At 38.3% G+C, this 70,323-nt stretch overlaps 1 protein-coding gene and 1 long non-coding RNA gene across 11 annotated transcripts; one reads left to right on the forward strand and one right to left on the reverse strand.

Moving 5' to 3' along the window:
* Nucleotides 1-16,321: 16,321 nt before the first annotated feature.
* On the reverse strand, nucleotides 16,322-18,697 carry LOC105738126. The gene is made up of 3 exons (XR_001113857.1): nucleotides 18,522-18,697; nucleotides 18,170-18,272; nucleotides 16,322-17,884 (listed from the first exon to the last, which is right to left on the reverse strand). It is a non-coding gene; the product is annotated as an uncharacterized LOC105738126 (long non-coding RNA).
* A 133-nt stretch (nucleotides 18,698-18,830) lies between these two features.
* On the forward strand, nucleotides 18,831-57,545 carry FMR1 (FMRP translational regulator 1). Of its 10 annotated transcripts, none has more exons than XM_012499108.2 (17): nucleotides 18,877-19,146; nucleotides 29,188-29,240; nucleotides 32,788-32,881; nucleotides 35,584-35,655; nucleotides 35,901-36,049; nucleotides 37,200-37,293; nucleotides 37,380-37,496; nucleotides 39,673-39,843; nucleotides 39,935-40,013; nucleotides 43,514-43,623; nucleotides 44,480-44,614; nucleotides 45,114-45,176; nucleotides 47,291-47,377; nucleotides 49,859-50,054; nucleotides 51,596-51,778; nucleotides 52,258-52,340; nucleotides 55,105-57,545. In XM_012499108.2, the coding sequence occupies exons 1-17, from the start codon at nucleotides 19,096-19,098 to the stop codon at nucleotides 55,264-55,266; spliced, it is 1,899 nt and encodes a 632-aa protein (XP_012354562.2). In that variant the 5' UTR covers nucleotides 18,877-19,095; the 3' UTR covers nucleotides 55,267-57,545. The 10 variants fall into 10 exon arrangements, with proteins under 10 accessions (XP_012354565.2, XP_012354562.2, XP_012354563.2 ...); XM_030806893.1 differs by having other exon boundaries at nucleotides 18,913-19,146; nucleotides 55,156-57,545; XM_030806896.1 differs by having other exon boundaries at nucleotides 18,913-19,146; nucleotides 51,632-51,778; nucleotides 55,156-57,545.
* The last annotated feature ends 12,778 nt before the right edge of the window (nucleotides 57,546-70,323 follow it).

Consider the following 70,323-nt stretch of genomic DNA (forward strand, 5'->3'; position numbering starts at 1 on the left):
CACTTCACACATATCAGGCTGGCGATTTTTTTTAATGACAATGCCCAGTCCTGGCAAAAATGTTCAGCAACATATATTGCTGGTGGCAATGCAGAATAGCCACTTTCAAAAATCAGCTAGCAATTTCTCATAATAGTAAGCACACAATTACCATACAATCCAGCAATCCTGCTTCTGTACATTCACCTGAGAGAATAAAAAACTTGTATTCACACACATATTTCTATGCAAATTTTTATGCCAGGCTTATTCATAATCTCCTAAAAGGGAAAACAACCCAGTGTCTTCTAAACAATGATTAAACTGTGATACATGTCCATATAAGCACATAATGCACTACTACTCAGCAATACAAAGTAACGAACTACTGACACATGAAACAACATGGACAAAGTTCAAAAGCATTTTTCTAAGTGCACAAATTCAGACTCCAAAGGGAACATATTATATATTATTCCATTAATGTGACATTCTGGGAAAGGTAAAAGTACAGGGAAAGAAAACAGGTAAGTTTTTGCCAAGGGCTGGGTATGAGAGGGAGAGACTGTGATTGTACAACTGTGATGATTTATCAAAACTCATAGAACCGTACATCAAAGCCTGTAAATTGTACTTTATGTAAATTACACTTCAATGAAAAGGACAAAAAAATCCAAAATTACTCCATTTTGCACTCTGTGGTTACCTCATGATCAACACAGTGATAAGGCACAAAGTCTGTTCCTTACAAATAATCTAGTGAATAGAGTTCATAAAATCCTCAAGAATGGTGTATGGTTTTGTCAGAACCATAAGAGGTCAACTAGAAGTTGAAATTCCTACTCAGACTTGGGTAGGACCAATGCCAGTAATATATTCTTCAGGAATTTCACTGCTTCAGATGAACTATTTTCTTCTGGCTGGTAATACTAGCAGTTCTCAGTTTGCATGTCCAATCAGCACCTGTTTTCAGCAGCAATTTAACTTGGGGGCAGGGCTCAGTCAAGCCTGTCTCCCCAGAGTTGCTTTCTGAAAAGGTTTTTTTCTAATTCTGTGTTTTCCTTCTGCCTGCAGTCAGACTCTTTGAGCTCTGAAGCTAGGCAGTGTAGCTTTTCTTCCACAGATCTTTCTGATTTCCTTTGCCTATCTGACTCATGGCATCCTTCATTGTGGTTGGTTCTGGCTGTTCATGCAGGAGGAGCTCATTGTGACCTGACAGTGATAGGGAGGCACGGGATCTCCTATGCCTTGCTCAGTTTACTCTTGTCCTGTGTGCCCAATGCCAGAACTACTACTGAACTTTTAATAGTATAGATTTCCCTCCTGTCCAATAATACTGTCCACTTAACAACCCCTCCCATCTTTTACAATCTGCACTTTCCCAACTTTTATTAGACAGTCCAAATTTTCCATTTGCCAGCTCAGATACCACAGCCTCAAGCCAAGATTTTAAGTCTAAGAAAAAGAAAATAAAAGAAAAGCAAACAAACTATTCTTTTCCCAAGACTTGTGGCCTTGGGAAAAAAAATTCAGTAACTATCTGGGCTTATTGAAAACATCCCAGCTCCAAACGCTAATGTTGAAGAATTAATTTCTTCTGAATAATTAGTTGGTCAGTTTCCATGAATAATAATAGTGTGTTGAAAATGTCGCTTACCACATCAGGAGGTTGAGGCAGGAGGATAGCTTGAGGCCAGGAGTTTGAGACCAGCTTGGGCAACATACCAGGATCCCATCTCTACAAACAAATAATAATAATAATAAAATAATAAAGATCTTGTGCCAGTGCAATCAATTCCTTGCCTCCTCGGTATGCCAGCTTTATGAATGCTTTTACTGGTTCTTTTACATGGAGAACTCCAGCAGGAGGCCATGGGTTCTGGAGCCAGGATGCATTCTGAAAAACTGATAATATATTTAGTATCAGTCCTCCTGTCCATGCAGGCCACTGTTCTTGAACCACATTTGCTTGATCTCTCTATACATTCTTTCTTAATAGGCCTCCCATTCCTCATGAAAAAATAGACTTATTGCAGATCATTCTACCAGCAATTTTGTGGACATGCCAAAATTCCAGCTGTGAAAATACCTTAGGCTCATACTAGTACATTTGGATCTCATTCATTCTAATTATAGTTGCTGTTTTTTCTATGTAAATACTTATTTTGTCATGTAATAATTTTTCCTCCAGCATTCCCTTAATTTTTTTTCTGTTTTTTGTTTGTTTGAGACAGAATCTGGCTCTATCACTCAGGCTGGAGTGCAGTGGTGGGATCTCCACTCATGGCAACCTCCACCTCCCCAGCTCAATCGATCCTCCCACTTCAGCCTCCCAAGTAGCTGGGACTACAGTCACACATCACCACGCCTGGCTTATTTTTGTATTTTGTTGTACAGATGGGGGTCTCATCATGTTGCCCAGGCTGGTCTCAAGCTCCTAGGCTCAAGCAATCTATCTGCCTTGGCCTCCCATAGTGCTGGGATTGTAGGTGTGAGTCATTGTGCTCAGCTGCCCTTAATTTTTATAATGAGGAAATGTTGGAAGAAAAATTATTTTCCTTATTTTAGAATAATTTTCAATTTACAAAAAAGGTACAAAACTGATACAGAGTTCTCATATAAGCCTCACCCCTCACCCAGTTTCCCCTAATGTTAACACTTTATATTAGTGTGTCCGGAATTGGTGGGTTCTTGGTCTTGCTGACTTCAGGAATGAAGCTGCCGACCCTCGCGGTGAGTGTTACAGTTCTTAAAGATGGTGTGTCCGGGGTTTGTTCCTTCTGATATTCGGACGTGTCTGGAGTTTTTTCCTTCTGGTGGGTTCATGGTCTGGCTGACTTCAGAAGTGAAGCCACAGACCTTCGCAGTGAGCATTACAGCTCTAAAGGGCAGTGAGTCCGGAGTTGTTCATTCCTCCCGGTGGGTTTGTGGTCTCGCTGCCTTCAGGAAAGAAGCTGCAGACCTTCGTGGTGAGTGTTACAGCTCATAAAGACAGCACAGACCCAAAGAGAGACTAGCAGCAAGATTTATTTCAAAGAACAAAAGAACAAAGCTCCCACAACATTGAAGGGAATTGGAGTGGGTTACAGCTGCTGGCTGGGGTGGCCTGCTTTCAATTCCCTTATCTGGCCCCACGCATATCCTGCTGATTGGTCCATTTAACAGAGAGCTGATTGGTCCATTTTACAGAGCGCTAAGATTGGTCCATTTTACAGAGAACTGATTGGTCCATTTTGACAGAGTGCTGATTGGTGCGTTTACAAACCTTTAGTTAGACACAGAGTGCTGATTGGTGCATTTACAATCCTTTAGCTAGACACAAAAGTTCTCCAAGTCCCCACCTGTCCCAGAAGCCCAGCAGGCTTTACCTCTTACTGGTACTCCCCACAGGACTTTGGAGTACCTAGCCCAGGCACTCTGGCAGCCCAGAGGGCGCTCCTCCCAGACAACCTAGAGGAAAAAAGGGGAAGCAACAAAGAGACGGAGACCCGCCATCGTGGCCAACGAGCCGCGAAGAGGGAACGGCAGTCCACGCACGGGACCCAGCCTCCGATCAAGCCCAGCAGGCACCAGCCAGCCACGCCCAGTGTGGGGCCACCGAGCCTGCGCCCACCCGGAACCCACACTGGCCCACGAGCGCGCGTGCAGCCCGGGCTCCCGCCAGCACCTCTCCCTCCACACCACCCCGCGAGCAGAGGGAGCCAACTCCGGCCTTGGCCAGCCCCAGAGAGGGACCCCCACAGCACAGCAGTGGGCTAAAGGGCTCCTCCAGTGCGGCCAGAGCAGATGCCAAGGCCGAGGAGGCTCTGAGAGCGAATGAGGGCTGCTAGCACGTTGTCACCTGTCATTAGCATGTTACATTTGTCACAACTAAGAAAGCAACATCTGTATGTTACTATTAACTAAACTGCAGACTTTTTTCAGATTTTGCTCATTTTTTCACTACCTTCCTTTTTCTCTTCCAGGATCTAATTCAGGATACCACATTGTGTTTCGTCAATATGTCTTTTTAGTCTCCTTTGGTCTACTGACATTTCTCAGTCTTGTCACTTTAATTTTTAAATGATTGGATTTTTTTTTTTTTTGGAGACAGGGTCTTGCTCTGTTGCTCAGGTGGGAGTACAGTGGTGCAATCTTGGCTCACTGGAACCTCTGCCTCCCGGTCTCAGGTGATCCTCCCACCTCAGCCTCCTGAGTAGCTGGGACTACAGGCACATACCACTACACCTGGCTAATTTTTTTTTTTTTTTTTTTTTTTTGGTACAGACGATGTCTCCCCATGTGGCCCAGGCTATAGTTAGGATATTTTTATGTCAGTTCGACAGGAAGGATCTGAGGCCTGCTCTGCCAAGGTACTACAATTTATGAAAAATGTTATTTCCCAATAATTCTAAAAAGGCATATTTGTCAACAGAGAGGAGCAAGAAAAATCTAGAATGTTGCTTCATAATATAATCATGGATTATGCTACTGAGGTTGGATTCTCCTTTACTTGTTTAAAACAGGCAACCTTTTCATACAGGCTTGGAGCAAACATCTCTACACTTAAGTCATATCCTCTGCTCCGTCAACTTGTTTGCCATTTTGAGTAATGGGATGAAGGGTGCAGCACTCACAGCAAGCTGCACGCCCGACACCATCATCCTCTTCTTCCAAAAGAAATACAGTTCTGTTTAGGACAGCAAGGTGTCTGGCTACAATCCTCAGGCTTCCTTGTAGCTATGTGTGGTCAGGTAACATGATCCTAGCCAATGAGATGTAAGCAGAAATCTACTGAATGTAGATTTCTCAATGCAGGGAGAGCAAGTATTTTCCTGATTATTATTTTTTAAAGGAGCAGCTGGCATGTGCCTTTTGCACTCTGTTCTTTTTTTTTTTTTTTTAATTTATTTATTTTTTTTTTTATTATTATACTTTAGGGTTTTAGGGTACATGTGCACAATGTGCAGGTTTGTTACATATGTATCCATGTGCCATGTTGATTTCCTGCACCCATTAACTCGTCATTTAGCATTAGGTGTATCTCCTAATGCTGTCCCTCCCCCCTCCCCCCACCCCACAACAGTCCCCGGAGTGTGATGTTCCCCTTCCTGTGTCCATGAGTTCTCATTGTTCAATTCCCACCTATGAGAGAGAACATGCGGTGTTTGGTTTTTTGTCCTTGCGATATTGCACTCTGTTCTTAAACCCTTTTTCCTGCATAAAATGTAAACTCGTGGTCCAGAGAAGGAGCAGTCAACTTCCCAGCATGGGAATTTCAAGGAGGATTAGTGGGAAGAAGAAGGTGCCACCAGACTACATCCTCACTGCCTGTCTCCAGACTTCTTGTTACATAAAAAGAATAAATGAAATAAAATAAAATAAACTCTTTACTTGTTTAAGTCAATATTTTTCAGGTTTAAGTGATATATAGTCAAATGTAACCAGATCAATAAACAGAGCCACACTTGTGATATGTACTGACCCAGTAAGTGCAGTAGAGAGTGACAGTTAGTAACTACCTTAAATAATCTCTGAGAAAGATGTCAGGAGATTAGAGATAGACAATATTCCATATTCCAACATTTCAAAAGAAACATACAGACCTCCCAGCTTAATCAACTCCTGGAAAAATTCTAAACATTATTCTTTCTAGACAGAGTCACACTTCTGAAAGACACTGTTTACTGCCCTTCAGGTAAAAGTTCACTTAACTTTGGCAGCTCACTGAGCCCAAATTAATGCTTAAGCCAAGGTCCATTGCAGCTTAGAAATATTTTTCTGCTTCAATATTAAGAGCTGTCTTAAAGCACTCCTTGATATGAGAACAAACTAGTCATGAGTGCTATTCCTCAGAGGCAAAATTCTGTGTGGGTTTGTGGATGATGAGGGCAATACATGCAGAGGGCTAGGTCCATAATTCAGTTTTAACATCGTTGAAAAGACATTTAATGTGTGCAGACACTGGTTTAGTTATTTACATAGATTATCTCATTTGATGCTCACACCTCCAATGAGATGCACGCTTTTATTATCCCCATTTTATGGATAAGGAAACTGAAGCATAGAGAGATCAAGTAACTTGCCCAAGAAGACTGGTTAAAGAAGAGCCTCATTCCTAATTCATAAAATCCTTAGAAATCTATCCTTTGGTTGGATCTGATAACCAAAATGAGTGATTGTGCTGTAAGTCTCAAAACATCAAGGTTTATTGAGCCAGCTTGAGGGTACACCCAGGAAAAATGTGAGTCACAGAAGCATCTGTGGCTGTTTTTTTTCCCAAAGAGGTTAACAGGAGGTTTAGTATTTACACATTTTCCTTAAAAAATGAGGGGTGGTAGTGAGACAAATAATTATATATTTGTGAGACTTTAGTGGCCAGTAAATCCACACTTACATAAAACAAGGTGAACATTTGAAGAAAAAGGGAATGGAGAAAGCAAATTTCTTGGGGAGAGGTAAATAAATGATTAATCTCATCTTGTCTCTGTTCTGTACCTGGGACAATAATCTAGTAGTCTTTTGAAAGGGCTGGTTTCTGTTTAGCCCTTAGGGAATAAAACCTATGACTGTTAGCAAGCGAGGGAGTATAATGAGGTGTGTCCAATCTCTCATCCTGTCATGGCCATGAATTCAGCTTTCAAGGTTTCTCTGCAGTTCCCCTGGCCAAGAGGGGGTCTGTTCATTCAGATGAAGGCTTAGAACTTTACTTTTATTTCTCAGATCCATCTGTGCAGCTCAGGGAAACTACTAATGCTCCCACCTCCTTGAAAATTGCCATTTTCTCATGCTACTGGTCACTGACGCCTTGGTTTAATGCTTTTTCCTATTTTTTTTTTTTTCCTTTCTTAAACTTTTTTTAGAGACGGGGTCTTACTTTGTTGCCCAAACTGGGGTGCAGTGGCCTGATCGTAGCTCACTGTAACCTCAAACTCCTGGCCAGAAGTGATCCTCCCACCTCAGCCTCCTAAGTAACTGAGACTATAGGCATGCACCACCATGCCAGGCTAATTTTCTTACTTTCTTGTAGAGTGGTGGGGGGTGCGGGGGGAAGTCTCACTATGTTGTCCAGGCTTGGCTCAAACTCCTGGCCTCAAGCAATCTTCTCAACTTGGCCTCCCACTGGGATTACAGGAATGAAACTGGCACTTTGAGTTTACAGAGACAACATCCCCTCCACATTTCATGTGACATATGTGCATAACAAATGGCAACCAGCAAAACTCTAGTACTTGGAATTTCAACAATGTTGAGACTGATCTTTGCTTTAGTTCTTTGAATGGGTGGGCCTCAACATGACTCATTGTAGCCAAGTTGACTCCTGCTCCTCATAGTTGTTATCTATTAGTCTGGTTGTTTGGTTTTGTACCTCAGATTCCATATAGGTTAGGTGCTCTATCAGAAATGCATATGGCTGCAGGTTATTGAAAAGCCACTTTAGCAACACCTAATCAAACAGAGGTTTATTTTTCTCACTTAAGTCTGGTGGTGGCTGGACACAGTGGCTCATGCCTGTAATCCCAGCAATTTGGGAGGCCAAGGCGAGCGGATCGCTTGAGCTCAGGAGTTCGAGACTGGCTTGGGCAACATGGTGAAACCCCGGCTCTACAGAAAAATACAAACTTAGTTGGGTGTGGTGACAAACACCTGTAGTCCCAGCTACTCGAGAGGCTGAGGTGGGAGGATGGCTTGCGATTCTCTTAACCACAGCCTCAAGGTTTCCCTAACTTTAGGTGTCACATCCATAACCAAGGCAGGCATTACAAAAGAAGATACAACATCAGCCAAATTTGTCCCCTTTTCTCAAAAAAGCAAAAGCTTTTCTAGAAACTTCCCTGTAAACTTATGTTTAGATCACATTTGCAAAAAAACAAAGATAGTCATGTGGCCACTGTGGTTTCAGGGTTGGCTGGAAACTTGCATATTTAGGTTTTCCAGTCTCTAGGTTAGAGGCAGGCAAGAGAAAATAAGGCTGGGCATGGAAGTCAAGTTAGCCAAACCAGTGACTGTGACAGATTGCATGCTATTTGTTCTCAATGGATAAAGAGAAAGTAATGTGATTATCTCATAATGAAATCAATACTAAAATGACCTTGAGGGTCAATACTTCTACTTGTACAGGCTTCTTGGTGATGTTTGGGCCATGAATATCAGTCCTGACACTCGACTCCAAGCCAAGAAAGAAATTCCAACACAAATGTCTAATATTGAGCTCTGACATGTACAGAGCTTGGAAACTGGCACTACTTTCAACAACAACAACAAAACATTGAACAAACAGAAAAGCAATGACTTCTCTTAGACCAAGAGATTTGAGGCCCCAGGGCAACCTGCCAGCACCAAATCTGGAGCAATAGGTGAATACAGAGAATCAGAGCAGAACTTAGATTTCCTGAAGCAGCAGCCACTGGAGCCAATTAGGTAGGAAAACTTAAATGGTGGTTTTGGTGAATTGCTTGAGGCTGGGTGTGGGCTAGTTTGAAAGTTGAAAATTCCTAGGGGACAAATGGGAGGCAAAGGCTACAATTTCATGGCTTTTGCCTTCAGGAACTCCACCACTTTCTGACAGTGTATATCAAAGAATTTCTGCTTCCTGAAGGAGGAGCAGGAAGCAACCACTTTGAAATATATTCAGTATATTCTTTATAACAAATCCTTGCCCTACAAGAGAAACTACCTTTCCAGAACCATTCCTGACCTAGGAAGGGATTATTAGCCAGTGCTAGTCCTTTCTAGCCTTCTTATCTCACGTAAAGGGAGAAAAAAAGCTAAGAAATAATTCTGAAGACTACAGCCCAGGAACTCAACTAAAAATCTGAAATTTAATCATAAAATTATAGAACATTTCCCTTCCCTAACACCATGCCACTGCATCAACAGTGCTCCAGTATAGTAGCAATAGATTACAATGGGAGAGCTGAGAAACCCAGACCATTTAAGAAGAAGTTGATAGGGAAACGCAAAGACAGCAAAGGAGACAAAAACAAAGATACTGAACTAAAGCATCTGGCACCTACAGCTACAGGAAACATTAAACACCCCAACTCCTAACTGATTAACATAAAAACTCAAACTAAAACCTAATTACCTCAGTTCCTATTACCCAATACATTATACCTGACTTTCAACAAAAAATTGCAAGGAATGCAGAAAGGCAAGAAAAAACACAGTCTGTAAAGATAAAGCAAGCACAGGCACCAGCCTTAAATATAACAATGATTTTAGAATTATCAGAAAGTAAATTTAAAAGAATTATAATTAATATGTTTAGAGCACTAATGGAAAAAGTAGACAACATGTAAGAACAAATGGGTAATGTAAGCAGAGAGAGAGAAAGAAAATCTCGAAGAAAGAATTTTAAAAATGATAGAAATTTTTAAAAAACAACTGTTACAGAAACACAAATACCTTTGATGGGCTCACCAGTAGACTGGAAACAGCTGCGGGAAGAATCAGGGGAAAGAACCAATGAGATTGAAGATATGTTAATAGAAACTTCTTGCTAATCAAGTTTATCCTAAAGCTGCCTCCTTACATATTTAAGTTCGGCCTAAAGGTTTTTCTGTACATCTTGAACTATAACAAGTGGAGGTATAAACCGACCATGGCCCACACCTGTGCCAATGACTGAATTTTTGACTAATCAAATGTAGCCAACTGTTTGAACCTGTTTAAATAAAGCTAACACCAAGCTGTAACCAATCCAGTTGTTTCTGTACTTGACTTCTGATTTCTGTATGTCATTTCCTTTTTTTGTCTATAAATCTTCTTCCATCACATGGCTGCACTGGAGTCTCTCTGAATTTGCTGTGATTTTGGGAGCTGCCCGATTCACCAATCCTTCATTGCTCAGTTAAACTCCTTTAAATTTAATTTGGATGAGGTTTTTCTTTTAACATTTCCCAAACTGAAATGCAAAAATTAGAAATAAAACAGAAACAAAATATCCAAGAACTGTAGAAGAATTACTAAAGGTATAATATGCTTATATGAGAATACCAGAAGTAGGAGAGGAAGAAGCAGAAGAAATATATGAAATAATAAAGGCTGATAATTTTCCAAAATCAGTGACAGACACCAAACCACACATCCAGGAAGCTTAAAAGACACCAAGCAGGCCGGGTGCAGTGGCTCACGCTTGTAATCCCAGCACTTTGGGAGGCCGAGGCGGGCGGATCACGAGGTCAGGAGATCTAGACCACGGTGAAACCCCGTCTCTACTAAAAAAATACAAAAAATTAGCCGGGCGTGGTGGCGGGCGCCTGTAGTCTCAGCTACTCGGAGAGGCTGAGGCAGGAGAATGGCCTGAACCCGGAAGGCGGAGCTTGCATTGAGCCGAGATTACGCCACTGCACTCCAGCCTGGGTGACAGAGCGAGACTCCGTCTCAAAAAAAAAAAAAAAAGACACCAAGCAGGATAAAATTTAAAAAAAAAAGTCCACACCTAGTCATATTATGTTCAAATCACAGAAAACTAAAGACAACCAGAAAACATGAAAGAAGCTACAGAAGAGGAGAAATTTACCTAAGAAGGAACAAGGATAAGAATTACATCAGAAATCTCATTGGCAACCATGCAAGAAAGAAGAAGGCAGCGTGAAATATTTAAAGTGTTGAAAGGATAAAACTAGAATTCTGGATACAGTGAAATTATCCTTCAAAAGCAAAGAAGACATGCTTTCTCAGACAAAGGCTGAATCTGTCACCAGTAGACCTGCCTTGAAATAAATGTTAAAAGAAATTTTTCGGACAGAAATGAAATGACATAGGTCAAAAACTGAAATCTACATAAAGAAAAGAAGAACTTTCAAGAAGGAATAAATGAGCATAAAATAAACTTTTTGATGTTCCTTAACCTTAATTGATCTAATAAATAAACTATTTTTTTGAAACAATGATGTTTTGGGTGATTATAGTATATGTATAAGTGAAGTGAATAACAGCAAAATTTTAAGGGACATAAGGGAGGAATTGGGAATACTCTGTAATAAGGTACCTGTACTACCCATGAAGCACTATAGTGTTATTTGAAAGTGGACTTAATTAGATATAAATATATACTGCAAATTCTAGGGAAACTACTACATTTTTAAAAGTATAATCAATATCTAAGATCTCTTTTATTAGAGAATAATATAAAATGCTCAATTAAAACCAGAGAAGGCAGAAAAAGAGGAAAAGTTAAAAAAGAAACCAAGAACAAGTGAAATAAATGGAAAACAGTTAAAACATGGTATATATGAATCTAACCATATTATTATAATAATCAATTTAAATGTGAATGGTCTAAATACATAAATTAAAAAATGAATACTGTCAGAATGAATTATTTTAAAAGACCCAATTATGTATTGTCTGCAAGAAGCTCAATTTAAACATAAAGATATAGCTAGATTAAAAGTAAAGGGATAGAAAAAGATATACCATGCTAACACTAATCAAAAGAAAGCTGAAGTAGCTATATTAATTTCAGACAAAGCAAACTTCAGGGCAAGGACATTATCAGGAATAAAGAGGGGCATTACATACCGATAAAGGTGTTAATTCTCCAAGAAAACATAAAATTCCTTATTGTATATCCATCTAGCAACAGTGTCAAAATATATGAGGCAAAAGCAGACAGAAGTGCAAAGAGAAACAGACAAATGCACTGTCATATTTGGAGACTTCAACACCTCTCTGTCAGTAATTTACAGATATAGCCAAAAAAATCAGTAAGGATATAGCTGAACTGAACATCCTTATTGATCAACTTGATCTAATCAACATCTATAGACTTTATTTTGTGTGTGTGTGTGTCAGTCTCGCTCTGTCGCTCAGGCTTGGAGTGCAGTGGGCAATCTCTGCTCACTGCAACCTCTGCCTCCCAGCTTCAAGTGATTCTCGTCATGCCTCAGCCTCCTGAGTAGCTGGGATTACAGGCATGCACCACCACACCCAGATAATTTTTGCATTTTTAGTAGAGTCGGCGTTTCACTATGTTGGCCAGGCTGGCCTCGAACTTCTGGCTTCAAGTGATCCTCCCATCTTAGCCTCGCAAAGTACTGGGATTACAGGCATCAGCCACTGTGCCTGGCCTGATATTTATAGACTATTTGATCCAACAGAGACAGAATACACATTTCTCTCATGTTCACATGGAACATTAATCAAGATAGACCACATTCTGTTTCATAAAATTCACCTTAAAAATTAAAAAAACAGAAATCAAACCAGGTATTTTCACAGATTACAATAAAATTAAACTAGATATTTTTAGAAACCTAGAAATATAGTTAGGCAATGTCCTCAAATATTTGGAGATTAAACAACACACTTCTAAATAATATATGGATCAAAGAAGATGTTTCAAGAGATACTAAAGATATTTTGAACTAAATGAAAAAATAAACTTATTAAAATTTATGAGATGCAGCAAAAGCAGTGATGAGAGGGAAATTTATATATCAGCAATGAACAATTGGAATTTGAAATTAAAAACATACCATTCAAATCAGTACTGGAAAACAAAATATTTAGGTATAAATCTAATAAAATATGTACAGAATCTAGTTCAACACCTTATGAAAGAAATGAAAAATCTAAATAAGTTGAGAAATATCCCATATTCATAAATAGCAAGACTAATGTTGTTAAGCTGTCACTTCTTCCCAACTTGATCTATAGATTCAATGCTATCTGAATCAAAATCCTAGCAAGTTATTTTGTGAATATTGACAAACTGACTCTAAAGTCTATATGGAAAGACAGAAGATCCAGAATAGGCAGTATAATATTGAGGAAGAACAAAGTTGGAAGACAGACACTATCTTACTTCAAAGCTTATTACAAAGTTACAGTAATCAAGACAGTAGGGTATTGATGAAAGAAAAGAGAAATACTGTTGTTCCTCAGTATCATGGGGGGAACTGGTTGCAGGATGTCTGAGGATACCAAAACCTGTAGATTCTCAAGTTTCGTATATAATACAACGTAGTATTTGCATATAACCTATGCACATCCTCCTCCTGTATACTTTAAATCATCTCTAGATTATATATAATACCTAATACAATGTAAATGCTATGTAACAGTTGTTATACTTTATTGATTTTTTATTTGTATTATTTTTATTGTTATATTGTTATTTTTAGGGGATTTTCTTTTTGAGACTGAGTCTTGCACTGTCGTCAGGGCTGGAGTGCAGTGGTGTGGTCTTGGCTCAGTGCAACCTCCGCCTCCCGGGTTCAAGCGATTCTCCTGCCTCACCTTCCCAAGCAGCTTGGATTACAGGTGCCCGCCACCATGCCCAGCTAATTTTTTGTATTTTTAGTAGAGATGGGGCTTCACTATGTTGGCCAGGCTGGTCTCGAACTCCTGACCTGATAATCCCCCCACCTTGGCTCCCAAAGTGCCAAAATTACAGGCATGAGCCACCCCTCCTGGCCATTTTTAGGAGATTTTTAAAGAATATTTTTGATCTGTCATTGGTTGAATCTGTTGATGCAGAACCCATGGATACAGAGGGCCAACTGTAGATAAATGGAACAAAATAAAGATGCCAGAATTAGATCCATACAAATACAGTCAACTGATCATTGACAAAGGAGCAAATAATTCAATGGAGAAACAATGGTCTTTTCAACAAACGGTGCTGGAATAACTGGACATTCATATGCAAAAAAACAATCTAGACACAGACCTTATATCTTTCACAAAAATTTACTCAAAATGGATCATAGACCTAAATGCAAAACACAAAACTGTAAAACTTCTGGAGGATAACACAGGAGAAAATCTAGGTGAACTTGTGTTTGGTGATGACTTTTTGGGTACAATGCTAAAAGCATGATCCCTGAAAAAAATTGAACAGCTGAAATTTTTTAATTAGAAATGTCTGCTCAATGAAAGACATTGTTAAATGAATGAAAAGACAGGCCACTGTCTGGGAGAAAATATCTGCAAAATACATAATCTGATAAAGGGCTGATATCTAAAATATATAAAGAACACTTAAAAATCATCAATAAAAAAAACCCAATGGGTAATAGAGCTGAGCAGACACCTTATCAAAGAAGACATACACATGGCAAATAAGCATGAGATGCCCAATGCCATATGTCATTAGGAAATTGTAAACTAAAACAATAAGATTCTACTATGCACCTATTAAAATAGCCAAAATTCAAAATACTGGCAACACCAAATGTTGGCAAGGATGTGGAGTAACAGGAAGTCTCACTCATTGCTGGTGAAAATGCAAACTGTTACAGCCACTTTGGAAGACCATCTGGTAATTTTTGATAAAGCAAAACATAGTCTTACCATATGATCCAGCAATCATGCTCCTTGGTATTTACCTAAATGAGTTGAAAACTTATGTCCATACAAAAATCCGTACAAGAAAGTTTACAGTAGCCTTATTCATAATTTTAAAAGACTGAAAGCAACCAAGATGTCTTTCAATAAATAAATGGATAAACAAACCATGGTATATCCATACAGTGGAATACTGTGCACAATAAAAGAAGACAAACTATCAAGCCATGAAAAGACAAAGAGGAATGTTAAATGTATATTGCTAAGTAAAAAAGAAAAAAAGCAGTATGAAAAGACTACATACTATATGATTCCAACTCTATGACATTATGGAAAAGGCAAAATTCTGCAGAAAGTAAAAACATCAGTGATTGCCAGGGGTTGGTTGCAGGTAGACCAGATGAGTAGGTGGAACACAAGGAATTTTTTAATGCAGTGTAACTGTTCTGCTGACACTGTAATGGTGGATATGTTATGCTTTTTTCAAAACCCACAGAGCTGTGCAATACAAAGAGTGAATCTTAATGTAAACTATAGACTTTAGTTAGTAATAATGCATCAGTTGTAATAAATGTACAATACAAATGCAAGATGTTAATAATAGGAGGAACTGTAGGGGAGAAGGCAGATTAGGAAGTACATAGAAACTCTCTCCACTATCTGCTTAATTTTTCCATAAATCTAAAACTGTTCTAAAAAATAAAGCCAATTAATTATTCTTTTTCTAATATCTCATTTGAATGAGAGGTCATGGTTAAAGGAAATTGTCAGAGAAAGTGTCAAGAAAGAAGTGTGACTTTAGCTGGGTCCTGAAGGGTACATAAGATTTGAGAGTCGGAAAGGGCAGAAGGCATTTCAGCTGGGTTTGAGCCATGAAAAAGACTCAGAGGGCTCAAATTGCGAAGGAGCAGGAAACAGCACAGAATAAATCAATGCAAAGACAATAGGCAGCAATTTAATGGAAACCAAGGACCAAGGCAGGGCTAGAAACACTGAAGCATCATTCCAATATCAGATAAAGATAGGCATGAGAGCTGACTCAATCTCAGCCGGGTCCTCAACACATATTCATTCATTCATGTAATATTTAGTAAACATTCACTATGTTCCAGACACTGTGGTAGGCGCTGGGGACAAGCAGTGAATAAAACAAATGGAAATCTTTGTTCTCACTGAGCTTACACTCTAGTGAGGGGAGACAGACAGAACCTGTCTGCTATTTTCAAGAAACAACAAAGAAAATATTATGGCTGGAATGAGAAACAATGGCCTTTTCAATAAACGGTGCTGGAATAACTGGACATTCATATGCAAAATATCATCTAGATACAGACCTTATATCTTTTGAAAAAAATTTACTCAAAATGGATCATAGACCTAAATGCAAAACACAAAACTGTAAAACTTCTGAAAGATAACACAGGAGAAAATCTAGGTGGACTAGATAGATTTCATGCACTGGAATGAAGTGAAGGGGGAAAGTAGAAGGTGAGATAGAGGAGAAAACAGAAGTCAGAGTATATAGGGCACTGAAGCCAGAATAAATAATGACTTTGGCTTTTACTCTGAGAGATGTAGGGAGTCACTGGGGGATTCTGAGTGGCAGAGTGACTTGATTGACACCTCAACAGGGTCATTCTGTCTTCTGTGCTGAGAACTGTCAGAGAGGGTACAACAGTGGACAGTGACTGCAGGGATGCCAGCAAAGAAGTTGCTGCCATAATGCAGGTAAGAGAATGGAAGCTTGGACTATGGTTTTAGCTGAGCAAATGATGAGAAACAGATTCTGGATCCTACAATGATTTGCTGATGGATTTGATGTGTGAAAGAGGGTCAAAATGTCTCAGTTTTAGGCTTGAGCAACAAACTGGAAGGCAGGAGCTGCCTGTAACGAGAGAGAAGAGAGAGAGAGAGAGAGAGGACTTTGGAAGATCAGGCTCATGAATCAGGCCTGAGCTCAGTGTCTGAATTCAGGTAAGCTATCTTGAAAGGGGAAATATCAAAAGCTAGAGATCAGAGTAAGGCTGAGACTCAGAGTCAAGTGGGGAAGACTAAGTTGCAGTATGTACTGGCAGTGAGGATAAGTATTTATTCATTCATTGAACATACCTTGAAATCAACCACTTTTAATGTGCCAGGGACACAAAGATAGAAAAGACATTTGCCCTGTCTGGAAGGTACTAATAATCCAATAAGGAAAACAGAAATATAAATAAAATTCTAGTACACTAACCATCATAGTAGAGGTATTCAACATTTGTTGAGTCCCTGCTATATGCCAAGCAGTGTAATGAGGAAGCCGAGGGTATGCACAAAGTTCTACAAGAGCACAAAATAAGTTCTGGCAAAGGTTTGTAAAGACATTCACAAGGGTTTTCACCACAGTATGACTTCAGGGAGTTGGCAGTAACCTAGATGCCCGATCAGTAGGGATATGTATGAATAAAATTTCTGGCATACTCGGTAGCAAACTAGGTGTACACACAGCAATGTGGGTATAGCTCAAAAACAGAGTGTTGAGTAAAACAGTGGGAAATAGAGATTTACAGTCCAATACCATCTCTGTAAATGCAAGAGGCATAAACAAAACATTATCTGTCTTAAATTATCAACGATCTCTATCGAACATATTGCAGTTTGTGTCTAGAAGAATGAGAGTGGGGATCGAGAAAGATGAGGAAAAAATAATATAAACACTATAAAATAATATAAACAAGGACCTTGTAGGGACTGATATGACAATGTGCTGAAAATTGAGAAGCAAAGTTAACTCTCTGTACCTGCGATAAAATAACTAGCTAATAGGAATGCAGCTGAAAACCTTAAGGTGCAGGGCCTCTATGGGGCCCAGGAAGGATGTGTAGAGACATGAACGGATGAAAGTGCATCACAGGTTCAGGGAACAACACAGGTTGAGTGTGGCTTGTAGTAAAAATGGTTGTGAAGAGTTGACATATTTTTAAGCCCTGGGTAAATTGAACAACAGCTTACACTTGGAGGGGTATAATCATTCTAATCAATGTGTCCCCTTTTACTATAATACATTGGAGTTGCAGCTAATGCTCTGCTCACATTCAGCCTATGAAGAGATTCTCTTTCAGCCCTATTGGGGTCTTGGCCTCATGTGACTACTCCAAAGACCCTAGTCCAAAAGGTCTTTCCTGTTTGCTATGGCCTTGAGGAATGTGGCCCTAGATCCACTGCTTTAAAGCTGGAGTTCCACCAGCAGCAACATCCTCTCATTCTGGGGCACCTGCCTGGGGCAGGTCATCCTGCTTCTGCCGATTCAGTGCTATCAGTTAACTCTCACCTGCCATATTCCAGCTGGAATCATCTCCCCTTCTCCACCCCAGACTAGGTCATGTTCCGCCATCATGGAAGCGCCTATTCTTCATACCCCTTACCACAGCTGCGACTCCTCATTTACTTGTCTGATAATTTGATTTATGTCCATCTACTTTGCTAGGTTCTAAGTTCAATGCTGGCAGTCTTTTCTTCTTTTTTTTTCTTTTCTGTTTTGCTCACCGATTTCTCGCTAGCACTTAGCACAGTGCCTGGCACATGATAGGTGCTCCATAAACTTCTCAGTTGGATACCAGCATCCCGAAGGGAACATGGATTAAGGCAGCTGTAAGCGCGGTGCAAAAACAGGAATAAGAAAAAGTTGAGGTTTGTTTCACAGTGGAATGTAAAGGGTTGTAAGGAGGTGCATCGGCCCCTGTAGATAGGACGCATGACTGCTACACACGTGTTCACCCCACCCTCTGGCACAGGGTGCACATACAGTAGGGGCAGAAATGAACCTCAAGTGCTTAACACAATTTTTTAAAAATATATAGTCAAGTGAAAGTATGAAAATGAGTTGAGGAAAGGCGAGTACGTGGGTCAAAGCTGGGTCTGAGGAAAGGCTCACATTTTGAGGTCCCGACTCAATCCATGTCCCTTAAAGGGCACAGGGTGTCTCCACAGGGCCGCCCAAAATCTGGTGAGAGAGGGCGTGACTCCTCACCCTCTGCCTCTGCGGGTCACAAAAGCCTGGGTGACCCTGGTTGCCACTGTTCCTAGTTCAAAGTCTTCTTCTGTCCAATCCTTCACCCCTATTGTCGCCTTCCACTCCACCTCCCGCTCAGTCAGGCTCTGCGCTACTTTGAACCAAACCAAACCAAACCAAACCAAACCAGACACACACACCCCCGCCCCGGAATCCTAGAGAGGCCGAACTGGGATAACCGGATGCGTTTGATTTCCCACGCCACTGAGTGCACCTCTGCAGAAATGGGCGTTCTGGCCCTCGCGAGGCGGTGCGTCCTGTCACCGCCCTTCAGCCTTCCCGCCCTCCGCCGAGCCCGCGCTCGCCGGGCCCGGGCGTCTGACGTTCGACCCGGCACCCCGGCCGGTTCCCAGCAGCGCGCATGCGCGCGCTCCCAGGCCACTTGAAGAGAGAGGGCGGGGCCGAGGGGCTGAGCCCGCGGGGGGAGGGAACAGCATTGATCACGTGACGTGGTTTCAGTGTTTACACGCGCAGCGGTCCGAGGGTTCGGCGTCAGTCAGGCGCTCAGCTCCGTTTCGGTTTCACTTCCGGTGGAGGGCCGCCTCTGAGCGGGCGGCGGGCCGACGGCGAGCGCGGGCGGCGGCGGTGACGGAGGCGCCGCTGCCAGGGGGCGTGCGGCAGCGCGGCGACGGCGACGGCGGCGACGGCGGCGGCGGCGGAGGCGGCGGCGGAGGCGGCGGCGGCGGCGGCGGCGGAGGCGGCGGCGGCGGCGGCGGCGGCTGGGCCTCGAGCGCCCGCAGCCCACCTCTCGGGGGCGGGCTCCCGGCGCTAGCAGGGCTGAAGAGAAGATGGAGGAGCTGGTGGTGGAAGTGCGGGGCTCCAATGGCGCTTTCTACAAGGTACTTGGCTCCAGGGCAGGCCCCATCTTCGCCCTTCCTTCCCTCCCTTTTCTTCTTGGTGTCGGCGGGAGGCAGGCCCGGGGCCCTCTTCCCGAGCGCCGCGCCTGGGTGCCAGGGCACGCTCGGCGGGATGTTGTTGGGAGGGAAGGACTGGACTTGGGGCCTGTTGGAAGCCCCTCGAGCCCCGCTCCGACTCCGAGAGGCCCTAGCCCCTATCGGAATGAGAGACCAGCAAGGAGAGGGTTCCCTTTCGGCGCCGAGCCCCGCCAGGGTGAGCTGGGGATGGGCGAGGGCCGGCGGCAGGTACTAGAGCCGGGCGGGAAGGGCCGAAATCGGCGCTAAGTGACGGCGACGGCTTATTCCTCCTTTCCTAAATATCTTCTCCCAGCGGGATCCAGGCCTGTCGTGTGGGTAGTTGTGGAGGAGCGGGGGGCGCTTCAGCTGGGCCGCCTCCTGCAGCGCCAAGAGGGCTTCAGGTCTCCTTTGGCTTCTCTTTTCCGGTCTAGCATTGGGACTTCGGAGAGCTCCACTGTTCTGGGCGAGGGCTGTGAAGAAAGAGTAGTAAGAAGCGGTAGTCGGCACCAAATCACAATGGCAACTGATTTTTAGTGGCTTCTCTTTGTGGATTCGGAGATTTTAGATCCAAAAGTTTCAGGAAGACCTTAACATGGCCCAGCAATGCATTGAAGAAGTTGATCATCGTGAATATTCGCGCCCCCCTTTTTGTTAAACGGGATAAATTCAGGAATGCACATGCTTCAGCGTCTAAAACCATTAGCAACTCTGCTACTTAAAAATTGTGTGTGTGTGTTTAAGTTTCCAAAGACCTACATATATGCCATGAAACTTCAGGTAATTAACCGAGAGTATATTATTACTAGGGCATTTTTTTAACTGAGCGAAAATATTTTTGTGCCCCTAAGAACTTGACCACATTTCCTTTGAATTTGTGGTGTTGCAGTGGACTGAATTGTTGAGGCTTTATATAGGCATTCATGGGTTTACTGTGCTTTTTAAAGTTACACCATTGCAGATCAACTAACATAACACCTTTCAGTTTTAAAAGGAAGATTTACAAATTTGATGTAGCAGTAGTGCATTTGTTGGTATGTAGTTGCTGTAGATCTATTCATCTATAAATTCTCATTTCCTTTTGAATGTATATAACCCCTTTAAATAATATCCCACCTTACTACAGTATTTTGGCAATAGAAGGTGCGTGTGGAAGGAAGCCTGGAAAATAGCTATTAGCAGTGTCCAACACAATTCTTAAATGTACTGTAGAATGGCTTGAATGTTTCAAACAGGACACGTTTGGCTATAGGAAAATAAACAATTGACTTTATTCTGTGTTTACCAATTTTATGACGACATTTGGAGATCAGTATATTTCATAAATGAGTGAAGTATGCAAACCGTTCCATACTTTGAGCACAAAGATAAAACCTTTTGCTGTAAAAGGAGGCAAAAGGTAACCCCACATTTATGTTTTTAACAGTCTCATGAATATGAAATTGTTTCAGTTGACTCTGCAGTCAAAATTTTAATTTTATTGATTTTATTGATCCATAATTTCTTCTGGTGAGTTTGCGTAGAATCGTTCACGGTCCTAGATTAGTGGTTTTGGTCACTAGATTTCTGGCACTAATAACTATAATACATATACATATATATGTGTGAGTAAGGGCTAATGGTTAAGCAAGATTTTGATTGACCTGTGATATAAACTTAGATTGGATGCCACTAAAGTTTGCTTACCACAGAGGGCAAGTAGCACATTATGGCCTTGAAGTACTTATTGTTCTCTTCCAGCAACTTATGATTTGCTCCAGTGATTTTGCTTGCAAACTGACTGGAATATAAGAAATGCCTTCTATTTTTGCTATTAATTCCCTCCTTTTTTGTTTTATAACGAAGTTGTTTAACTTGAAGGTGAATGAAGAATAGGTTGGTTGCCCCTTAGTTCCCTGAGGAGAAATGTAATACTTGAACAAGTGTGTGTCAGATAAATTGCTGTTATGTTTATTTAATTAAGTTTGATTTCTAAGAAAATCTCAAATGGTCTGCACTGATGGAAAAATAGTTTCTGTAACAAAAAAGCTTGAAATTTTTATATGACTTATTGCTGTGAGTTTTAAAAGTAAAGCAAAAGTAAACTGAGTTGCTTGTCCAGTGGGATGGACAGGAAAGATGTGAAATAAAAACCAATTAAAAATGAACTGCTGTGGAGAAGTGTTGCATTTATGGAAAAAGAAATAGGAACCTTGTTCATCAAATTGATAGAAAAGCTTAAAACTAAACAAATCAAACAACTTGAGTATAATTGAATTCAGACTTTGATTTGTTTAACATAACCACCATATTTCCAAGGACAGCTCTCTATCTTCTGGTGTTTATTCTTAAAAACTTAAAAGAGATTTAGCGATCACCAGAGCCACTACTTTTGTGCTTAGGTATTTGTTTGACTTAGAAAAGATTGGTCACGTGTACCACTTTATAGTGCCCTGCAGGTGTTAAGATATGAAGACACTTTGACTTACACCTCATAAAATCTTTACAAAGTATTTTCTAAATGAATAATGATGAAATAAAGTCTTTATTCTAGGTGCATCTGCCCCACATAATTTGTTTTCTTTGGACTAGAAGTTTTGATGTGTTGAGAATGGTAATGAATTAACTCCATTTTAAATGTAGAATGCGTATCACTCCAATATGAATGCCCTAATAAATCCTAAGATTTGTAGGTTTCGTGTACTGGTATGAAAATTACTAAAGATGGATAAATCACGTGTTGGAGACATAAGATACAAACCTTTTTTGTTTTCTGAAAATACAGCCTCTGATTTCTGATTCCTTATTGTAATATAGCGTAATTATACTAGATTGTAATTTTGTTGTTAGATTATACTTTATTTTTTAAGTTCAGTGTTTGAGGACAGACTTTCATTTAGTTAGTAGTATTATGGCAGCTAGCAGCTAAATATGATAAAGTGTACAATCAAAAGGATATTTTTAATGAAGATATTAGTGGTCTAACATGTCATGTCAGATACATAGCTGAAATGTAGTAAAATCAGTTTTACTACGAATAAACTTGCATAAGGTTTATAAATTTATAAGTTTATGAATCAACTTGGGTAAAGTGTAAATAAACTTGCACTCGTGGTTTCTCTGAAGTCTCTTGAGCTAACTTTGCATAAAGGTGTTATTCTGTACTTCGAGGAAGTGAATTATTGGGGTCAACCACATTTTTTTTTCCTTCCTACAGTCTAATTGCCCTTTTTAGTTTTTAGGATCTTCGTGGCTGCATCATTTTTCCCCTTTTGAACTGTGCATTTTCTAACTCCATACTTAAATATTCTGATAACCTCCAAATTATTAATTAGATGCAACATTCAGTGGTATATTACTGGAGTTTCTGATTTCTGCCCACTATAGGAATGTGCTTCCTGAGAAGATTGGGATCGTGATTATAATAATAGTTAACAGGGGATGAGTACTTTCTAGGTGCCAGGCACTGTTCTCTCTGATACTTTATTTGATATATTGTTGTTATTCCCATTCTTTAAATGATGCACAGAGAGGTTAGGGTGACTTACCAGCAAGTGTCAGGGCCATTAAGGGTCAGGATTCTGAATTCCTGAAATGATGAAATTTAGCTTGAAGAAATTGGTTTGATTTCCTGCTTACTTTTCAATTTCATTGTGGTCTTTGATTGTATTTTGTGCTATAACACTGCCTTAGCATCCTATAACTATAGTTACAATGTTATATTAACATTTTTTATTGTTAATATAAAGCCATCATGAAATAATTCATTTTATGTGCCAGCTTTTTTTGTTATTAATTCTTGAACAATGGCGCTGTACTTCTTCATGTGGATGCCTGTTAAGGAAAGATAAAGTTAGAAATCTTTGACCCTGCTAGGAAATTTGCCTTTGTTATATTGGGAACTCGTAAAACTGAAGTATTCAAAAGTTAGAATACATACACACAAGAAAAATTAGTAACTGATTTAATAATGTTTTCTTTGCACATGTCTCTGTTGTCTTTTGGTCAGAGTGAAGCAGAATGTGTTTTTCTCATAATTTGTAGCAAATGCCTATATGAAGTCCTGGACATGTGGTATGGTTGGAAGGACTGTTGATGAGGTTTATTGTCTCTGTTTATTATTTTATGTTGTTAGTGTCCCCATGCAACGGGGCGGGGGGAGTGGGGACAAAATGATAACTTGCTTTATATATGAAGCCTTGGGTTTGAATCATACTTTTATCACATTTCCTATGTCCCTATCCTGTCTCCTGCAGGTTTTCTTTCTTGGCTTTCTTTTTTGATTTTCTTTCTTTCTTCCTTCCTTTCTTTTCCTTCCTTTCCTTTCTTCCTTTTTTCTTTCCTTTTCTTTTTTCCTTTTTTTCCTTTCCTTCATTTCTCTCCTTTGCTTCTTTAGTTTGTTTCTTTGTTTCTTTAGTTTGTTTCTTTGTTTCTTTAGTTTGTTTCTTTGTTTTAGTTTGTTTCTTTGTTTTTTTTTAGTTTGTTTCTTTGTTTCTTTCGACAGGGTCTCACTGTCGCCCAGGTTGGAGTGCAGTGGTGGGATCTCAGCTCACTGCAACCTCCACCTCTCAGGTTCAAGCCAGTCTCATGCTTTAGCCTTCCAGGTAGCTGAGATTACAGGCATGTGCCACCATTCCCGGCTATTTTTTGTATTTTTAGTAGAGATGGGGTTTCGCCACGTTGGCCAGGCTGATCTCAAGTTATCTGCCTGCCTCAGCCCTCCAAAGTGCTGGGATTACAGGCATGAGCCACCGGGTCCGGCCTCCAGCAGGTTTTCTTTAGGAGGGATATTTTACAATGCTGTAAGTTTTTCCTAACGGGAATTATCATAGCACTACATGTTCTGTCTTCAGTAAGTGATAGAAGCTTACTGATGATGTTGTAGTTATGTTCATTAGTGGTCGGGTGTACATTGAAACTTTAACACACAATATCCTCTCCTGTGAGCAGTGGTTCCTGTTTGTAAGATACTTTACTAAGGGAAGGAATGTGAGGTGTCGCTGGGGAGAGTTTACCCAAATAAGGATGGACTTTGTTTCATCAGTCCTGGTAATAGAATGTTTGAATGGATAGCTCTAGGCATTACATACTTTCGTAAGTATGGTTGTTTTAATTACCTCTTTGGCCCAGTTGCCAGTAAATTAGGGACCCCTTAATGATTTATTTCCTGTTTATTCACCCTAATGAAGAACTTGTATCTCTTTTAAACTGTACTTTATCACCTTTCTCAAATCCCAAGATTTTCATCACATTTTTTTCTTCCCAAACTCTAAATAACCTTTTAATATTAAGTATCTTTGTGGAAACATTCTTTTCTTTTTGTATCCCAATTTTTAAAGCTTTTTTTTTTTAAAAGTGTGCTTTTGTTGGGATGTACATTTTCCAAATGCAAAAGCATTTATGATTCTGCATCTCTTATAAAATATGACACTCTCTACTTTTCTCTCATTTATTTAGTGCCACCCATGTATGTAATTTCATTACTCACAGCAGTCTTAGGAGGCTGGTCGAGTTCCTTATTTGCAGATGAGGAATCTGAGGTCCAGAGATCACTTCTTGGTGAGAGTCTCACAGCTATTATGTGTTAGAGCCAAGATTTTGAACGTAGGTCTGATTCACAGCAAAACCGTTAACCACTAAGTACACTGACTCCAATAAGAGCCCTAGCCCTCATGCAATACACTTTAATTCCCCTGTGCGTTCATTCAAATTCATTGAATTTGCTGCCTTTGGAAACCTCAGGAACCTCCTCAATCTCTCTTCTCTACAGACATTAGCTTTGCCTGATAGGTAGGGATCATAGCAAAACACAATTTTCCAAGGTGGTGATAGGTGGAGTGATAGTGCTCTGGAGATGGCCAAAGAAGGAAGGTATGAGTGTATCTGTGGGTGGGTGAGTGATGGATAAGGGGAAGGACAGAGCCAAAAGAGGGGGCTATTGGAAAAACTATGATGAGAAACAGGAAGATGGAACCTTGTTGGAATTAGTGAAAGACCTTAGAATTCAGAGGAGGTTATTTGTCCTTCACGCGAGTATAGACCAAACGTAACCTATGAGTTTCTTTTATTCTACTTATTAAAGCAGCAACCAAAGTTATTACATACCTTTTGTATTCACTTAAAATGACTGATTTTGAAAAAGTCATGCAAACATCCATTTACAGATAAGCCTCATTAACTCAAAGGCAGTGGCGCTGTTGGGCTCTGATGTTTACTCAAACCATTTCTGACACTCTGACACTACATCCGGAAATGCATTCAGAGCCTGCAAAAGCTTTTTTTTTTTTTTTTTTTTTTTTGGATAGCTACAGCACTTGCAGATCTTCCTCCTTTGAGAGAATATTTGATTTTAGGAAATAAGCAAATGTGGTAAATAAGTGTGATTCAACTGGGCAATAACTTTTAGGCAAAGAGAAATAAACAAAATATAGCAATGTAGTAATAAGGCTGATATTATAGTGCTTTTATGATGAGTCTGAAAACAGTCTCCAACATTTGTAAATGTTTTAAATCGGGTCTGTCTACTACAGTAGCCCTTAAGCCATATGTAGCTATTGAGCACTTGACATGTTGCAAGAGTGAATTGGAGACTGATTTTAATTTTATTTAATTTTAATGTAAGTAGTCGCACATGACCCGTGGCTACTGCAGTAGATAGCATAGTTTTAGACAAGGGCAGTAGTCTTGGGCAGATACTTGATTTACTTAGAACATTTCTTTACCTAGCTGTAACAAGGTTCTAATAGCTGATTAAAGGACTTAACATTTTTAGCATATAATATACAGTAAGGAACTAATATTAATTACTGCCAAGATGTATAAACATTATAAAACTTTAAACAAGGATGAACACAGAAGCAGTGGCCCTTCTTTATAAATAAGAGGTCAGTTACTTCCTAATAGGTGTCTTAATTTTAGTTAGTAATCTAATAGCACCCCCAAAAAGCAAACTGTTAATTTGTTATTAGCCATCCTGTAAAGACAAGGGAGAAATGGGGGCCAGGAGAGTACTCTTTCCCATTCTCCATGATTTTTACAACCTATAGAAATAAGAACCTAAGAGTGACCAGTTCCTGCAACCTAACTCAAAATTAGGCCTCTCTGTTGAAGTAATACTGAGGCAAACAATCCCTTGAAGCACTGGGGCATGCACCCTTATGAAATCTAATAATTCTAAAATATCATTGGCAGTGTTAAGCTAGAGTTCTCAAAATACGCTGTAGAAAATATTGGTCATTTAAATATAGCTGAGTAAAAATAAGCAAGATCAAAATGATAAGAAAATGTTGATTTCTCCCCTTTTGAACCAGTAACTATAAGGGTATATACCCATGCTTAACTTAAAAATAATTATTTAGCCACCTTGGGTATAGCACAACATATGGATGCCATTATAGTCCACTTTGATCTTACAAGGAAGCTTTCTTTTAGCGTAGCTTTACTTTTATTTAAGCATTATTGAAGAAACTTGGTATCTCTGTTTAAGTTGCTTCTGTATCAGTGTTTTCCAGGGCCCTGTCTCAGCTTCCATAGTTTTTCTTAAGAGCAGCTAATTAATGCTTCACTCCATATGCTTTAATTTGGTATTTTGGGAAGTTTCATTTTTTAAAATAATCTTTTTATATCATAGGCCGTTGAAGACATATTTGTTTACCAAGACATCTGCATTGAACCATTTGTTTTTAAAAACATGTATCGGGCATGTTCTATATACCAGAAACTATGCCATTTACTAAGGACACCGAAGTTAGAGAATGGTCTTAATCCGAACTAGTTATTGTCTCGCTATCCAATATGGATATCAAACATTCAACGTCATGAGGATTTACTACTGTGTTTTCTCCCAAGAGTTTTATAATTTTAGCTCTTATATTTAGGTCTTTGAGGCATATTCATTGATTTTTTTTTTTTGTATGCAGTATGAGGTAAAGGTTGAAACGTGTTCTTTTTGCATGTGGGTATCCACTTGTCCCAGCTTCATTTTTTGAAAACACTATGCTTTCCCCATTGAATTGTCCTGGCTTCTTTGTTGACAAAGGATTTATTATTTCTGCCACAACCCAGCTGTTTCTCACTGTCTAAACCTTTATGCCTGCTGCCCCTTAGGCTTAGTGGAATGCCTCTCCATCCTCCACTCTCTTTTGTTTAGCTAATACTTCCTTATCCTTTAAGGGGTCAGTAGGAACCTCACCTTCTTCAGTATGCTTTCCTTTGTCAACCTACCACCATCACCCACACACATACCTTTTCCCTAAGGCTGGGGGATAGGAACCTCTTAGGCAATGATCTATTTGATAACTACTCACTGAGTTCATACTAGACACTCTGCAGTATATCTGTAAATGAAATAAAACCTGACACCACCCTCAGGAAACTTACTGTTAGTGAGAAAATGGGCTGTAATAATAGAGTGGGGTAAGTTTATTGCAGGGATAAGCATAGGATGCTATGAGAATGCAGAGGACAGGAATTTAACCTAGACCTCTCAGTTCTCCCGTTGAAGATGACATCTGAACTGAAATCTGGAAGACCAGGAAGAGATAGCTATGTAAAAAGAGGGGAAGGACAATAGGAAAAAAGGAATGGAGAGAGGCCCAGAAACTACAGAGTATGGCACAAGTAGTTTAGCATTGTTGGGTCACAAATTCTAAGGATATGAAAGATAAAGTTGGAGAAGTGGTGGGGCTGGGGAGGACAGCTCCTGTAGAGCCTTTTACAGCTGGAGAAGGAGTTTGGCTATGGTCCTGCAGGCAGGGAGAAACCACTGAAGGGGAGAAACACATACAGAATAAATTTGAGTAAGAAGCTTAAATCTCCCCAAGCCCTTTTAAAATGAATTAAGATATAAAGCCTTTGGGTTTCTTTATGCTTTGTCCTATTCTTCTAATTGTCCAAAACAAAACAAAAACCCTCCTTTTCTGTACCTATTAAAAGGTTAATTTTATAAAATTACAGACAGCATGCTGATTAAAGAATTCTTTTTTTTTTTTTTTTTTTGAGATGGAGTCTCACTCTGTCGCCCAGGCTGGAGTGCAGTGGCGCAATCTCGGCTCACTGCAAGCTCCGCCTCCCGGGTTCACGCCATTCTCCTGCCTCAGCCTCTCCGACTAGCTGGGACTACAGGCGCCCGCCACCACGCCCGGCTAATTTTTTGTATTTTTAGTAGAGACGGGGTTTCATCGTGGTCTCAATCTCCTGACCTCGTGATCCGCCTGCCTCGGCCTCCCAAAGTGCTGGGATTATAAGCGTGAGCCACCGCGCTCGGCCTGATTAAAGAATTCTTGATAATTAGCTATTTTGTTCTGTCTTTGTGTAGATTACTAACAATTGTGTCATCAGATTTAAAAGATCTAAACCTTTGGACTTTATATATTTTTTCTACAAGTGCCTGTGAGATTGAGAACTTAATTCAACTCTAGTAACTGGACTTTTTAGTGTTGTTTGCAGCATATGATTGTTAAAGTTTAGTATATTTGTGTGTGTGTGTATATATATATATATATATACACACACACACATATATATATATAGATTTGAGGTTATATTTAATCATTGACTATTGGTATTCTAAGATTTTAAGGAGAAAAAGGTAGGTTACAACATAGGCTGATATATGGTTCTGGAACAATTTTCTTAGTTTTCAGTAATTCTATCCTAAAATGTACGTCCAGCTTTGCACTCACTACCACATTGTAATTTTCAGTATACTTGTCTATTTTTTGAGATGTTGAAATCTGTGGAGAATTTTTTTTCATGTTTAGTGTTTTAGCTATCTGTATCTCTAGTGTTTTAGCTATCTGTATCTCTAGCACATACAAGGTGGCAATATAGATGTGCTTAATGAATAAAATGATCTTCAAAAACTGACCTTCATTTGAAGTTCTATTTTATTCATAAACACATAAAACGTTTGGTATCACTGTAAAATTTAACTAAAAACAAAGACTATCTTTAAGCTCACAAGTTAATTTAACGTTTTTTCTTACACAGGCATTTGTAAAGGATGTTCATGAAGATTCAATAACAGTTGCATTTGAAAACAAGTAAGTGTCTTGTTATATAATTTTAATGATGAGGTTCTTTAATATTTTATGCTAATCCTACTCTTCATTTTTTAAAAATTCAAGTCTAGTTTGAGTGCTTTTCAGGAATGGATCTTCATGTTACTGACTGAGAAGTTTCTGAACAACTCAGTATTAAACTAATGGAATGACTGTTTCTGCTAATGACCTGGAGGTCCCTTATTGTATGATATTGATCCTTATGTCTTAATTCCCTTGAATGTGAAGAAAGAAACCAGAGATTCTTGTGTATTAGTAACTGGAAGTTTGCATAGGAATATTTGTAAATTTTAAAAAGATAGTAATAAAGAGATTCATGGGTATTGCTAAAAAGCTGTATGTGAGTTCTTTAACATTAAATCTAAAACTGACGGTTTTAGTTGTCTAGTATATTTTATGGAAACAGTCATGTTTACCTATTATCTGATTTTTTTTAATGTTTCATATATTCAACAATAGCAGTAGCTGATCTTTTCTGCTCTCTTTTGCTAGATGAGGAAATAAAAACAGTCATAGGCCTAGGAATATTAACTGTATGAAAGCATCAATAGTATAGATGTTAACATTTTATTGGAGAAGACAAGTCTCTTGACTAAATGTTTTGAATGCTAATAAAGGCTATTTTCAGGGTAGCTGTTTAAGATTGTAAAGTACATATAAACTCCTTAGTCAAAGTGTAGATGTGGCTATGATCTTAGGATTTTACTAAACTCTGATGGATGGTTAACAGTTATCATTTTTTTGGCTCTTATATACCAAGAAAATTAATAATATATCAAAAGCAGGCTGCAAATCTATAGAGACAGAAAGTAGATTAGTGATTGCTTAGTGCTGGGGCTGGTGGGGAGAACATAGCTAAAGAGTACAGGATTTTTGTGTGTGTGGCAATGAAAATGTTGTAAAATTGACTGGTAATTATTACACATAACTGTAAACCTTCTATAAACCATTGAATTCTACATTTAAATTGATGAATTATAATGATATGTGGATTATGTCTGCTAAAACGTAGTATGTGACCCAGGCATACTGAGCAATAAATACACACATCTTGCTTCTAAATAATTTAAAACCAGGCCTGTGTTTCAGTGTCTAGAAAATAAATTTCGTAATTGAACTTAGCAGATTCTTTTGGCTAGCAACAGGACAAAGTAATATCCTTAGATGCCTGAAACACATGTAGGGGGACAGAGATAAAAGGATTGAAAGCATCTAACTCTGTTTCTGGCTCTGGACTAATAATCACAGACCAAAATACAAGTTTGAATAATAGAATACCTTTACCTGAATACATAAAGCCAAAAGTTTTAGTATTTGTCTCTTCGCTGTTTTCATATATCCATGGCTATGCAATAGACAACAGCATCACACCAACAGAGGAATCTTTGATAACTTGGAGGGTATTTTTTTTCTTACAATTATACACTTTATCTATTTACTTACATCACTAGGTAAATGCTGTTTCCCATAAAGGGAGAGTTGTCTTTATTTGCTACTCTTTTAGTTTTTCCTGTAGTCTATAATCTAAAGTGTTAAGCAAACACTCGTTTCCTCTATGCATTTAAGAATTTGTCTGGTTTATACATTGATTTATCAGATCACTTCTTTTTGATTTTCAATCAGATTTCTACCATAAACTTAAAATTATTTCATCTTTGGACCTTCTAATTATTTATCTCCTGTACCATATCTGCATGAAAGTTTCTCTTCAAGCTCTTTGTCTTCCTGGGAGTTTGAAATAGATCATTGATTTTTCCTTATGTTCATGGAGTATGTTTGCAATACAACACTGGGTTTGAGCACATCAATAGGATTTAATAGGTCTCTACCAAAGTAATCTCTTTGCCCTTCCTCGTGTGTTTCCTTTTTGGTTTTCTGTTAGAAACAAAACGAAAACAGTGTTTTGTAAAACACCAGATTGTATTTACCCTTTCTTTCCTTTCAATCAGGAAGAAGCTCCTGTTACTGATACCAGATTGTTTTAGGTGCTTTGTTTTTAGGTGCTTCCTAAACCTTCCATAAAGCATAAAGCTGTTTTCATATTTCACATTTTTTAATAAGGAATTTGAATTTTTATCCGTATACACTTAAAATTATTTCTTCTTTGGAACCATTAAGTTATATATTATTATATGCTTTAAAATCAAATTTAGCAATGAATGTATAACATCTATTAGGTGTGTATAATAACTCAGAGGAGGGTTCAGTTAATTTAGGCCCTAATCAGATTTCCACAAATTCTGACTTAATATTTGCCCTCTTATATAACAGCTCTTCTTTAACAAAAACGATTACTTTTCTCAATAGAATTTTACTAAGAAAGCTCTTTAGTAAAACATCGACATTATACATACAACATATCTCGGTATCTGCTGATGAAGAACACCAAAAAGAACCCAGATGTGACTGCTCCGGAAGTTGAATCCTCAGTATTTTTGCAAAGTTTGTCTTTCAATATTTTATTTGTGTGTGTGTGTGTATATATATATATATATATATATTTTTTTTTTTTTTTTTAAAGACAGGAACTCACTCTGTCACCTAGGCTGGAGTGTAGTGGCATGATCATGGCTCACTGTAACCTTGAACTCCTGAGCTGGAGCTATCCTCCCACCTCAGCGTCCCAAGTAACTGGGACTATAGGCACATACCACCGCACCTAATTTTTTTTTTTTTTTTAATAATTTGTTGTAAAGACGAGGTCTTACCTTGTTGCCCAGGCTGCTCTTGAAGTCCTGGCCTGAAGCAGTGCTCCCACCTCAGCCTCCCAAAGCTCTGGGATTATAGGCTTGAGCCACCGCGCCCTAATATTTTATATTTTTATGGATATAAAAAATAATTTAGTATCTTTCAGAGTTGTTTAATATCATTTTAAATTTTAAAACATAGGCAACTTAAACTCCTATAGGCTGTCTCCATCGGGTTTCTGTGGTTTAGGAGACCCCACCATCCCAGTGCATGCTGATAACGTCATACTGATCAGCATCCAGCTACCCACAGCAAGAATTGACCACCTCGTGGGATCTAAAATTTAAAGGGGGAAAAGTGAGTTGTGAATTGCTAATGTGCTGACAGCCCCATTTTGCTTGGGAATTAGAGGGCAGTTTTTGTGGTCCTTGGAATGTGGTTAAAATTCTTCTGCAAATGGAAGTATATTTATATTACTAACAATTACTGGTACTAATATTCAAATATTGAAGGAAATTTCTGTTGTGGACTTATGTTTAAAGCTCTTAGAAGTTGAAATTATTGGAAAGAAGACTTGTTTTGAAAATCATAATGTTGCTGTATTGTGTTTAGAGGAATATTCCAAATGAGAGTAGGCTGCTGTGCTGCATGCAGACTTTGCTGAAATGTTACTATATTGCCGTTATGTCCCACTCAGCAAAAACTGATGATTTTAAAGCTTTTGCTTCTTGAAACTAGAAAAAGAGGGGTCAGGCTTAACCAAAAGTTGATGGCAGAGTGGTCATTGTTTCAGTTAAACATGAAAAGCATGTTAAATAATTGTATGTTTGCTTATTTACAGCTGGCAGCCTGATAGGCAGATTCCATTCCATGATGTCAGATTCCCACCTCCTGTAGGTTATAATAAAGATATAAATGAAAGTGATGAAGTTGAGGTGAGTTTTCCCTGCCATAAAGTCATTTAGCACTGAAGGAGCGGGGTTAATTTATCTGTGTTTTTTTTAATACTTTGTCTTTAACACTGTTTAAATTACTTTGAGAATTACAGTTGGAATGGACATGTGCTTTTGACTAACTCATCTTATTAATAATTCAAAATGATACATGATGCTTACATTTGGCTATTTGAGCAGTACTCAGAGCATATATTTGAAAGTCACTGCCTCAAGTTCCTTTGCCCAATAGTAATTATTTTCTCCTTCTCTCAATTTCTGAATCTTTGAATAGTATGTTGTTTGTTTACAACTGTGTCCCCATTGTAAGCAAAATGGATTATGAAAATTAATTTTACACAAGAAAGAAATCATGCTTTATGACAAAATAGTATACTAGAATTTCTTTAAGTAGCAGTGAATCTTCTTGGTATATTTTTAAAAACCTGCAAGCTTTAGTTTATACATATTGGTAAAATCTCTTTTTCACAGGTTATACCGTGAACTACCTGCTTATCTCCCGTTGAGCTCTTTGACCAAAATGTGCTATGGAGATCTAACATGTGAACAGAAATGTTGTTTGTGATTTCTTTCTCCATTAGAAATTGATTTTGTATTTAAGGCACTTACAGTGCCTCATACAGTTTGTGTGGTATCTTCTCTCCTTTATATCCTTTCACATACTCCATTTTGAGCTGCTTCTCTTCTTTTTCCACAATAATAAGCATAATGCCTTATTATTAGTTAATAATTGTTGCCGTTCCATGAATATTTGTAGTATGAAGGATGTCGCTAAGTAGACATTTGTGCAGGTGAGGCAGAGTGGTTCTAGGTCTTGTCCTTCAGTTATTTATTTATTTATTTATTTATTTATTTATTTATTTTTGAGATGGAGTCTCACTCTTGTCGCCCAGGAGTGCAATGGCATGATCTTGGCTCACTGCAACCTCCGCCTCCCGGGTTCTAGCGATTATTCTGCCTCAGCCTCCTGAGTAGCTGGGATTACAGGCGCCCACCACCACGCCCAGATAATTTTTATATTTTTAGTAGAGACGGGGTTTCACCATGTTGGTCAGGCTGGTCTCGAACTCCTGACCTCAGGTGATCCACTCGCCTCAGCCTCCCAAAGTGCTGGGATTACAGATGTGAGCCACCATTCCCAGTTGGTCCTTGAATTCTTATTTGCTGCACTAGGTAGTAAAGGTGTAGCAAAAACAGGACAGAATCTTCTGCCTTTGACGAAATCACATTCCAGTAAGGATAGCTAATATGACAGATGTGAGTCTTAACAAAGAAAAGAAAAAGGGAGAGGATGAAAGGTGATATAGGGGCAGGATTGCTGTTTCAGAGAGTAGTCAGGGAAGATGTCTCAAATGTCCAGGCCTGTGTTTTTCTCTCTACAGTTTTAAAGTGGACATAGGATATAAAGTGTTATTTATTCTCCAAAAATGTAACCAATCTCTACTAGGTGTAAGCAGCTGGGCTTGGTTTTGCAAGGGATCTTAATAGGGAACAGAAACACTGTGTATGCTTAGCTGTCCACTTCCCCAGGAGACTGTAAGCTCTCTGAAGGCAAGACCCAGGTCTTTGGTCTCTATTAGGAGTACCCAGAATAGTGTTTGATGGAGGGATGAAAGGGACTTTTTCTCCCCAGCTTGGTCACTTGACAGATGAGGACTAATGAGCTACCATTGCTAGGATGACCTCACTGTCTTACACACCGATTCGTTGAGGTAATTTCTCTGGCTAGAGTAGTTGAGAAAGATGGAAGCAAGAGGGAAAGGTATATTAGGTAGTATTCAGTCACTGTATTGTGTGATCATTAACTTTGGTTGTAAAAGGGAGACAAGTTCAAGCTTTTACTCACTTGTCAGCCCTAGACTCTGTACCTCTCTTGGCCTCATGTCCTCATCCCCCTTGTCTTTCTTGTTTCTCTTTTCTGCTTCTGAGTATCCCTGTCTCTCTCTCCATATATACCGTATTGTCTCTTTTCCTATTAACCTTGATTTGCTAGGGTCTTCATGAAAGATTCCATGCTGTACATCTTAGGTGAACTTTGAAGTGGTCACCAAAGAGATCAGTTAGAAGAACTGATCTGCAGTGTGTGACAGACCAGGAAAATGATATCCAGAGGATTGCCACCATGAAGTTGTCCTTTTTAGTGGAGAGGAAGCAGGAGACCAGAGAGTGACCAAGGATCTGTCCATTTAGTTCCAGGAGATACAAATGCCAGAGTGGTATCCTTAGTGGGCTAAATGTTTAGTGATCTTACTTTAGTGACCAAGCAACAAGACAGTAGGGCATGGTCGGTAACTTTCAGTCAATTTTTGCTTACTAGAATAAAACAAAAATAAGCTTATACATTTTTAGATACATTTTTTGTAACTTGCTGAGTACCCAAGGAAAGTGTGCTTGTATTTATGAGCGTCTATTTTCAGAGCACTAATTGTTGCTGAATTAGAACAGAAATATAGGAAAACTGATTTTTACAAGGAGCTTCAAAGCAATCTCAGGTAGTTTATGATTATGTATCTCTGCCTTCCTCGGGGCACATAGACAGGGTTACAATTTGGTTGAAGATATATGACATGTGATTTTTAAAGACACCTAGGGGCATTTTAAGAGAATTTCCTCGATATCTGATAATCTGTAGATTTCAAAATTATGTTAATCATGAAATATTCTGTGTTGTAATTTTTGTGTAGGTGTATTCCAGAGCAAATGAAAAAGAGCCTTGCTGTTGGTGGTTAGCTAAAGTGAGGATGATAAAGGGTGAGGTAAGAAAATGCCTATTTAAATTTTTTTCTTATACTGTTTCCTTTTTTTAAACCCAGGTTGTACATTCCCATGTGGATTTCTATTTTGAAGTAATATCTAATTTTGATTAATTTAATTAAAATGTTTTCACTATGTGTTCAGTATGTTTCAGTTGGTTATGAATTTTTTCGCATAGATTATTAAAATAACTGAATAGGGCGAACTTAGTTTAAAAATTGTAATTAGAAGTGACTTTATTTCTCAGTTTTATGTGATAGAATATGCAGCATGTGATGCAACTTACAATGAAATTGTCACAATTGAACGTCTAAGATCAGTTAATCCCAACAAACCTGCCACAAAAGATACTTTCCATAAGATTAAGCTGGATGTGCCAGAAGACTTACGACAAATGTAAGTTGATACACAAGAAATGCTGAGAACTTAGAAGTGATATGCAATTAGTTTAAAAGAATTTCTAGTATTTAAAAATTTTTTTAAATACTAGAAATTGATTTTAAATTTGGTGGACTTCGGCAAAAATGGTTTGGTTTACAAGAGCAATGGAAAAAAACTTATTTAACTTTTCTTACTTATAGAATCAAGGCAGCCTAGCGCTTGTTTAAACTTACTTGGCTACACATGTGGCTGATGTACATAATGTACATTTGTTTTCTAAACTAACTTTGTTCATTCTAAGATTTAAAAACTGATCAAACAAATGTGATAATTCTGTCATAAGTCACAAACTAAATTATAGACTAAACGATTTCTCCCGTTTTTTTCTCTTTTACCTAAAATGTTTTCAGATAAATGTGTAATAAGTAGAGCTAAAGAAGCTTTAAAAAGTCATCTCATTTTATAATCCTTGATCTGGAATAATGCTTAAAGACTATAGAAGAGATGCATTTTTTTTTTTTACAGATTTTATCAAGTGAATACAGTACCTTTGATTTGGACATGCTGTTGAACTTTAAATTGCAGTTCAGAATACATAGAAATCCTCCCTTTTCTAGAGATTGTGTATGTGTGTAAATTTTTGTGCCTTCTGGTTCATATACATTTCCTTCTCTCCCACAAATTGTTTAGCAATTTCTTACCCCATTCTCCATGATGTGCTTATTTCATATTTCATGCCTGTATCAAAACATCTCATATGCCCCATAAATATATATACCTACTATGTACCCACAAAAACTAAAAATTAAAAAAAAAAAGAAAAAAAGGCCTGTAACAAGAAAAGAAGAAAGAAATCAGATACCCTGTAGGTAGCTATCTCCAAAAGTTTTCAATAGTTGACTTAAGAAAACTACTGACTTGTATGTAACTGAAATCAGGAAACCTGTAGTGTAGAGTGGTTCCCCTGAATATGTCTCTTTTGGTAATCTAAGCTGTATTTCAGAAATATACAGAAAAGGAGCTAAGCTTCTAAATGGATATAGCATATTTTGCATAAATCAAATTTAATATGAATCCATGATTCTTATATGTGTAAATCTGCCTGCATTTATTTACGTCAGTAGTTGGTAATTATTCATCTTAATTTTTTTTTTTAAATTTCTAGGTGTGCCAAAGAGTCGGCACATAAGGACTTTAAAAAGGCAGTTGGTGCCTTTTCTGTAACTTATGATCCAGAAAATTATCAGCTTGTCATTTTGGTGAGCATTTTTGAGTTGTTTATTTTTGGTTTAATTCATCTGGGGCAATTGCCTTGATAATAATGTTGTTAATTTAAATCATTTAGTCCATCAATGAAGTCACCTCAAAGCGAGCACATATGCTGATTGACATGCACTTTCGGAGTCTGCGCACTAAGTTGTCTCTGATAATGAGAAATGAAGAAGCTAGTAAGCAGCTGGAGGTATGTCACTTTCTCTAGCACTGCTTGTAAGGCTACCTAGGAACGATAACTGTATCATTCCACAACTTGAATATGGGGAGCTTGTCATTTATTTACTGCTTCTTAACAATTCCTTAGGTTCTATAGTTGGAGAATTGTACAAAGCATAATCATACTAAAGTTTCCATGCCTGAGGTTTCAAAATTAAACAGCAGCTTATGTATATTAAGGGACTTCTGGTACTTTCACTTTTACTAGAAGTTTATCAAAGTTGCTAATAAAATGCGGCAATGCTTCTTCCATATAACGTTGTCTTTAAAAATACTAGAGAATATTTAAATATCTAATAATATTCCTTTCATTATGTATGTTTATCTTTGTTTAAAAGGGTATAGAACTTCTTCATTCTAATTGGTTGTCATTCTTTAAAACTCCTGTCTTCAGATTCCTTCCAGAGGCTATTTCCCTAACTTACTATTTCGTCTCTTAAGGTGCATTTTATCTACTTTTATTAATCCTCCAATAATTTTCATCACCATACATTTGTTTTCATTGATAACTATCAAGTACGTCCATCCATTACTATGGAAACTAAGTGGATCTTAGATGAATGTGCCAGCTCTACTATATTACTGTCAAATTCCAGAGTTCGTCATCATTATTCATTAGAAGGAAAACACCACACATTTTAAATAGTAAAGAAAAAAAGGAGTTCCAAACTGCATTTTAGGAGAAAAGGTAGTCAAGACTGTGTTCTTATAAAAACCCTGTGAAATTTGCTACCTGTCAACTTGATGTATGATGCTGAACTCTTAGCAGATGGGGAAAAGTTTAATCTCCTTTTGCCACTTTGTTTTTTCTTAAGGCCATGGAGGTCTGTTTAATTGGTCTTTGCTCTCATTCTTTCTTGATGTCCCTGTGTTCATGATTTTGTGGTTCCTTTAGTGATTCTCTCATAACTTTTAGCCCAGAGCTACCTCCTTACTTTGATTGTATTATGAAAATATACTCATATGCCTCTTCTTAAACATCGAATTATTCTTAAATGATCTATCATACTTTTGGCTAACCATTTATCAGTGAATTATCAGTGAAAAAGAATGAACCAGATTAATGAACCAGGACTCAAAAAACATGACTTCTTGAAAAGTACTAGAATTATTTTATAGATTTTATTACTCTAGTCTAAAAAAAATGGATATTGCACTTTTAAGTTACTTATACTAGTTGTATTCATTCATTCAAATTATCAGGTCTGTTGAACAATGAGAAACTAGTATGCATGCCTATCTTTCTTCACTACTAATATAAAAGAGATTTACATGTTCCTATAAGAAATTTGCATTTTTCAACATGAGCCACTAATACGTTTGGTTTTCATTAATGGCATGCTAGAACTAAACACTAAATTTTGATAATGGTATTTAAAGACAGTGATTATCCACAAGTTTGGGATGTCAGTGTAACTTAGTTTCGTCATCACTGGATATTTACAAGTGCTCATTATAATTGTGGATCCAGATCACAAGGTCTTACAGACTCTGGTCTCATGTTAGCTTTCAGATGCTTACTAAGTTTTTAATTTTTGACATTTTTTGATTATTCAGTTTAACTACTGTACCAACAATTTTTGATTCCTTAGGTTTTGAGGGAGGTGTCATTTTAATGTTATTTCAACAGAGGAATGTTTAGACCACAGTACCTAATGATGTTATGAAAAATGGCACTGTTTCCAGAAAATATATACTGATACCTTTTAATAAAAATGAAGCAAATAAAATTTTCTATAAAGATGATATTTAAACATTTTTTTACCTAAATAAATAACATTGAGTTTGTCAGACCGAGTGAACTGGTTTTTACTGGGGAACATTTGACCTGATTCTTAGTTATTATATTGCTGATGTCATTGGTTAACTAAGGCAGCCTGGCGATAAGTTTTCAGCAGTTACCTTGGAAAATGTCAACAAGTTCTTTCCTATTAACAAAAACATATAAAATGTCATAGACCTTTAGTAACCTAAAAAGTACTTAGGCTGTGACAGATATTTTCTAAAACCTGTTAGTTTTCACCTAAAACTATTAATAATTTATGGACCCCTCATATACAGGGTCAAGATAATTTACGTGGCTGGCCTAAATACAGTTGTTGTAATAGTTAATAAAGTGTATTCATCAGACGTGCATTTCTCTTCAGAGTTCAAGGCAGCTTGCCTCGAGATTTCATGAACAGTTTATTGTAAGAGAAGATCTGATGGGTCTAGCTATTGGTACTCATGGTGCTAATATTCAGCAAGCTAGAAAAGTACCTGGGGTCACTGCTATTGATCTAGATGAAGATACCTGCACATTTCATATTTATGGAGAGGTAAATATTTTACTGCATAGTTTTTTTTTTTCCCCAAACAAGTATTTCAGCTGGCTAATCTTTTGTCTTAAAACTTTTCCCCTTTTATTAGGATCAGGATGCAGTGAAAAAAGCTAGAAGCTTTCTCGAATTTGCTGAAGATGTAATACAAGTTCCAAGGAACTTAGTAGGTAAGTCAGAAGTATCTGTTGACATATAGTACAACAACTAAGTTTAGGTAAACAGTTTATTTATAGTAATAGAATTCCATTTTTTCTCACTGGAGGGTATCATTTAATTGAAACATAGTCTTTGAAATATGATCTGTTCTTATAACATACAAAAAAAATTTGGTAAGTATGATGCTCAAAGGTTACATTTTCAGAAGGTATTCAAAAGAGATTGCTTTTCTAGTTCAAACCTACTAATACCTGAAAGGATAAATCTTGCCCAGCCCTCCTGACTGTATACTTTTTATATCTTAAAATTAAATAATTTTTCAAAATGAATGATATTTGGGGGCTTTATGATTTGAAATAGATTTGTATTTGATCTTTCTTATGGGACTATAAAATGATAGCATTCATTTTAATTATCTCAGGGTTGAAGATCTGAACATAGGTTACTTAAATCTAAAAAGTTCCAAAGCTAGAAGAAACTTCAAATGTCTCTGGGACTTTCTGCAAAGTCAATAGTAATTCTTCATTTTGACTTGAGTACTGTTTTATGACCATCACCATCGTGAGTATCAGCAAATATTTAGGAGCTCTTCACCAATACTCCTAAATGCTGCAGATATCTTTAGTAGAACATATCAAAACCAGGTGCAGTTTTATCAGGAAAGCTACGTGTGTTTTTAATTTGTAAATAAAATTGGGACATACTGCCTATATGTTTTTTATCTTTTAAACTTGAGATCATGGCCGTTTTATATAAAGTAATGTTCTTTGGAAACTTGAAGAAAGCAAGGACTTCTCATACATTCTGTTTACGTAGTTTCAATGCTAATTTAGCCTGCTTTTTTGTCAGCGTAGAATCATAAACATCTTCCTTGTCATTAACAAACACTAGAAATGATAAATGTATCTCCCAAAGAAAATCAGCTTGAAGATAAACTACAAATAGTAGGGAAATAATGCAGAAGTGTTAGCTCAACTGTATACTACAGACAACTGGAGAATGTGTTTGTAATGTTACTAAGGTAACTTGCATACCAATTGGATGTGTACAGAATATGCATAGCGCAAGATAAAGTGCTAATCTCAAGACAGTCGTGTGATGAATAATATTTATTTTCTTCTTTACAGCTTGTCAAGCAATTGCATATCTTTTGTAGTTAGAAAGGTTATTGTAAATTTAGGAATTCTTATGGAAAAAGAGCCGGTAGTTTTTTTTTTTTTTTTTAAATAGCAAAGGAGTAGAGAATTATGTGTCAGATTCATTAAAGCTGGTTTTGAAGGTGGCATGATGGTAGTGGGGAAAGTGCTTGGGCATTGGAGTTGGATCTGGATTTCAGTCCTTTATTCTTTGGTGGCAATGTGACTGTGGGTGACTGTCTTAGCCCCCCTGAGAATTATTTTTCTTACCTATCAAATGTGATAATAGTATCCACCTCATAGAGTTGATGTGATAATTAAATTGGAAGATATAGTAGGGGACAATTCTGGACAGAGTAGGGGACTCTGTTCTTCACCTTATTCAAAACAACTCCATTTCAGTAGAACAGAATCATAGTAAATTGCTCTTTGGGATTTGGAAATAAGTATGTAATATAGAATTGGATTATTTGCTATTAAATATTAAAAGTAGATTCTACCTGTGGTTACCTGGAAAGAAGAGGATCTCAGAAATAACCAGAAAGACTGCTAAAAGTAAATCAGCCTTGTTTTTGTTTTGTTGTTTCTAGTTAGTAAAATGAGAGAATTCTGTTTTAGAGATGGTCCACTGCAACACTGGGAACATTGGGACTTTTGAGAAAGCATTTTTGTGTAAGATTTTGCAAGGCAGATCTTTAGAGAGGTGTCGTAATCAGTTTTGCATGCATTTTGTTTGAGTCAACCAACATTATTTGTGATCTCTATTTTTCACAAACTCTCTTTAGTATGTGCACTAATTTATCTTTTCATTAAAATTGGATTCTTCACTCACTAAGAATGAATTGGTATAACTATTCAGTCAGCTATAGTTAACACATAGTACTTAGGATAGTTAAGATATTATCTTAATAAAAACATCCCCAAATCTCATTTTTCGTTTTGCTAACTCACTTAGATCTTTATTAAAGTCAACATTAATTCATGAAAATATAAGTGTTGCAGTTTAAAATCAAACTGTGTGAAGACTCCAAGTAGCTTCTCTCACCTCACCTTTCCCCTTCTCATTATAGAAGAACAGAAATAATTGACAGAAGGACCTAGACCAAGAATCCTGATTTAATGGTGTCAGTTCTGTTCTATGACCAGTCAAAGTGTTTCTAGGGGTGAATGAGGCAGCCACACACAGCAAGAATGTCAAAGCTATGCTCTGATTACAAGAGCCACAAGAATTTTTTGTGAGAAGGCTTTTCACTGAGATCTTGTCTAGCATTGGCTCAAAGCAAATTTTTGCTTCCATCTTTTCCCCCAACTTTGCCTTGAGCTTTGCCTTTAAAGGCAAAAAGGAAAAAATGGAAGATGAGATGGTGAGGGCAAGCACATGGCGGATGTGGCCAATGTAAGGGTACTTAGATACCTTGGGTGAGCCCTCAGAATCAGATGTAGTTCACATGTACATTTCTAGAATTAGTAATTCTTAAGTTTGTAATGTCTTGCTTTACCACTCATGTGATGATGCAAATGAAAGGAGTCATTTTCCAGTAATGTATATGATTGTAAAATAAATAAGGAAATGATCAAGTACCTATTTTTTACTGGTACTTGAAATCCCAAGTTTTAATAGATGTTACTGAAAAATACTTAAACTGGTTTTAAGCTTTTTCATTGTGGTTTTGAGTTATCTTAAAGTGGGTTTTCTTAATCTTTTACTCTGTGACTAATCCCTTCACTTTTTAATACATTGCTAAAGTTTGTAAGTAATGCACAGGAGTGATACTCTGTTAACACATTGACCTTGAAGAATTTCTATTCCTTTTGGATGTTTGTATAGCTGCTTAAGCCACTTTCAGACTTAGATTATCTTTTATAAATGTGCCTTCCATACAGAATTCTGAAAATATTTACTATGGACAAAGAAGCAGATTTAAATCAGGTACAGATAAGAATTGAAAGTATTGAATAAGTGAATATATTTCCCATTTTCTCTCCTTTTTTCTTAATTCTTCTTATAGAACTTTGCAGAAAGAATGATACATACCACAGTGCCAGCAAGTTTAAAGTGTACCCTTTTGTGCAAAAATAAGAGGCTATCTTTGAACTGCCTTAAAAATTCAAAATTACCCAATCAGTTTGCAAGTATTAATCATCTCTGGTACCTGACCAAAGGAGTTTAAACTGATGTCCTAATTAAACAGAAAACCAGATTAACTATCTTGTTGAAAAGAATCTCTACTTTGGTTTTGAAATCTTACAATTCAATACATACACATACACATAAAAATATCTATCTATATGAATGTAATAGTTTACAGTAGGGCTGTGCTTACTGCTTTGAGGTATGTGTTTTTAAAACCAAACTTGATTTATTTATTTCTTAGGGAAAGTAATAGGAAAAAATGGAAAGCTGATTCAGGAGATTGTGGACAAGTCAGGAGTTGTGAGGGTGAGGATTGAGGCTGAAAATGAGAAAAATGTTCCACAAGAGGAGGTATGTTACAGTGTGAATATTTTGTGGCTTGTATGATAAAAGTAAAAGTTTTTTATGTGATATGTTGAGGACCTCTAATATGTGCATAAAGTGAATGCAAATATTCTGATTATCAAGCATGCCTGCTGTAATTAATGTTACAGTTGTAGATAATGGCCCCTCTCTGTCCTCTAATGCTGTGAGTTTGGATTAGTCACTTTATTGAATTCTTTTTTCCAATCTTTAAAATGGGTAGTTATAAATTTTTAAATACGAGACATACATCACTGGGTCGAGTGTTAATGACAATTTAATAAAATAATATATATGTAAATGCTTTGTAAAGCACTTTGTAAATGTTAATGTTGCTGACAAAAGCAAAATTGGAACACAGGTTAGGTTTTCTGGCTTTCATCTTTTCACTTTTTTAGTTTGGGGATTGTGTAGTATGTGTGTTTATTCTGTGTGCTTTAAATTTATTTCTGTGCTTAATATCTCTTCCCCATCCTCCTTACCTTTAAATTCTATAACCCTTTTATCTTCATAAATATATGCTTTTTGTAGCAGCTTTTAAAGTATTTGCATGGGGTAGAGAGGTAAGGATGCACCTTTCTGTGCAATAGTACTCTTAAGATACTATCTCATCAAAGAGCCATAATTTTCACATATTGTCTAGCTTTCTTTTTGAAAGATTCTTTTAGCTAAAGTTAAATCTTTTTTTTCTGCATACAATTTGTATTCTGTAATTTTATAAACCAAAACTGTTTATAATAACTTACATTTTTAAAAAATATGATGATTGATAACATTAATAGAGCTAAATAAAGTCTTAAATTGGTCCTTTTTTTCTCTTTTGTGTTTTCTGTTTTTTACCAAGGAAATTATGCCACCAAATTCCCTTCCTTCCAATAATTCAAGGGTTGGACCTAATGCCCCAGAAGAAAAAAAACATTTAGATATAAAGGAAAACAGCACCCATTTTTCTCAACCTAACAGTACAAAAGTCCAGAGGGTAAGAATTACTTTTCACTTTGAATTACAATACAAGTAATTTGTCTCAGATGTCACAGTTGGTATTTTGGGTGTTTTCTCTGGTTAAACTTGTAGGCTACTTATGTTCTATTTTTTTTTTCAAATGTGATTACGAGCTTGTGAGATACTACAAATTAATGTGATACATACTTTTCAATTTATTCACAGTAACGAATCTTATGCCATAAACACAAAATAATGGGGTTGCATTTAGTGGTCACATTTTTCTTTTGACAGTGGACTGTCTTTTTTCCATGCCTTCTCTCTTTAAATTTTGCAGGTATCGTAGCTCAAAATACACCTTCCGTTAGATGCATTAGTTACTACTTGAACCATATTTTAGAAACTAATTTTCTCTATTTGAACTAATCTGTTTAGAAATGGGTTTAAAAGTCCTGCAGTGAAAGTCCTGCGTTCAGGCTTCTGTGTATTGTTTGTTATAGTTAATGACATCCCTTGCATTCCTTATACTGCTTTAGGTGTTAGTGGCTTCATCAGTTGTAGCAGGGGAATCCCAGAAACCTGAACTCAAGACTTGGCAGGTAGGAAAACATTCCTTGAGAAATACACTTTCAGTTTATATTTTAATGTTTATTCCCCCTGTTAAGAAAGATTACAAATGATCATCAGGATTAAGGACTGGAGGGAGGAGTGTTTGTGGGTATGTGGATCCATTGCCCTGGAGTTAAAGCTTAAACACCTTCATGCCACTTGTAAGGCTTTTCCCAGTTACTTTTCCAGTTATCATCTTTAAATTATCTTCTCCCTTGCCCTCTAGAGAAGCTCAAGCCATATCGAAGTACTTTGAGTTCTCTGAACATTCTCATGCTTATGATGCTTCTAGACATATGTACAGGTTTACTCTGCCTGGAACGCTTTTTCTCCTCCACATGTCACCTCATTTTGACCTTATTCCTTACAAAGCTTTCCTTGTGTACTTGCCAAAGATCCCCACCCCCTGACTGGTTCAAGAGCCTTCCCCTTCTGTTTTGCAATGTGTTCACCCCTAGCATAGCACTTAAACATAGGTGTTTATTTGTTGATCTCCTCAACCACATTGTAAGTTCCTTGAGGGCAAGGAGAGCCAGTGAGAACTGTTTATGGAAAAAATGTTGTGGACTCATGGATTAAAAGCAAAGGTGCCATTTTACAAAGAGGACTATAACGGCAAGTGGATTGGATATGTCTCATTACCGGGCAGCCCATTATCCCAGAACAAGGAGTGACTTTTTTTCTGGTGTCCGTACTGAAGGCCATCATTCCATTCTTGCGTTTCTTCATTTTAATTTACTATTCAGGTCTACTCGTGAAGTACTTAAATTAGAGTGGCCCTTAGGGTACTCCAACAGTTTAGACATGTTGCAAGAAAAGATATTCGTAAATAATTTGCTCCAAAGTCAGTCTAACTAAATGTATTACATAGGATTTTAAAGCTTATTTTGGTGATATTTGACCCAGAGGGAAGGGTGTAACATACATTCCATCACATGGTATTTTGGGAAATAATACAGTTAAAGGCTTTGTAACAAATAAAGCTTGTTGGAGAAAAACCCAACATGCAGAAATGAATTGCCAGTTATTAATTTGCACAATTGTTTCTAGGTTTCCCTATAACTTGTGACAAGAAGTAGTTGGTTTTTTTCCTCACTATATATATATATATATATATGGGCTAGGAGTACAGACATTTAGCATATGCCTTTTAAAAATCTGTTCTTAAGTAGTGTCCATAGAGAAAAGTTCAAACTTTCCTTGTGATTCAGCCTTTTAAAATTTTCAGAGTACATTATTGAAATGTGTATGGGCTTGATAAAACTTATGCTTGTCAATGTATCTATTTTTTTGTCTCACAGATTATTCAGTGCATTTTTATCCTGATGTTTTTGTTTGTATTTTGTGTGTTCCCTATTTACTTGGTTAGCAGAAATGATTTACTTTTTACTTTTGTACCCTTGGTATTTCATTTTGTTTTTTTTAAAGAATTTGATTGGCCAGGCACGGTGGCTCACGCCTGTAATCCCGACACTTTGGGAGGCCAAGGCAGGCAGATCGCCCGAGCCCAGGAATTTGAGACCAGCCTGGGCAATGTGGCGAAACCCCGTCTCTACAAAAAGTACAAAAATTATCTGGCTATGATGGCATGCACGTGTAGTCCCAGCTATTCAGGAGGCTGAGGTGGGAGGAACACGTAGGGCCTGGGGAGGTCGAGGCTACAGCGAGCCATTATCATGCCACTGCACTCCAGCCTGGACAACAGAATAAAAAGACCCTATCTCAAAAAGAAAAAAATTTGATCAGGATAAAGCCTTTCATAAATGAATTAGAGCATCTTATACTACTCATTTTGTTTATACATCTCATGTTAAAGCTTGTATAATTTTGAATTATACATTTTGTGATTTTGCTGATACTGAATACTAGTCTTTATAATAATCTGATATGTTTAAAAGGTTGCTATTAATCTATTCATATTCACAGTAGATGTGTAAAGTAGTATATCAACTACTTTTGTTTTCATATATTGATTTATATTTACAGCAAACATTTGTATACCTACTATTCACCAGATCCTGTGCTAGGGAATTAGTCGTTATTTGCATTTTTCAGATTAATCTGTCATTACTTTATAGGATCATTGTTGCAATTTCTTTTTCAGGGTATGGTACCATTTGTTTTTGTGGGAACAAAGGACAGCATCGCTAATGCCACTGTTCTTTTGGATTATCACCTGAACTATTTAAAGGTGAGAACAGAGAGAACTTTAACTTCTAATCCTTTTGTACTAAAATATACAAACTTTATAGTAGATCTTTCAGCAGTTAGGACTCATTCTAGCCTGTGCAAAACACTGTATGACTTGTCAAAGATAATAGAGAAAATACGTTGTTTAGCTTATAATTTTTTTTAAAAATGGAAGTCTTTATAAATTTAAGTACCAATATACCAGTTTTCAATAAAATTTTATATTTCCCTTTATTCTTCTCTTAAACCCTTACACTCAGTTTAGGCAATCCTGTACATAGCCTATTAATCCATTTGATCCTTTCTAGCATTTTGGTTTTTTCCAGGCAAAAATTTGTGTTTATAACTCTTGCCTTTATTGTTCCTTTTATGTCATTTATCAAGGAAATCTAAGCATTTCATGAAGTTCTTTGTTTAAATGTTTACCCTCTCTATTTTTCTCTTTACTGTTATTCAAAATACAAACTATTTGTGTCTTCTCATAAATGTTCAGTTTAGTTAGTGTGATGCAGTTATGCCTCCTTTAAATTTCAAACTGGAAGATAGGAACGAGGAGGCTATAAGGTGTAGTGGAGCAAGCACTGGATTGGCAATCCAGCAATTTACTTATAAGACTTCAGCAAAGGAACTAGCTGTGTGACTTTAGGCAAGTCACTTCTCTACACTAGATGCTTCTTGAAATTCCTTTTGGCCAAAATGTTCTATAATTTAATGAAATGGAAACTGATCTACTTCATTTTCGTAATGTTTTATTTGTATCCATACATATCAAAATTATAATGTAGCTGGTATTATATTAAATGTTTTTAAAAAGCATTTCAACTCTATTTTATTTATGGCATTAAGAATTTTTTTGCTGATTTCTTGAAAGAAATAAAAAGTACATGATTTCTGCTTGTGTGTAAATAAGAATGAAAGGAAGAAAAAGTGTAATACTGGGCATGCCATTCATTCTTATGGTGACCAGTTAAATTAAAAGTGGGAAGGTTTCATCCAGCAAGGTTTACATGGGTAGGATACCTCTTTGATTTTTTTTTTTAAGTATGTTTATGTGTAATCTTTTGTGTGTGTTTCTTCGTATTAGCTTAAATCATTATGAAGGCCTGGAGAGTTAGGATTGCATTGTATCAAATCCCTTGTTCTTTTGACTAATGTTCTTTCTTAGATCCTTTGATTTATTCTCAAGAATATCTTCTTTGGTTATCAGCAGCTGCCCTGTTGCCATTCTTTCCATCACCAGAACTTCCCTTGTTTGGGCCTGGCATCTCTCACCAAAAGGTGACTGCTTTGCCCCAGTGGGATAACCTGGACTACTGTTCTGTTTTGCAAGATATTCCCGTTCCATGAGCTATTACTATACCTTTGGAGGAAGTCACTCACTCAGCTGCAGTCTCTCCTTTGCTCAGATTCTATGTAAAACAGATTCTGGTGTAACTATGTAAATTGCTAATGATGGCAGAGCACAGATGAAACTGACCAAATCCTTACCTGACCTTTCTTTTCCAGAAGCTGCCACAACCAAGATTTTAGAAACTTAGCTTTACAGGGGCTTCTCCAATGACTGTTCATATAGACAGTCTCTATGATAACCTCTGCTTCACTGAGACACCTGCTACTACTATAGTTATGAATCTGATTCCCTGTAGCCAGTAAATGAGATGTTTATGAGTGGATTGGAAGGACAGTGGTTAGAAATGAGGTTTCATCTGGTTTTAACAGAACCTAACATACTGGAAGTGCTTTTTGTAAGGGTCTGTCATTGGACCCCAGGTGTATATTTCTATCAACTAAATGTATACTGTTTCTTGTATTTGTTGTAGCAGAGTTGTAGTCTTTAGGAAGTTTTCAAGGCATGATGTAAGACCTAGCTGTCTGGTCAGCTATTAAATAGTTTTGTTTTCCCCTCATGAGGAATAGTCAGCATTTTCAGTTCATGAAAAAATCATTGTTCCTTAACCATAGTATATGTTCTTTTAAAACAAAAGATGGCCCAAACTCAATGCTTTGTAAATTAAGATATTAACTGGCAAATCCATTTTAATCAAGATTATTTACAATGTGTGATTTTTAAGGTTAGCTGGTTATACCTTGAATGTCATTTATCTATATTCATACATTTTAGCATGTTTTATTTAATATCCTATCATGAAGAAGTCCCCAAAATAGCATATCTGTGACTTAGCAGTAGAATAATTGGATAATAGTGCCAAATTAGACAACTTTACATTTTATTCAGTATAATTTTAATGCTGAGTGTGTTTGTTATATCTCTAATTCTCGACATCAATAATCTGTTATTTGTAGTAATTTTCTCTTTAAGGAGATCATTCAATTTCCTGATAATTCTGTGTAACAGTGTTTACTGTAAATTTAGAGCTGAAATTGAAATATTCCAGTATATTTTTATCTGATGAAAAGGAGAAAGGTTTTATTAAGTAAAATGTCAAATTATTTTTACTGTTATCTTGTATATTTTAAATAGGAAGTAGACCAGTTGCGTTTGGAGAGATTACAAATTGATGAGCAGTTGCGACAGATTGGAGCTAGTTCTAGACCACCACCAAATCGTACAGATAAGGAAAAAAGCTATGTGACTGATGATGGTCAAGGAATGGGTCGAGGTAGTAGACCTTACAGAAATAGGGGGCACGGCAGACGCGGTCCTGGATATACTTCAGGTACAAACTAAGCATTTTACTCAGTAACTTTATCTGTTCCTAGACTTATAGCTGCTAATCTCTAATATTCATTAGAATCCCATTATAACAATTTGTCGCTACATGGTTTCCAATTCACAGCGGGCTAAATTGTGTTACAAGAGACATAGAGTAAAAACCTGATAATAAACACGTAGAGTTCACAGGGCAGGTGCAAGCTCTGTTCATGCTCTGATTGGGGGTAAATCTGCAAAGCCCTTGTGTGTTGATGACTTCCTTAAGGCCTCTCCTGATTTTATAACTGTATGGTCAAAACCTTTTTCATTTGTGTACTGTGGCTCATTTTTTTTTTTTGTCAGGTATGTGCTGGTCATACTTGCTCGATGGACTGTGTAAATCAGGGGTCTGCCTCTTGTGGCTCATAAGGTGATTTTGAGTGACATGGCCAAAGTCAGCCCTAGGCACAGTCAAGAAGTAGGCGAAGTTTCTCTTTGCCTTCCCAGCTTTTCTGTCCGTGCTTCTTTCTTCTCTCCCAGTACCTTTCAGTGAACCTGATCCCCACCTGCCAGTGCCTACTGTCTTTCTTGCTCAACCGTGTATCTACTTTGTAACTTGCTAATGATGGTATAAGATATAATCCATCTCACACATATTTGCATTTCAAAAAGGAACTCTTTAAGATGGAAAAGCCTTCAAGATCCACAGGAATGAAGCTATAATGGTGAAGCTATAATTGGTCATTAGCTCCAACAGAGGAAGAGAGAGGTAGTAGAGTTGATATTCTGGAGTTGGGGAGAATTACCTACTCCTAAGGCCAACCTTGAACCTAACCCCTAACCCCTCTCCCAACAGTCTGTTCTTTTTACTCATGGATTTCTGCCTCACCGTGGAGCTCTTTTTCTCCACTCCTGTCCTCTAAGACATTAACCCCTTCAGGCATAATGAGTTTATTATAATAATTCTTTATTAATGATCAATTATTATAATGGGAGCGGGAGGGCAGGTTGTGGACCAAACATCAGGCAAGCGTGTATCTGCCCTCAGCTAGATCCAATCCATGACCCACAAGAGACGCTTCCCTGAAGCAGTTGCCATGGTGGCCTCCTTTGCCACCCTCTCAGAAATGACCAAAATATATACATTCCCCTCTGTCCTGGGCCAAATCTTGCTAAAAGGAGCTCTCTTTTTAGAGGTTTTGTTTATCAAGGTATCACACTTAACTGTCGTAGATAATCTTTTCCTCCAGAGAGTATAGATGTTTAAAGGAACACAGCTGTTTAATGATATGGCACATTAAGGTTTAAACTTAGGTGGCTAATAACATACCTTTTTAAAAATGAGAATGAAACATGTTTATAACCGAAATTACCTCAAATATTGCAAAGCCCTTCATTTTGAGTTTAAAATTTTGTTTTACGAAATGGAAGGTGATAATACTCTTTGTGGGCTTATAAATTGGAAAGAGTTTTGGATTACCCCTGAAACGTCTCTGGAAGCTTCTGTTAACCTCTTTTTTTTTTTTAAAAGTCAGACAATGGTATATAACTTTTAACTCTCGATAGGAACTAATTCTGAAGCATCAAATGCTTCTGAAACAGAATCTGACCACAGAGACGAACTCAGTGATTGGTCATTAGCTCCAACAGAGGAAGAGAGGGAGAGCTTCCTGCGCAGAGGAGACGGACGGCGGCGTGGAGGGGGAGGAAGAGGACAAGGAGGAAGAGGACGTGGAGGAGGCTTCAAAGGTATGGAGATCTTCATTAAGAAATCAAAGTGAATTGTAACAGCTGTCTTGAAGTTCAGTGAGAAATCCTATTGATGCAATGAACTGTTAGCAAGATCCCCTCTCTCCCGTTTTGTGCTGATCACCATAGGAAAGGATCAGCCTTCCACTTGTGTAGAAAGAATATTAGGCAGCCTTCCTTATAGTTCATATAGATATATGAATAAATGCTAATAACTAATTCAGCATCTTTGTGGGTCTAAACAGCATCCCTACATTAACTCACATTGACCTGTAGATGCAGAATTATAATAACTGTGAAATATTTTCTGTTACTTGGCAGCAGGCTAGATTATTAGCCATTGTGTAACTGGAATCACTGGGGTATTGATTACATTTCAGATTCTATGGTTGGTTTAAATAGAGGATGTGGGAATAAAGAACTTCCAGTAAGCATTTCAGAATCAGTAACTGTTGAACCTTTTGAAAATATTCTCATAGGAAACGACGATCACTCCCGAACAGATAATCGTCCGCGTAATCCAAGAGAGGCTAAAGGAAGAACAACAGATGGATCCCTTCAGGTAAAACCTGTCTGCCTCTTTTCATCTTAATTGTTTGAATATGGTAGTTTGAGATTTATGAGTTTATTTTAGTTTATTAAAAACATGTTCAAAGATTACAAATCCAGTTTATGTGAAATATTTTACCTTCAACATTACAATTATAGTCGATCTTAGTTCTTTGCGACAAGTATACAAATAAGAGGATTTCTCTAGAGAATATGTAGTCTGAGTGTTTGTGAAGACCTTGACAGCCACACTATGATTTTATTATTTATTATTTATTTTTATTTTTTTGAGACGGGAGTTTTTGCTTTTGTTGCCCAGGCTGGAGTGCAATGGCGCAATCTCGGCTCAGAGCAACCTCTGCCTCCCGGGTTCAAGTGATTCTCCTGCCTCAGCCTCCTGAGTAGCTGGAATTATAGGCATCTGCTACCATGCCCAGCTAATTTTTGTAATTTTAGTAGAGAAGGGGTTTCACCATGTTGGTCAGGCTGGTCTTGAGCTCCCAACCTCAGGTGATCTGCCTGCCTTGGCCTCCCAGTGTGCTGGGATTACAGGCGTGAGCCACTGCGCCCAGCCACACTGTGATTTTAATACCACATTGGTAGACCTACAATCCCCCAGAGAAGGAACATCCTGGGATATACTTAGAGACCTCAGTAAACCTTATGTGTCTTTGCTCCCCCAAGTTAACAGGGATGGGGTATTCTCTTTGAATAGAAAATAAGGAAAAGAAGATGTCTCTCTCACAATTAATAATCATGATACACAGAGCTGATGATATTCAGCTAGTCTCCATGCTTGGTCAGTCATCTGCTTATTTACAGCCAAGACCTAGTCTGAGGACCCTTCTCAATTGGCTGTCACCAGTGCTAAACCAATTGTTAAATAATTTTAAAATTATCTCCTGAGCACATCCAGGCACCTTTGCTAAGTGCTTTGTGTATGTTTTATCTCCTTTAATCTTACAGCAACCCACTGAGGTAGTTTTATTATTCCACTTTATAGGTGAGTGCACTGTAGCTTCAGTCCTTTGCCCACAGTCACATAGCTAGCATATGTCCAAATGATAGTCAAACCTTAGTGTCTGATTCTCTGAATCCATGTTGTCGTCTACTTTTTCTGTAACTTTTAATTCTTAAGTAGTTAGGGTTCCTTCCTGACTATGGATTCATTTGGGACCATCACCCAAGATTAGTGAGAGATACTTTTTAAGACAAAGTTTGTGATGGAATATTTCTTGGAATTCATAGCAGCTCAAAGTGAGTGTTAACTATTGGTGGGTTCTTAAGGACCAGTATATCCAAGGGATAGATAGATTGGTAAATTACTATATGTACCTGTCTTTTACAAAGCTATAAGATATTTATGTACCCGTTTTGTAATTCTCCACTTAAACTGACATGTTTGATGAACTTGGCAGTCTAACTGCATTGGTTAAAAGGATGCACATTTATATTTTTAAATGAAATGGAATGCTGAATTAAAAAGGTGATGTTTTCTCAAGTATGAAAATAGATACGAATCTTGCCGGGCACGGTGGCTCACGCCTGTAATCCCAGCACTTTGGGAGGCCAAGGCGGGCAGATCACCTGAGGTCAGGAGTTCGAGACCAGCCTGGCTAACATGGTGAAACCCTGTCTCTACTAAAAATAGAAAAAATTAGCCAGGCGTGGTGGTGGGCACCTGTAGTCCCAGCTACTCAGGAGGCTGAGGCAGGAGGATGGCGTGAACCTGGGAGGCAGAGCTTGCAGTGAGCCAAGATCACGCCTCTGCACTCCAGCCTGGGCAACAGAGTGAGACTCTGTCTGGAAAAAAAAAAAAAAATACAAATCAAAGTACTGAATCCTTGGTAACGAGACATTTAAAACACATGCACATACCCACTACTTAAACATACTTTGAAATTACAACCATTTGGGGATGTTTTTAGCATTTGTGCTTGAAGTAGATCAATATTTGTAGTTGTTTTAGCTCATTTGTCACTGTTAACTTTCATTTGTACCTCTGGAATTAGCAGTGCTGTATTCAGCATTGGCACTTAAAATATTTTATAGCTCTTAGAACACTATTTTTTAAATTATATTAATCTTTATACTCTCCTAGGATTCCAGTCCTTCCACGAATTATTATATTCAGTTTTCTTTATACCGTTCCATTCTTCAGACAGAGTTCAGGTTGTAGGATCATCTGAATTTTCTTAGTGAAATACAAGCCAATAGAAACCAAAGCTCGTGTTTTTCTACTGTATGACTATGGGAGCTCTCAGTATAGAGAAACTTGATCATACCTTTGGTAGATATAAAGATGTAAATTAAAGTCTAGTTAGTGAGTTATTTGAGGGTAAAGCCAGAATAGGAAAACATTTTGTTTCTCTTTTCCTGGGCTTCGCAATCTTTGGAGAATAACTAATTTTATTTTAACTCTAGTGTTAGAGGCATGTATGTCCTCTGGTAATCAGTAATAGTAATTCATTTTACCTGTTTGTTTCTCACTGTTTTGTTCTACTTAGAAGAAGACATGATAGGATTGTGAGTTTTTCTCTAACTTTGGATGCAGTGAGATGACCAGTGTGTTCCAGTTAAAGAAGAAGAGTGTTTTAAAATCATAAACCAAATAAAGAATCCTACCTTACATTAATTTCTTGCACTTCTTCTGTTCTCATCTCCATTTCTCTTTTTAACATGTGGAATTTACACTTCAGGTTTAAATTTCTTGTCAGGCCAATTACAGATTACAGTAGAATATGGTCTGTGTATATAACAACTATAACTTGTTTTAGATCAGAGTTGACTGCAATAATGAAAGGAGTGTCCACACTAAAACATTACAGAATACCTCCAGTGAAGGTAATCGGCTGCGCACGGGTAAAGATCGTAACCAGAAGAAGGAAAAGCCAGACAGCGTGGATGGTCAGCAACCACTCGTGAATGGAGTACCCTAAACTGCATAATTCTGAAGTTATATTTCCTATACCATTTCCGTAATTCTTATTCCATATTAGAAAACTTTGTTAGGCCAAAGACAAATAGTAGGCAAGATGGCACAGGGCATGAAATGAACACAAATTATGCTAAGAATTTTTTATTTTTTTGGTATTGGCCATAAGCAACAATTTTCAGATTTGCACAAAAAGATACCTTAAAATTTGAAACATTGCTTTTAAAACTACTTAGCACTTCAGGGCAGATTTTAGTTTTATTTTCTAAAGTACTGAGCAGTGATATTCTTTGTTAATTTGGACCATTTTCCTGCATTGGGTGATCATTCACCAGTACATTCTCAGTTTTTCTTCATATATAGCATTTATGGTAATCATATTAGACTTCTGTTTTCAATCTCGTATAGAAGTCTTCATGAAATGCTATGTCATTTCATGTCCTGTGTCAGTTTATGTTTTGGTCCACTTTTCCAGTATTTTAGTGGACCCTGAAATGTGTGTGATGTGACATTTGTCATTTTCATTAGCAAAAAAAGTTGTATGATCTGTGCCTTTTTTATATCTTGGCAGGTAGGAATATTATATTTGGATGCAGAGTTCAGGGAAGATAAGTTGGAAACACTAAATGTTAAAGATGTAGCAAACCCTGTCAAACATTAGTACTTTATAGAAGAATGCATGCTTTCCATATTTTTTTCCTTGCATAAACATCAGGTTAGGCAGTATAAAGAATAGGACTTGTTTTTGTTTTTGTTTTGTTGCACTGAAGTTTGATAAATAGTGTTATTGAGAGATGTGTAATTTTTCTGTATAGACAGGAGAAGAAAGAGCTATCTTCATTTGAGAGAGGCTAAAATGTTTTCAGCTAGGAACAAATCTTCCTGGTCGAAAGTTAGTAGGATATGCCTGCTCTTTGGCCTGATGACCAATTTTAACTTAGAGCTTTTTTTTTTTTAATTTTGTCTGCCCCAAGTTTTGTGAAATTTTTCATGTTTTAATTTCAAGCTTATTTTGGAGAGATAGGAAGGTCATTTCCATGTATGCGTAATAATCCTGCGAAGTACAGGTACTTTGTCTAAGAAACATTGGAAGCAGGTTAAATGTTTTGTAAACTTTGAAATATATGGTCTAATGTTTAAGCAGAATTGGAAAAGACTAAGATCGGTTAACAAGTAATACGTTTTTTTTCTTTTTTTTCTTTTGTTTTTTGAAGTGTTGGGGTTTGGTTTTGTTTTTTGAGTCTTTTTTTTTTAAGTGAAATTTATTGAGGAAAAATATGTGAAGGACCTTCACTCTAAGATGTTATATTTTTCTTAAAAAGTAACTCCTAGTAGGGGTACCACTGAATCTGTACAGAGCCGTAAAAACTGAAGTTCTGCCTCTGATGTATTTTGTGAGTTTGTTTCTTTGAATTTTCATTTTACAGTTACTTTTCCTTGCATACAAACAAGCATATAAAAATGGCAACAAACTGCACATGATTTCACAAATATTAAAAAGTCTTTTAAAAAGTATTGCCAAACATTAATGTTGATTTCTAGTTATTTATTCTGGGAATGTATAGTATTTGAAAACAGAAATTGGTACCTTGCACACATCATCTGTAAGCTGTTTGGTTTTAAAATACTGTAGATAATTAACCAAGGTAGAATGACCTTGTAATGTAACTGCTCTTGGGCAATATTCTCTGTACATATTAGCGACAACAGATTGGATTTTATGTTGACATTTGTTTGGTTATAGTGCAATATATTTTGTATGCAAGCAGTTTCAATAAAGTTTGATCTTCCTCTGCTAAATTGATGTTGATGCAATCCTTACAAATGATTGCTTTTAAAATTTTAAGCTAGGAAAAGAAATCTATAGAAAGTGTTCTGTTACAAAATGTAACTGTTACCATTGGAAATTTCACGTCATAGGAAGTTAGCCTTTACCAACTTTCAAGAACTTGTTTAATAAAGTGAAAAACTCAACCAAATGGTACAAAACCACAGTGTACCATTACAATATGCACTAAGTCTCTTTTTTACAAAGGCTGTATTCAGCAAGGCGCTAACTTGCTTAAATGTGAATTACTAACTTCTAAAACTGTACTTTGATTCACATGTTTTCAAATGGAGTTGGAGTTGATTCATATTACAATATTTGTGTGCTAAACGTGTATGTTTTTCAGTTCAAAGTCATGATGTTTTTAAAATCTTATTAAAGTTTCAAAAATCTGAAGATTGTTTATCTAGATGTAAATTTTTATTAAAAAGTTGCACTTATGAAAAAGCAAAAAATTAGTCTGACAGATGTTTGCTCCTGGTTTTAAATTTCTACATTTGACAAAAACTAATGATATGTGGGGGGAAAGTTATGCAAAGTAAATGTATGTTGCAAATAATCTTTTATGAGCCCTTAAAAGGCAAAAACGAAGATACTTGAAAATAATTCTCCATATTCCCAGACAGAAAATTTCAACACATTTATTACATAGGGTGCCACTAAAACATATTAAACATATACTCCTATTTGTGCACACATAAACATATCCTGCCCTTTGGAAAAAAGTATATCTATGGAGTAAAAAAAAAAATTGATTTAAACATCTCAGTAATAAAATAAATGACAGGTTTGTAGGTAGAATGTGCCTGGGAATTGACTGTTGTAATCACTTCAAGGAACTCTGGCACAGCCTACCCGCCTAAAAGGTACAAATGGAGAGGTGACAGTGTCAGTGTTCTACCCAGTGTTAGAATCCAAAATGATGCTAGACAGCCTCCTCTACATTGATGAGTTTTTTTTCCCAGAAAAATAACTATTTTCTGCTTTTCTAGTTTTTCCTTCCGATGCTTTTGTGGTTCTTTGCTACCCATTGTGTCTAACTGGGCATCATTAGTGGTGGGTAGGCTGAAACCATACTCAAGTAACTTGTTTGGATTTTCCTTGTTTCACAGTAGTTTTCAGCACTACACATGAACAGCCTGTTGGAGGCAGCCAGCTTAACACTCAACTTGGCTCTCTCAGAGCCATCTCTCTCATCTGATGATGGTCTTAGAATTCCTGGTGGCTCAGAATATACGTCTTTTAGAGGCAGCAAAATGATTCTGACCCTTTTGAGCCAGTTTCAGTTTCATGGCCATAAACAGCCTTGTGAACCTCTATGCCTCTGATAACCAGTTATTCTGAAATAGTCATTACCATGTGCTAGTCTTTATTGTTCATAAGGTTTAATGTACCAGAATTTAAATCTTGAGCATCTTTTTTTCTCTGTTTATCTGAGGTCATTTAAAAAGTTTTATTTCAGTTTCTCTCTATGTACCATAATGAAACTGGGAAAATCCATTTTATTTTAATTTTTTTTTAATATACTAAGGGGTTTTCTGTTACTGAGAGAGGCTTGCTCTGTGTTAAACTCACAGGGAAGAATTATCCTTCCCATGGAATACAGACCCAGGGTGCAGCTAGCAGTGCTCTGGCCTTTGCATGAGAGAATACTATCCATGTGTCTCTTCCTGACCCTTTGCTGACAAGTTTCCCTCGTTAAAACCACTTTCTTCTGTGTGGCTTTGTGCAGTTTGCCATAACCCATTACCTCAAAAATGGTGCCCAACATGAGGTAAAATCCGCTTATTTCACCTCTGGCTTTTTGGAAACTGCAAAAGGGATCAACTGAGCAATACTAGGGATGGACAGCATCCCTGCTGGGGCTGGTGATGGGAAACCCAGCCAAGCTAACATCTGCAAAGCAGGTTAGTGTGGTGCTTATTGGTGTTCATGTGCCACAGAGGTCCTGGGAAGTCTGTGTAAGGGAGATTGAGACAATCCTTTGGCACTCCAAGTCTGGCAGCCTTTGTGAGACCTAAGGAAAAAGAAGTTGGGAGAAAACCCTCAGCCCCTAAGTGCCATTAGAATAGTTGATGCAGTCTAAACGTTGTTTTGTTTGTTTTGGTTGGTTTTTTGTTTTTTTGTTTTTTTTGAGACAGGGTCTCTGTCACCCAGGCTGGAGTGCAGTGGCGTGATCTCAGCTCACTGTGACCTCCGCCTCCCAGGTTCAAGTGATTCTTGTGCCTCAGCCTCCCTAGTAGCTGGGACTACAGGCATGTGTCACCATGCCCAACTAATTTTTGTATTTTTTTTTGTAGAGATGCAGTTCCGCCATGTTGGCCAGGCTGGTCTCGAACTCCTAACCTCAGGTGATCTGCCTGCCTTGGCCTCCCAAAGTGCTGGGATTACAGGCCGGAGCCACTGCACACAGCCACAACTTTTAGATTTGAGACTTGTCATTGTGCAGTGTGCCACCCAGGGGCCTTTGGGAGGAACTGAGGTATATCCTGTGGGGTTTCAAAAACACTAACAGGGAATTGGACTCCCAGCAATGGTCACAAGAGTAACCTGAGGCTTTAATTGCTTATATGATGAAGAGTCTACACCTACAAAGTAGTGAAGCTGAATGGCAAGCACTTTGGGTTTATCATGGAATTCTGTTTTGCCAGATGAATTTGCTAGGCTGACCAATGGGGAGGGAGCAAATGGACCTGCCTTGTTCTTGAATTGGATGTTCAGAGCTATCAGATGCACGTAACCACCAAGAGGAGACTTCCTGAGAAACTGAGTGCCAAGTGGAACCATTCTACTGAGGTTAAAGCTGTTTTGAGACAACTTGGCATTTTTGCATGCTTGCATGAAAATCCTAGGCATCTAGGATAAGTAGTAACCAAATGACCTTAATTCAGAGAATGCTGGAAAAGTTGATGGTTTCTTATACGGAGACATCCCTAACTTTGCTCCTTCTGCCAGAGTGTAAAGGATGAAATAATCCTTTGGAGCTGATATATGCCCCACCCAAAGGGGGGTAATGAGATAAGGGGCCCTGGAAAGAATATGTCTCAGCAAAAATGAAGTCAAGGGAAGAGCATCACTCTAGACTTTTCCTAGGCTTGCACAGGCAGTACATTATGACTCTTGGTCTGGAACAAAGTGATGACTGGCTAAGGAGATAGATAGGAAAGGTGGAATCACTCTAAGGAGCTTGCAGAGAGGATGCAGGAAACAACGCTGGTATTAGAGTAGGCATTAAGAACCCCCCTATGGAGGGCTGATGCATGGAGGTTCTGGATGGGAGGGTTCCCTTTGGAGATGGAGGCAGTTAGCTTTCCCCACTGCTTGGCCAGCAAAGCTCCAATGCCTCCTGCGTCCTTGTAGAAGGGTTTAGAGGAAGCTAAGCAGTTGGCCACATCTTAACACTGCTGAAACAAGGCTCTCAGACACTCCCTACCCCCAGAGGCCTCTGTGCCACCTGAGAGATTGATTTTCTAGGCCGATTGCTGGGGCGCTCTTCAAGTCCATTTAAACCAAAAGCAAGCTTGGCCCAGGGCCAGTTCCTCTGCCCTCTTCAAGGAGATGCTAACTTCATGTCCTAATCCATGTAGCCTGGAACATAGGTAGGGGAAGGACTTAACAGACCTAGACTTAATAAAACACAGGAGCCCAAGAAGCTGTTATTCTTGGACCTGATCAAGTCCACAGTAAATTTCCCTGGCCGGAGTTGGGATTGGTTTTACTTAGAACCAGGAGACTCAGCACAATTACTGCAGATGCTGTTGGCTGCTTTGATAAGACCATGCTCACTCACCATGCCTTTGTCAGACTTCACAATTGATATGGACATGCTGAGTCCCCTCAGCCCAGCAAAGCAGAACATCTGAATGGATGCAAGCATGGCAATCTCTCTTAGTGAATACTATAAATCAGTCTTATTGAGCTTGCAGAACCCCCTGCACTTCCAAAGCCTGTCAGAATTGTGCAGTTAAAGCTGGCACATACCAAAGATGAGAAAGAAAACATTCCCCTCATACAAGATCTACTGCCATTGCCAAGAGGGAATGGTAGGCTACACTACCTTCCAATTCCACAAGCCTGTTAAGCCAGTGAGCAAGTCCAGTGTCCTTGGCCCCAGATTACAGGTCATTATGGATCATTGTGATTTTAACAGTGGCCACCATGGCACTCACAGTGCCTGATACACCAACAGATGACTGAACTGATTGCAGCCATTACTGGCAACGTGGGATGTGCTAGAGCTACGCTGTCCGGTTCTTAAGCCACTAAGCCATATACAGCTGTTGAGTACTTGAAATGTGCTGGTCTGAATTAAGACGTGCTGAATGTGTAGAATACATGAGATTTTGAAGACTTGGTTTGAAAAGATGAATGAAAAATGTCTCCTTTTTATATGTAGCTGTTGAAATAGAAATATTGTAAATCTCTTGGGTTAACTAAAATATGCCATGAAAATTCATTATACCTGTCTCTTTTTTACCCTTTTTAATAATGACCACTGGATAAGTTAAAATTGCATATGTGGCTCAGATTATATTTCAGTTGGACAGAATTACTCTAGATATTACTAATGTTCTCCAAATGTCTCTAGAAACAGAGGAAATATTTTGCTTTCACCTGACAGAACATTAATTTCTGGTTTGTTGTGGGAATTTCACATCCTCCAGCAAATAAGTGCAATTTATCAGTAATGGGTTGGGCAAGCCCATTCCATTATATTGATGACATTTTGCTAGTGCCCCTCACAGAGGAAACTGTCCTCACTGTAATGCATGCTCTCTAATCTAAGCGCAAGTGTCCACAGGTGGCCTGGCCCTTGAATGAGGATAGATGCCAGAGCCAGGCCACCCAAGTACATATCTTGGGGGCTGTATTAGCAACAGCCTGAAGAGACATTCCATAGCATAATAAGGAAAGTCTATTGGCCTTAGAGACACTACCAAAAAAGAAAGAAAGAAAGAAAAAGCCTATGATCTGTTCGGCCTCTTTGGGTATTAGAGGCAGCACATCTCACATTTCAAAATGTCATTCGAGCATCTGTACCTAGTCACCAGACTGGTAGCCAAATTTAAGTGGAGACCCCTACAGCAAGAAGCCTCAGAAGCAATACAATAAAGTATAACCTGATTCCCGTGGAGTTTTATGTATCTATGACAGGTCTTACATCTGCTACACCTGGCAACAAGACTCTGCCAATACTGGGGTGGGAAATCTCTCCACTGCTGAATGGTATGTGCCTTTTAAATGACAATTATTTGTCCATTATAAATCTCTGGCAGGGACTATTGTCTCACTGAAGGGAAGTGGTTGTCAGATCTAACATCCCCACTCTACAATGGGTTCACTGAAGCAAATTTCATAAGATTAGTGTATCAGTGAGTGTATCCACCTGCCCCAGACCAGTCAGGAAAACAGAAATCACACCACTAATTTTAACAGAGAGTTTGATGTACGGATTGGTTAAACAGATATTAAAGGGCTGAAAATGCAGAACAAGAACATTAAGGTAATAGAGGTAGGATCTGCAGGAAGCATCTACCATCCTGAGGCCTGGTGGAATGAAGGGATGAAGCTGGTATGATGAGAACCCAAAGCTCAAAGGAGGGGCCCATGGAATTAAAACTCCAGCCCTTTAGGAAAGGGAAACTGCTTAGTTAGTGCTGGTATCTTGGAGGCAGACCCTCATGGGGCTTGAACTTAGACCACTGAGGAGAGGGTGCCAGCCAACTGGCTGACGCTGGTGTCTGAGGAGGCATAACGATGCTGGCTCAGAGATCGTGGAGGGAAAAATCTGGGAACTGGATTCAAGTGCTGCTACTGGAACAAACTGTTTCTACCAGAGTAAAGAACTAACATCTTCAAGTCTCCTTCTAGAGCCCCTTGTTGTCAGAACCTGATAGGAAGCAGCTGGTGAAGGAGAAATGTGATGTGCAGAGTCAGCCCCAGCATCACAGAGCAGATTATAGAAGGATAGTTTGGAACTGAGAGACAATAATTTAATAATTGGCAGAGTGTGACAAGCTAAAGAAATGTGAAATGGAAATAGTACATCCAATTGAGAGTCAAGCCAACTGCAAGGATAAGTGGTTGCCTATGCAGTAGGTATGGAGAAAGCTTCACTCCTGCTTTGCCTGAGCAACTGGCTCAATGATGGCTTCAATTTCAACGGAATACTAAGCCATTGGTTATAATGATGATAAGTGTTGATTTCCCATGGCACTGGCTGCTCTGCACAATTAATAGAAGTACTTCAGGTGGTGCTTTTGGGCAATAAAACCTTCTGCTTCTTGAAAGAAAATGTCTTTACACAGACATGGGCTGCTGCTACTGGTCTTGCTCTTAGGTCAGGATGTTGGACCACCCAGGACGAGGCCATTAAAGTCATACGTATGTGGTGCTCCTTATGGAAAGAGATGCAACTCATCCACAGGCTCAATTAATAAGTCACATATGTATTTGTCTCTTTAAAAAGGCCACATCCTGAGAAAAGCAAAACATTTGGAATGAGAAAGTCAATTGAGCCTGTGAGCCATCCTATTTATGGTGACCTAATAGATCCAGATTTAGACCCACCACGGAAACAAAACCATCATGAAGGGCTGTCATACAGAAGTCAGAACTAATTCACACTGGCAGATTTACTTTATAGGCCCCCCTGCCCCTATGTAGGGCCATATAGCGCGTCCTGACTGCTTTAGACACACTCTAGGTATGGGGTTGCGCTCCACCTGCCCCCGTCAGATAGCACACATAGATTAAAGTGTGTGACTGACTTTACTACCTTTGTCATGTGTTGACATGTTCTCACATGATACAATATGACAATTCATTTATGGCCAGTGTCAAACAACAATGGGCCAATGAGTCTGTCAGCATGGAATTCACTGGCACTCCTATGCTTCTTTCCACTCTCATTCAGCAGGTGAAATAAAGTGCTCGAATGGCCAGCTTAAGGAACAATCACACAGGCCACTTTAAGAACAAATTCTGTAAGGCTGACTAGCACAATTCTCATTAGCTGTATACACTGCCATATTCCATGTGTTAGTTCAGGTCCTCTGAGAAGCAGATGTCAAGACAGAATTAAATGTGCAAGATATTTTGGGGTGAGAGTCCATGACAGATTAAAGGGGAGGGAGCCAGAGAACATCAAGAGAGAGTTTAGAGCATGATACAGATCTGACATTGATGAAGGATAGGGAAGAAAGAAGGACTGGGTAAGGAGATCCTCAACTATAGTGCAGTTTCAAGAACATTTCAACCAGGTTGATGACGAGTGCTTGATCCGAAGTCATCTGTTAAAAAAGTTCTACTTGCAAGAATGGTTCTGCATTTGCATTAGTACCCCCACTATGCTCGATTAGTGGCTAATCATTGGCCGAAAGTAGCCTGAAGGAAGCACAACCTTTGTGCATACACAGTGGTGGATCCAGAAGGGTAGCATCTGGGGCTGTCAGTCAATTATGCTCTCCACAATAGGAGATTGAAGTGGTACACTTTGGTGGCCACCACATTATGTAATAATAATTTCCCTCTTTTTTGTTTGGATTTAGAAATGAGGTCTCACTCTCTTGCTCAGGCTGGTCTTGAACTCCTGAGCTTAAGTGATTCTCCACCTTGGCCTCCCAAAGTGCTAGAATTACAGGCATAAGCCACCACACTCGGCCAAATTCCCTCCTTTTTTGGTCCCACATTAACCATGATGAATAGCTGGGAGGATTGTACTGCATGGATCACAGAAATGTGGATGAACATAAATTTGGAGGCTCTTTTCTTTTTTCTTTTTTCATTGAAATGGCATCTGGTGACCTTTCCCCTGCCCCTCACATCCCCAGACAACTCTGAATCTGGGATTGCCACACGCCTCCTCTGCAATTTGAGAACACTGCTGTGGTTCTCATGCTCATATCATTAGTCACCTCTGTGCTGTAACAATCTTCCTGGATCTCAAGAGGTTGTCTTTGATAAAGGGATTGTTACCCCCATGGTCTCTGCAGAGATTTTCATTCTAGGAAATAAAATAAAGTCTGGTTCTTTCCTGAGGGTAGCTGACAGACCCTGACTGGTTGGGCACGGGCGAATTCAGCCCTGAGAAGCAAGTAGAGGATCAAGGGGCAAAAAACCTCTCTGTTTTCCTATTCCAGATAGGGACAGACTATACCCATCTGAGGCAGTGACCTCTAGTGCCAACTATCACAAAGCTATATATGTCACTCCCAACTGGATTTGGCTATGGGGGGTCATATTAGCATCCCACTATCAAATGATGCCTCAAGTATTGCTCCTATAGGCAAGGGGCCTCAGCCACCATTTTCCTTGGCCTTCTGCACTCATGTGTCTATCCCCTGTGATGTCCATACCAAACAAATGCAGAGGATCATCTTGGACCCAACTCAAAGTAGCATTTGTGTACCCCTCGCCCGCTTTCAGGATTAGTTTTTCTGTGTGGTTAAGATAGCTTCCTTTGCCTCCCCTGCCTTTCCCTTCAAAGAGTCGTCCACTTCCTGAGGGTAGTCATACAACTCTTCAAAAAGCAAAGAACCAGTGGGCACAGACTATATCCTCAGCTTCTGGCACCATCAGTAGGCTCTCCTTGGGAGCATTACGGACACAGTTTATTGTTATTTTACATGGGTTTTTCTCTCATCAAGAGGTGTTTGTAAGGCTCACTAGGGGAGATTACCGATGAGACAGCTGGGGATCTCACTATAAAAGATGTTGACTCCCTAACTCAGATTGTGTTAGACATCTGCATAACTTTGGATTATTTACTAACTAGGCAATGTGCATTGTGGTCAACCCGATTCTGGGTGAATACTTCAATACAAGTAGAGCTATCACTCAGCAACTGGTGGAGTTAGCCATATGGCTCCAAAACACTCCCAATCTCAGCCTTGGATCTTTTTCTCATAGTTTGGCCTGAGCTCCATGACTAGAGGTCTCAGGGAACTCTACAGGTTTTTATTTTAAACTTTGTACTTTTAGGACCTTCCTTATTTTACAAAATTTCCTTTGGCATAGTCACATACTCCAGAAACCCCATTGAAAAATCCAATTTATGTTTAGTCCCAGTGGGCAGGCACATCTCCCAGAAGAACGGAGACCATGTACTTCATCTTACTAACACTTTGGCTTGTACGTTACCCCCAATTAAACCTATTCTTATGCCCATTCTACATAACACAATTGTGTATTCTTCCACTCACCTTTCAAAGACAGACTAAATGGGCAAAACTAGAGGCAGAAAGATCAGGCTGTTGAAATTATGAGCCAATGCTAAGGTAGTGAGAATGGAAAAGAATCATGGGATTCTTATGACATTTAGGAGATGGGATCAGTGAGACTTGCTGATTATTATGTGGGGAGACAGGGGAAGGGAAGAAGCTAGGGTTATGATTTACAATTTCTTTTGGAGAAATAGATTTATTCATTCAACTAATGTTTATTGACTGTATACCATGAGTCAGGCAGCGTGTTTGATGATGGGGATACAGAAGAAAAATACACTGGGAGACAAAAATTAACATAAAATAAAAGAACAATTACAGAGACAAATAGATATAATGTGCCTCCTCATATGATGCACTGAAAAGGATACAACCTCACTTCTGTAGTGTTCCTGCTAAAAAATGAATAAGCTGAAATTAATCATATGGAAACATCAGACAAGTCCAAATAGATGAACGTTTTACAAAATAAATTGCTTGCACTCTTCGTAATTATTGAAGTCATAAAAGACAAAGAAATACTGGGAAACTATTTCAGACCAAAGGATACTAAAAAGACATGGTAATTAAATGTAACATGATCCTGGATTGGACTTTGAACCAGAAAATGTTGTCTTTTGTCATAAATGACATTATTGGAATGATTGGCTAAATATGAATAAAGTCTGCAGATTACACAATGCGACAAAGCTGACTTACTAATTTCAAAGATTGTACTGTGGTTATGTAAGAGAATGCTCTTGTTTTTAGGAAATACACACTAAAGTGTTTAGAAGGAAAAGGCTGAGATATTGGCTGAAAGAAGGCGTAAGCAGTAGCAGAGGAACCAAGCATGCTTAGGCTCTGGAGTTAAACTACCTGGGTTCTAACCCCAGCACAGCAATTTGCTACCTATGAAACTTTGGGCAAGTTATTTAAGCATTCTACAAATTAAATTTTCTCATGAGTAAAATGGACGATGCTTATAATAGCCCCTACTCCATAGATGTGATAGGAGGGTGAAATTAGTGAGCATATGTGAAGCACTTAGGCTCATGCCTGGCATGTATGTGTCATCAATGCTGGCTGTGCTTAAGCTATTTTCACTGTGTCCTGTGAATACAGAGGGAAATGTGACACAGCCTCCTTCTTCAAGGAGACACAGTGTAGTAGGAAAAATAACAAGGTTAGCAGATAATAATAAAACCATGTGATGAGTACCCTGCTCTGGACTTGAGCTGAGAGCAGCTGAACTACAGCAATAAATTCTGTGGGGGGATGTCAGGAGGGGTTTCATGGAGGGCTTAGGATTTAAATTGGACCAAGAGATGTGAACAGAAGTTTGCCCAAAATGTGTATCTCTCACTTCTGCTGGGCCAAGGGCATCATACGAAACTCTGTACAAGCACAGAGTTCTAGAAGGATATTGCGTACTATAGTGTATGCATAGGATATGCAGTAATGTAGCATAGGATACGCAATAGAAGGGCCAGACTCACCTTCCAGGTGTGTGGAGAGCATTGACTGCCAGCCTGTTGACACAAGTTCAGATCCCAGCTTAAATATCAATGGTTGCTTTGAGCAACTCATGAAACCTCTCTGAACCTGTTTCCTTTCCAAAATGGAGATACTAATGTTTACCTCAGAGTTCCTATAAAGATTAATGTAAAGAGCTTAGCACAATGCTCAGTACATGGCCTGTGTTCAGTAACAAATAGCAATTAGTAATAATACTGGTATGAGACATTTCCAGGGCTCCCCAAATTTCCTGGTTCTCCTTTTCTTCCAGGTACATGCTTCCCTGAACAGGGCCTGAGTGAACATGGCCCTGTACCTTCCTTTGGATAATAAAGTGGAAGTGGAAAGGATACATGTCCTTTCTGACTGGAGCCATTGAAGAGGCAGTATGGTTTGATTCTCTACATACTCTTCCCCTGATGCAACAATTTGGAAGTTCAAGTTGGGATGGCAGCATCATAAGATGGTGATATCTCTGTCAGCAAAGGTCTCAGGGACGATCAGCAGTGTCCCTGCCAACCTGTGTTGGGCATGTATCATGCGCAAGCAACAAACCTTTGCTTCTTTAAGGCACTGAGATTTTGGAGTTTCATCGGCTTTAGCCACACTTGGAAACCCCAAAGAATTAGGGACTATTCTAAACACGTTGATGTCCCATGCCAATCTCCAGATAAGGGGAAATGAGCACTCTTCACCTCTCCCACCTTGTTGATGGGATGACAAAATTGGGTGCAAGGTTTGGCAGCAATGCAGCTTAACAGAGGAATCCCAACTCAATATAAACAAAGAAAAACCACCAGGCAGATGTCTGGCCACTTAAGACATACTGACTCAGAAAAGCTTCCAAACAGTTCATAGAGGAGGCAGTAAATATTGAGCATATCTTTCTCTCTTCATTTAAACTAACTGAATTATTTTTTCATATTCAAGCACTATAGGATTAACGATATTGTAACCAAACCTTATTGGAAAGTATAAGATGAGGATTGAACCTGGTCGGAGGATAATATTTAAGTTGAGGCCTGAAGGAGGAAGAGGAGCTAGCTATGTGAAAAGAAGAAGAAAGCATGTACAAAGGCGGGAGACAGCATCAGGAGTCTGGGGAAGTTTGGTATGGTCATAACATATGAATGAGGGAGAGGGGGCAAGAGCTGAGGCTAGGGTGGTAAGCAAGGTACAGAGAAGATGAGTGCTCATAAACCAGGGAAAGGAATTTGGATTGTTGGAGCAATCACCAGCCGTTGAAGGATATTAAGCAAGAGAGTGACATAATCAGGTTTACAATTTTACAAGTACACAAGAGTTACAGTGTGGTGAATGGATTGGAATGAGCAAGACCACCGGAGGAGAGAGTGCAGAGCCCTGAATTAATTAGAGACATGGTGTATCAAGTGTATCAGTCAGGGTTCCCTACAGAAACAAGCCCAGTATTTTGTGTGTATATATATATATATATATATATATATATATATATATATATATACACACACACACACACGCACACATACACTATATTATATATAATATATATCATATATAAAGCATATAATATATAAAATATATATTGTATACATATTAGATTAGAGATGTATTTAAGGAATCAGCTTGTGCGATTGTGGGAGCTGGCAAGTTCAAAATTCATAGGGTAGGCTGGCATGCTGGAAACTCAGACGAGTTGTTGCTGGAGTCTTCAGGCAGAATTTCTTTTTCTTCAAGGAAACCCAAGATTTTCAACTAATTGGATAAGGTCAACCCAAATTATCAACAGTAATATCCATAAATTGAAGTCAATTTAAACCGGACCCACTCATTAAACCATATACAAAAATTAACACAAGATGGATTAAAGACTTAATGTAAAACCCCAAACTATAAACACCCTGGATGACAATGTAGGAAATACCATTCTGGACACAGGAACTGGCAAAAATATCATGACCAAGATGCCGAAAGAAATCACAACAAAAGCAAAAATTGACAAATGGGGTCTAATTAAAATAAAGACCTTCTGCAGAGCAAAAAAAACTATCCACAGAATAAACAGACAATCAACAGAATGGGAAATTTTTTTTGCAAATCACGTATCTCACAAAAGTCTAATGTCTGGCATCTATAGTTTACTTATATAACAAACCTGCACATGTACCCCAAACTTAAAATAAGTTAAAAAGAGTCAGTTGATTGTAGATTTAACTTCATCTACAAAATACCTTCAAGTAATACCTAGTCTAATGTTTGAATAACTTGGCACTATAGCCCAGCCAAGGTGACATATAAAACTAACCATTGCAGGTAGTTTAGGAGGTAGAATAGAGAGATTTTGCTGACTGAATGAATGGAGACTGAGGAATATGGAAGAATCAAAGGTAACTCCGATTTTTGACTTGAGCAACTGGATAAAAGATATCACTGCCAATTAGGTTAGAGAAAGGTGAGGAAAGTGCAGGTTTGTGGTGGATAACCATTCAATTTTGGATATGAGTAGTTTTAAGTGTTTTCAAGTTATCCAAGC

This window comes from Nomascus leucogenys, chromosome X, assembly GCF_006542625.1.
Source record: "Nomascus leucogenys isolate Asia chromosome X, Asia_NLE_v1, whole genome shotgun sequence".
NCBI classification, from domain to species: domain Eukaryota; kingdom Metazoa; phylum Chordata; class Mammalia; order Primates; family Hylobatidae; genus Nomascus; species Nomascus leucogenys.

Bases quoted from the DNA above. Each gene is read 5' to 3' on its own strand.
- FMR1 (XM_012499108.2), top strand. From the start codon at position 19,096: ATGGAGGAGCTGGTGGTGGAAGTGCGGGGCTCCAATGGCGCTTTCTAC. The intron at 37,497-39,672 runs GTATGTCACTTT...ATTTCTCTTCAG, and splicing joins AAGCTAGTAAGCAGCTGGAG to AGTTCAAGGCAGCTTGCCTC. The intron at 47,378-49,858 runs GTGAGAACAGAG...TATTTTAAATAG, and splicing joins ATCACCTGAACTATTTAAAG to GAAGTAGACCAGTTGCGTTT.